The 63,377-nt window shown below is 48.9% G+C and overlaps 2 protein-coding genes across 2 annotated transcripts; one reads left to right on the plus strand and one right to left on the minus strand.

Moving 5' to 3' along the window:
• Positions 1-6,429: 6,429 nt before the first annotated feature.
• Positions 6,430-10,894, minus strand: LOC119376523 (leucine-rich repeat and calponin homology domain-containing protein 1; the record flags this gene model as incomplete). Its single annotated transcript, XM_037646322.2, has 2 exons — positions 10,516-10,894; positions 6,430-6,574 (listed from the first exon to the last, which is right to left on the minus strand). Coding segments are annotated over exons 1-2 (326 nt in total), but the record flags the coding sequence as incomplete, so codon positions are not given.
• A 19,025-nt stretch (positions 10,895-29,919) lies between these two features.
• Positions 29,920-60,747, plus strand: LOC119376522 (glycosyltransferase-like domain-containing protein 1; the record flags this gene model as incomplete). The annotated part of the gene is given in 5 exon segments (XM_037646321.2): positions 29,920-30,398; positions 46,369-46,599; positions 47,641-47,750; positions 58,517-58,661; positions 60,677-60,747. Coding segments are annotated over 5 exon segments (907 nt in total), but the record flags the coding sequence as incomplete, so codon positions are not given.
• Positions 60,748-63,377: the final 2,630 nt, after the last annotated feature.

Below are 63,377 nucleotides of genomic sequence, written 5' to 3' on the forward strand. Positions count from 1 at the left end.
CGCCCCTACCCTAGCAAGCGCCCCCTCCCTCTCGCCACTTCGTTTTGCAGCCTGTTCTCCACTACAGAATCCTGCAGCATTGGTTCCAGGGAACCCAAGTTCTGAATGTCTTTAGATAGGTACATGGGTCTTGTACTTGTAAAATGTGGTGCCTCGGGTTACATTCTGAGTTGCCACAAATGTCGAATATTTGAAGAACGCCTTTCGCCCCTTGTCATAACACTTGAAATTTCACACGACGATTCCCTCCGTTTCAGTAAAAACAGTAAATGCATGCGTATTCAAAGTAATTCATTAGAAGCACTTCGCAGCGGCTCTTTTGCCGCCATCTTGAGTTTGGTCCCAACCGAGCAAGCCCCCCCCCCCCCCTCCAAATCTTGTCTGATTTCTTTCACTGTAGGTGGGCGCGCTTGCTCGGGATTTTACGGTATACTGAAGTAAATAGAAATGTCCCTTACACCCCTATTTTACACAGTAGTGAAGTTCCAAATGTGCATTTTGCTGGTTAACTTCAGCAGGCCACTACAACCGATCAACCCAAGCTTTAATCTGGGCTCTTCGGTTGGCTGTCGCTATGGGTCATCATCATCATCAGCCTAACTCCGCCCACTGCAGGGCAAATCGTCTGCCATGTCCCGCCAATCAACCCGGTCCTGTGCTTGCTGCTGCCACGTTATACCCGCAAACTTTTTTAATCTCATCTGCCCACCTAACTTTCGTCTCCCCCTCGAGCGCTTGCTTTCTTTTGGAATTGTCAGTAACTCTTAACGACCATGGTTATCTTGCCTACGCGCTACACGCCCGCCCATGTCCATTTCTTCTTCTTGATTTCGACTATACCTCGCGACAACTTTCTGTGGCAGCACAGCCAAGGCTACAGAACTGAAGTGCGCACTTTTTTATTATGCTACTGCAAGTAGTCCAGGAATGCTAACTTTTCTAAACTGCGTAGCATAAAAGAAAACATAAAAAGAGAAGAATGGGCACTATTTTCAACACTTTTTGCATTGTAAGTAAGAAAGCTTATCCCACGAAGTTTTTTTCTTTTTTGCTATTTCTAGTTTTCTGGCTTTCTGGTGTTGATTTCACGGTTTCCTGCGCCTGTAAACAATCACCTGCAAATTGACTACCGTATTTACTCGCATAATGATCGCACTCGCGTAATGATCGCACCCCTAAATTTGTCGTCAAATTCGTTTTTTCCCCCGCGTAATGATCGCACCCCGAACTTGCCGCAGCAATATGTCGTGTGCCAAGTCTAGCTGATGATCATCATGTTTACCATCTGTCGAACGTTACGTAAATAACTCTTCAAGACTCACCAAGTGAACTGCACGCACCAAACAGATTCCTAATTTTTGCCCACCGTTGGCGGAAGCGTGCCATCTTAGGATAGCAGTAAAGACAAATGCCGTAGTTTTCACCACATGCCCGCCATGTGTTTCTACGTCTGTGGCAGCTGAACGCGCCCATCTCTGTTTCTGTCCTTTAAACGGCTATGCTGTTGCCGCAAATTTACCGATTTAAACGAAATAATTCAGTATTTCGCCGGAAGAAACTGTTCTGACGCGCATGACACACTCACGACCTCCATGAGTTACGAGAAAAAACGCGTTCGCTTAGCTCCGCCAGCCGCCATGTTTGTTTTGATCACGTGGTTTTGATATCTCGCAGTGTTAAGGCCCAACCGGCCCCACCGCATGCACGCGATTTTCGAGCGACGGAGACGAGCGACAGGATTTGCTGTCGCGGAGGGTCATCCATCGCCGCCGCTTGTCGCGTCGCAGGTTTTTGGGAAACCAGAAAAAATCGCTTGTCGCCCGGAAGTGAGTGTGACGATTTCCGGCAACATGGCAGCATCCCTGATCCTCGCTTTTGCTTCGGTGCAATTTGCTCTTGATGCTTCCAATCGGCGCGTACTTCAAGAAAGCAAGTTATGGACTACCTTCTTTACAGCCCCATCTCACGTGGAGAGCGAGGCAGCGGCCGTATTTTGTCGTTAATTTTGATCGACGGTTCGTTTTGATATTTCGGTGGTAGCTTGCTGCATTTGTGGTAGCTTGCTGCAATGTCAACATCGTCGTCGTGTGAGGTAGCCCTTCTCCTTGCGAAGCAGCGATGTGAGGCGCTGCGGCTTTTCTTAAACGTTTCATGACAGCAAGAGGAAACGTTGTCGAGATGCGCCTCGTGGGCTTGTTTGAGTACCGGTTCACGATGGGCGATACGCGAGTTTTACTGCCGCGTTTAAGCTGAAGGCGGTTACGCGCTCGAGCACGGCAACCGCGCTGCCGGCAGGCATTTCGGCGTCGACAAAATCAGAATTAGGTATTGGAAAAATCAGCGTGAGAAGCTCATAGCTACCAACAGCACGCGCCGGGGCTTTCCGCGAAACCAAACTGGCAAGAGCAAAACTGTCGCCAACAGCTTCAAGAAGACAGGCATATCTAACGCGCTAGACGGAACGGAAGGTAACCTTCTGTGGGACTGTGATGACACTGCCGGTTCCGACAGGGAATCGAGCAGCGACGACACTGACGCCAGTGACGCTTCAAACTCTGAATGAAAGTTAGGGGTCAGTGAATGAAAAAAATAGGGCATTATGCAATGCATGTAGTTCCTGCGTAATGTGTGCGTTTATTACAAAGGTAAGCCTTACTCTACTTTTATTTTTGGTTATGTTGAAGATAGCTATCGTAAGAATTCCGATACGCGACTTGTTTGCGTTTTCGGTGCTCAAAATATTTCGCGAAAATTTACCCCGCGTAATGATCGCACCCCGAAATTTGCGTCAATTTTTTTTTTTTAAAAAGTGCGATCATTATGCGAGTAAATACGGTACCAGAAGCTCCGCCCACATAGCTTTGATTGTGCTGCCACAGAAAGTTGTCGCCAGGTGTAAGATGTCCTTAAAGGGGTCATGAAGCACCCCTTGGGCTTGTTGAAGAAACACATCCTGCGGAAAGCCGACACGGCTATGAACTGCTCTGCAAAATATTACAGTCATGCGCGTCACGTAGAGGCCACAAGCGGAGCGCGAAGTTGCCGTTTCCTCAGGCACCCCCTTTTCAAACAGAGGCCAGTTCTCAGTCTCGTCGGTGGGCAGGGCGTCTGCACGTTGACGTCGCGGATCTGCCAGTTTACGTCGCAAGAGCTATAGCATGCTTATTGGCCGATAGCCGGAGGAGATGCGCTTCTTGCCACGGGGTGCCGCCACTTGCCCGCGCCGCACTCCTCAGTCTGCTAAATTTACACGGTAGCCGCACTTGCGCACGCGAATCACAGCGGGAGAGCGATCGTGTTTCATGACGCGCGCTGACGTAACTTCGTTCCCCCATGCCATCCCTCCCTATGTACCTTCCAGTGCGCTCGTCGGCACGAGAAAAGAGAGAAAGCGCTGAGAGCGTGCACCAAACCCCCGTAACTCCGCTCATTCTTGACGGATTCGAGAAATTTTTGTGGCAATCGATTCAGGAGGCAGTAAACTCCGATACTGAGGTCATTAGAGCATTACTTGGAAAAGTGGTTCATGACCCCTTTAACAACCGTTTGTTCCCTGACCCACTCTGCTCTCTTGTCCCTTAAGGTTACACCTATCATTTTGCTTTCCATTGCTCGCTGCATCGTCCTCAGTCTAAGTTGAACCCTCTCTGTAAGCCTCCAGGTTTCTGCTCCGTAGGTCAGTACCGGTAAGATGCAGCTGTTATATACCTTCCTCTTGAGGGATAGTGGTAGACTACCATTCATGATTTGATAATGCTTGCCGAATGAGCCCCATCCCATCCTTATTCTTCTAGTTACTTCAGTCTCATGGTTCGGCTCCGCGGTTGCTACCTCTACTATGTAGACGTATTCCTTTACAAAATTCCAGTGCCTCGCTATGTATCGCAAAGTGCTGTTCTCTTCCGAGACTGTTTCACATTACTTTAGTTTTCTGCATATTAATTTTCAGACCCACCGTTCTGCTTTCCTAGTCCAGTTCAGTAATCAGGAGTTGCAATTCGTCCCCTGAGTTACTCATCAATGCAATGTCATCAGCGAATCGCAGGTTACTAAGGTACTCTCCATTAACTCGTATCCCTAACTCTCCCCAACCTATGGGTGAATCCCCAATCGCTATGGGTGCATGTGACTTTCTGAAAATGTCCACCATGCTAATACTGCTGGATTTGACCGGATCATGATCAGCACATATTTGTACTTGGTATAAAATGGCAGAGCAGTATGATCAATCTTAAAATATTCAAATCACTGCTACAAAAAATCTTTGAACACACTCCAGCCAATGTTTTGACACGCCTTCAAGGCAAGACGAGACCACTTGTCAAAACGTTTGGCTAGAGTGGCACCCCGTCCGTGTTCAAGGATTTCTCGGCGCTTCAAGCTTTCATCTTCCCCTGAACCTTATTGAAATCACTGCTAATCATTGCTAACTGCAGTTACCCAAAAGAAAAATCAAAATTTTCGTTAGCTTTACACTCTGGAGCATCTCCACAGCACACTGGGGCAAATATGCCAGCAATATCATAGATATCAAAAAACAGATGACAGGTTCATCCGATTCACGTGCACCACCAGAACCAGTTATGATGAGGTGCTGAACCCTGCCATTCGCATTCAGCATTGCACCCTCTGAACCACGCCATTCGATCCAAAAGGTGCAGGAAACGTGCGGGGCTAGCTTACAATTTCTCAGCACTCTCTCAGCTGGCAAAGCTAACTTCATGCTGACGTGCTGAGGCCAAGCAGTACATGGCAAACTGCAGTATGAACCACACTCATACGCATCTGCTGCCTCTACTCAACGTAGGCAGTGTTTACAGGCATTAGAAAGCAACCATATGTGTGTGTTTATGGAGCGCATTAAATTAAGCAGACAAAGCATGAGGCCCGCGCTGTGTTGGCATCTCGCCATTTCTTTCTAGTGTCACATTGTGCCTGCATCAGCACAATTTCTGAATTTCTCGTGCCTCTCAGTTAACTGGTTCAGACTGGTGCACGCGTATCTGATGGAACCTATATATACATGCTCAAAGACTGAAAAGCAACAAGTTAAAGCAAAGTAACGGACATACTTTCATTTCAACTATCCTCAGTTCTCGTCAACATCCGCATAATTTCAACTCACTCACATCAGAGGCAACATTACTTCAAGTGGCCAGATTCATCGTGACATGACATGGTTATCTTCAGCAACTGCAAACACCAGCCGTTACACTAAATGTATTGGTGCTGCGTTTCAATCCGTGAGCACTGTGCACGCAACAGGCTGCGGCTATAATATTCTAGCAAAGTGAACTTATAGTGAGCACTCTCAATACGACCAGAACTAAAGCGTGCAGTCCTTTTCATCTCAGTTTGCAACAAAGTCATGAAAGTGATTTAAAGACCAACTGCATAAAATTTGGGCTTTAAGCAATAGTACAACTATGAAGCAGCCTCCGTGCAAGACGGATTTTTTTTCTGAAATATACGAGTGAATGCTTTAAGAAAATGTGCACAAAATTTGTATAAAGAAACTGAAAAAAAAAATAGCTGCCATCACAGCTCAGAGGAAGTGATGATAGGAAGTGTGTTGTTCTTTGGTACAACCTTGGGATTGCGTGCAACCTGTGACTGGGCATGGCACACTGAGAAATTTGAGACGCAACGTGGTTGCAACTGCTTTTTGTCATTTCTGCCAGACAGAAGCAATGTCTGTGTAGATGCTAGTTAAAGGCTCTAATTAAGAAAGTTAAGCAATTACAAGCCCTGTAATGTTACCAAAAATGCTTCCTTAGTGTAATCTGCTAGAAGATGATGAACAGGATGCTGGTGCACACGCAAGAACGCACGAGCACAGCAAGCCGCGAGTTAGAAGAAAAAGGGCAGATGGGGTTCGGCGTTCGACGCAGTTGGGTGACCGGGCCTAAGTGTCAACGCTCCGAGACGCAGTCCACAAGTTGAAGCTAAGGGCTTCGCGCAACCGTTAATGTCATCTGCCTTTCACATCACCAAGGCTCCAGTTTCCTTGCATCGAAGATCTCGAGGCACCTCGCCTTGATCAAGTCACCCGACACTTCAATGGCCCGAACTTTCGGACTTATCAGAAGCAGTCATAAGGACAAAAGAAGACAAGACTAAGTCATAAGTGAACGTCTTCGCTAGCTCTCGCTTTATCTTTGCATTTGAGTGCTTTGCTATAGTGTGTGTGTTTTTTTCAAGTGTTTGTATTATGATTGGAAAACCTGCAAGCAGCCTCATGTTTTGGTGGAACCGCCTTCATGCCCAACCCATACATTCTATCAACAACTTGTTCGTATCACACTTAGTGTACAGCGCATGTTTGTTACAACTTTAGCCAATGCTGTTCAGCTAACCATTAATGCATTCCAGTCAGTGTCCTACCATCTGAAATCTAACTGTGACTACAGCACAAGAGGCACTACTGACCTGAGGTCGAGGTATGTCAGGGCCTGCAACGCAGCCACGCAGGCTGGCACAACACGCAGCACATTGCTGTGGCAGTCCAGACGCTCAAGCAGCACCAGGCCACACAGCTCGGTGGGAAGCTCACTCAGGCGGTTTTTGGACAAGTCTGCATAAAGAACATGATCTGAAAGGGCATCGAGGACTGCAAATGGTACAAGCAGAACATGGCTAAGACAATCAATGTCATAGTTACTGTGATGTAACTTTTGTCTGTAACTGCAACAGATTAAAGCTGTCTTTCACAGTAATCAGTTTCATTGGTACTCTGTGCACCAGTGTCATTGCAAAGCTACTTTCATTTTGCAGACGAAGAAGCCAAAATGGACAAGTCTGTGAAACCGGGCTAGAGATAAGCTCTGCCAGGAAGGTGCATAACTGAACACGTGATTAGAAGTTTGTTGTCTAGCAATGTCCAGGGCCTTGCTATCAGAACAGAGCAAAGTGTGACAACTCTTTTAATAATGTGTTGCTCAAGGATTAGCAGCCATTTCCTGGAAGATTGTTTCTAGTCAACTCAATTTTATTGACTTATGCATGCTGCACCTTTAAGACAGTGACAGAGTGGGGCACACGGTTATACAAATGGGAGCTATCTGTAACTGCGTTTCACTGAAGAACAAAACCCACCTAAGTGTGTCATTCGAACTCACCCAAGAAACAGCACTTAATTTTATTACCTTCATAAAAACTAAAGGAACATTCAAATGCTAAGGAACATTCAAATGCTGAAGGAACATTCAAAAAAGGAACAGTAATCATGACATCCGGGACAAAGGTAGCTTTTCTGAACAGTCTCTATGGTCTGTTGTGACAGAGACTTGCGCAGGACGATACCGATGAGAGGACACACGTGCAGGGGCCCCAATTGCTTTCCGATCGTGCCCTCGCAGGTAATCTCATTGCCAATCACAGTAGCGCCAGGCACATTGGACAGGAAGCCCTCCAAACCGATTAATGCGAGGAAACAGTGCATGCTTTTTTTACATGGACAAAACTTATAACATCGGCAGCCCGTACATTTTGCAGCCTTGAGTATACCTTTGAATTGCCAAAGAAGAATCTATAAACCTTGTGTGGGAGCACTGTTTCGTCTGTAGATTAATCCTTGGTCCGTTGCTGTGACTTTGGTGGCCTGAAGGTCAAGCTCCACGTGTCAAGAAGCACCGGTGATCCTATTGCCACTGATAGACACCACCATACTTGAGACTCTGGTGCAGTTTGGTGCAATTTACGTCGGTTTTGTCAGGATGGCGCAGTAAATCTAATTTGGTGCACTTTGGCACAGCAGTGGAATCACTGAATTCTGAATGTCTGTAGATTCTTAAAATATCAAAAAGTGAAGTTTGTTTTTTTTTTTTTTCTAAAGAAAAACACTGTTTTCAAGGGTGGCAACATACCTTAAGAAAAACAGATGCAGCCTTGAGTATACCTTTGAATTGCCAAAGAAATGCAAAATGTAGTTTCTGGACCTAGTAATTAAGTTCTTTCCTTTCACACACGTTAGATGCATCACCCCATGTCAGCAAAACCTTTGCTAAGCTATCAATCGGCCCATTCAAAGACAGTAAAGAACGAGATTGCAACTTTTTGCATAAAAGCTGCCCTCACAAAATCATGCGCACATTTGATGAATGACAATGTTTTCGCCCAGATAGAATGCTTAGGAGGAGCCGGTTATCGAGGCGAGTGTGTCCTCTTGGCTTGTGAAAAGAATCACCGAGAAATAAAAAAGGCGACAGAAGAGGCAGGGATGAACAGGCTGAGGGCGGGACCGAACGGATAGCAGTTGTCCCTTACGTGCATAACGTGTCACATTGATTGAAAAAAGTTGCGCCAAGGTATGGGGTAAGGGTTGTGTTTTCAGCATGAAACAAATCGGCAAAAATTTGCCCGACAGTGCAAAAGGCTGCCGGTAAAGTGAAGTACAGAAGAAAAAGAGGGCTGTGAAATAAAACATGGCAGAAGGTTCATTCAGTGCATAAAGGATGTCATGTACAGTACTCCTTTCACATGCAGAAAGGAATGCATCGGCAAGACGGGCCATTGCCTAAACATGCGCCTTTGCTAAAAGGGGCCCTGCAATTGGCTACACACTGCAAGGAGTGTACGCACCAGCCAAAGCTTTGTAACACAGCAATCATTGACAAGCACAAGAGGTGCACAACAAACAAGGAAAATAACTCAAGCGTTTCGCATTAGGGAGGGAGGAGATAGGTGTGTCAGCCAGGCGTCTGTACTGCTCTCAGATTCTGAATTTGCTTCCTTGGATTGCTGTTGTACGGGATCGTTCATTCTTGCTGTATTTTGCTGATTCATACTGTTTTTAGATAACAGCAATGGTTTGTGGTGACGTGCATTAATCTGACGCCTATTAGGAACGTTCTTTACCAAATAAAAACAAGTTTCGGTGTAACAAAAAGTTGGGCGAGTTGGTTTTGATTCATGATGTAGGGAGGTGCGACTAAGACAGCACACAAGAAAAGAAGGAAGATGCGCTGCGTTCCTCTTTTCTTGTGTGCCTTGTTAGTCCATACATTATAAAAAAATTTCAGTTGCTAGTAAGCACTCCATCCTGTGTTCTTTCCGAGTCTCCGTGCAAGCTGCGTTTTTTTCATTATGAACCCATACCAACATGCCCAGTTATGCTAAAGAGAGAAAGGTATAGAAACAGACAAAAAAGAGAGAGGAAGACCGAAATGGAAATAAACAGAAGGAGAAAAATAGAAAGAAAGAGAGCAAGAAAGATAAAAATAAAGTGAAACGAGGCAGGTCGGCCAGGTCCGCTCTTCCTTGAGGATTGGCCCCACTAATGCAAAGCTCCATTAAAGGGGTCATGAACCACTTTTCCAAGTAATGATCTAATGGCCTCAGTATCGGAGTGTACTGCCTCCCGAATCGATTGCCGCAAAAATTTCTCGAATCCGTCAAGAATCAGCGGAGTTACGGGGGTTTGGCGCACGCTCCCAGCGCTTTCTCTCTTTTCCTCGTGCCGACGAGCGCACTGGAAGCTAGACAGGGAGGGATGGCATGGGGGAAAGAAGTTACGCCAGCGCGCGTCATGAAACGCGATCGCTCTCCCGCTGTGATTCGCTTGCGCGAGTGCGGCTACCGTGTACTGAGGAGTGCGGCGCCGGCATGTGGCGGCACCCCGCGGCAAGAAGCGCATCTGATCCGAACGCCGCTCTCGATTTACGTCGGCTATCGGCCAATAAGCATGCTATGTCCCTTGCGACGTACAGCGGACAGACGCCCCGCCCACCGACGAGAGTGAGAACCGGCCTCTGTTTGAAAAGAGGGTGCCTGGGGAAACGGCAACTTCGCGCTCCGCTTGTGGCCATTACGCGGCGCGCACGACTGTAATATTTGGCAGAGCAGTTCATAGCCGTGTCAGCTTTCCGCAGGATGCGTTTTTTCAATCAGCCCAAGGGGTGCTTCATGACCCCTTTAAGGTTTTTTGTTTTGTTTTGTTTTATTTAGAAAAAAACTTAATTCATATAGGCAAAGCATTAGGCCAAATTACATATTCATCTTTTGCGGCTCACATTCAGTTCATTTAACTCCACAGTACTAAGAGAACGTACATTTGCGGCTGGGTAAGATGGGATGAATGCTGTTAAAGGCAGCTTGGTGAGCCCCATCTCTACTAAAAGCAAAACAAGCAGAGGACGCTCATAGCATCCATCCAACCAACGCCAGCGCAGGAAGCCCACGCCGCTGAAAACTCTGCACTGTTCTTGTTCACTCCTTGGCCTGCCTCTGACGCAAGGGTTCAGTGAATCGAGCGTCACCACGCGCTAGTACCGACACGGCGTGCATCTCGGTCGAGATGACGGTCCCTCCCTCAGGATCAAAGTGGGGTAACGGGCGCGGCCGGCAGCAAAGCTTCTCCGACTAGAGCGCTGCTCGCAAGCGGTGACGCTGAAGTTGGCTGAAGTGCGGCGACTCAAATGCCCTGCCACGACCAAGTGCCACCTACTGCTCAGGCGAAGCCGGACATCCCACATCCGGCGGCTGCGCCCAACATGCAAAGCGAAGCATCGGCCTCACCTGCATGCACTATGTCCCGAAGGTCGTACTTGGCCGCGTAGGACGGTAGTTCCTTCAACTTGCGGCCGTTCAACTTCAGATCGCCGGTGTGCTGGGCCTCTTCGAGAAGCCGCTCCAAGGTGCGCGTTAGCTGCGCGTTACTGGACGCTGCCTGCAATGCCAAAGCAGTCGGCGCCGCCATCCCACCGTCCGCATGTTCAGCAGGACCGATCTCAACGGTCTCAACTGCAAACCGCACACGCGAAACACTGCTGCGCTTTGTTGCCGCCGTCACAAGTGGCCGCAAGCCATGCCCATGCTGCTGTTGCACCCGATTGTAGCGGCTGTAGGCCCCGCACCCGCACCACCCGCAAGCATTCACAAAGAGTACGAAGGGGCCCTGAAGTCTCCACTATTTCAACGTCTGGCGTGACAACGGACGGCAAAAGTACAGTGGCTAGAAGACCGTAAACACGATAAAAGGGAACTGAACTGACATGCCCAGCGAGCAGAACGCCAGCACGGGCCTCTTAACGCTTCTTTCTGCCGCTAGGGGCTTTTTAACCGAGGGTTTGGCGCTGCTAGTTACCCCAACGACGCAGCAACTCCGCGGTCGTCTGCTCGCGCTGAGTCGAGATGCTTGCGTGGGCGCTCTGTAAAAATAAGGGGGAAAAAATGAGAAAAAGGGCACTTATTTACTAAAATCAGCAATAACTACTCTGTAGTTCGTCGTGACGCGAGTGCGTGAGAAAAGGATCAAGGCAGCTTTTTCTGAAAGGTTCATGGACATGCAAAAACGTCCTTACATCAATAACGTGACGAACTCGTACATTTAATTTTGCTCAGTAACGTTTCTGGCATTTGTTCACCGACAGGTAGGGTCATTGTTCATTTCCGTAACCGACAAAACAATAAGAAAGAAAGAAAAATTACACCATCTTCCGCTAAAGGGGACCATGAGGCGATGCGAAGCCGGAGCACTTGCACGATCGCGTTCCGTTGGCGTTCGTTGGGCATGCTACCGACCTCGGATCGTTGTTAACGGTGTTATTAACGTTGTAGACGAAGGTGAAACGGTTAGCTGCGAAGCTGCTTCGCGCTGACCAACTTCAGGGTCCGCCGCTCGCTCCAAGCGTTTGCGTTCAGCGTCGCGTGCCCTTCGCTTCGCAGCTTTGTCTTGAGTGCATAGGTCGGCAAACTCACTAATGAGTCGACTCACTCAGACTCGCTCAGACTCAGATCGGGCCGTGAGTCTGAGTCTGAGTGAGTCCGGGTGAGTAATATTTTGGTGAGTTTGAGTCCGAGTGAGTCCAGCTGAGGAAAAGTTTAGCGAGTCTGAGTCAGAGTGTGTCCGCTTGAGGAAAATATAGGTGAGTGCGAGTCCGAGCGAGCCCGAAGCGCTATATATTCCTCGAGAGAGTCTGAGTGGGCTCCCCCTTTTATTGCCGACCTATGGTCCTATCTACGCATCTTCAACATTACTATCAGCCTTATATCGGCTTACGTTTATACTCAAGTCTGTTCACACATATCTCAGCGCAATAGCGTTCATGCGCCACCTCACTATCTATTGATCAGAGGCGTGAGTTAAGGGGCTGCCATGACGCTCCTTCGCAAACTCTGACAAGTTCTTGATAAAGATATCTCGAGTGAGTCGCGTATTTCATCAAAGTGTCCTTACTGGATTGAACCCACTGATAACTCGTATTTAAAGGTGGAAGATCAAAATGCGTATCGTAGAGCATCGATTATTATCTATATTGGCGTTAAACAGCACTGACACCAGGATCGAAAAAGCTAATTTTACGCTGACGGACTCATGAGTCGACTCACTCAAGCTGACTCAGACTCAGGTCAAGCCGTGAGTCTGAGTCTGAGTGAGTCCGGTTAAGTAATATGTGGGTGAGTTTGAGTCCGAGTGAGTCCGGTTGAGAAAAAGTTTGGTGAGTCTGAGTCCGAGTGAGTGCGGTTCAGGAAAATTTTGGTGAGTCTGAGTCTGAGTGAGCCCTCAGAGCAAAATATATTTCTTGAGTGAGTCTGAGTGAGAAGAAGAAGAAGAACAAAACTTTATTTGCGAAGACTTCGTTGCCTCGAAAACAAGGCAACGCTGTGTGGCCGGGCCCCTATTCCAAGGCACCGCTGGCCCTCGCCATCCTTTCGGCCCTCCGGACCAGCCTGAGCTGGTCCCCGAGGGCAGGGCTGGACAGCAATGCCTCCCACCTCAATCTGGTGTTATCCACCTCTTGCTCTTCGGTATGAGCCGTGCACTCCCATGTGATGTGGTAGAGCGTCGGTGTGCTCCCACAGGCATATGTCTTTGTATGCTGTGGGATAGTACACATGTAATCTATGAATGTTTGTGTATGTGTCCGTTTGGAGCCTACGTAACGCCGCAGAATCCATGTCTGAAAGGTTCTTGTGCGGTGCTGGGTAGAGCCTCCTCAAATCCCTGTAATACTGCAGGACCGCTTTGTAACTAGGTTCGATGGGTGTCGAGTCCTCCACGATGTTGCTATCGGCAGCTCGGTAATTAGTGAAACCTCGAGCCGCCTCATCTGCATAGAGGTTCCCAGTAACACCCTCGTGTCCCGGGGCCCAAGTTATTGTTTGGGTATAGCTACTGTCCAGTTCTCTGCTGCTTTCGGTAAGTATCCGGTGTGCCTTGGCGCCGACTTTTCCTTTCTGATAATTTCTGCATGCTGCCTGAGAGTCTGTGATAATTGTTAGTGGAGCGTTGCGCTCCATACCTTCTCTTATAGCTAAGGCAATGACTATCTCTTCTGCTTCTATAATGGTTGCTCGAGAAACCGAAGCACAGGCCGTGATTTTACCTCTTCTGTTTACAACAACCGCCACTATATTCTTTGCGTTGGCACAGTATGGTGAAGCATCCGTGAATCTTGCAGTGTCCAAGAACTTCATAGTTTTGTCTATGTATTCTGCTCTAGCTTCTCTCCTCCCTGCGTGTAATGTCGGATCCATGTTTTGGGGTATTGGTGATTAGAGCTGTGCACGGGCCGTATTTCCGAGCCCGAGCCCGGCCCGGGCCCGCTGACTTTGTCGAAGGCCCGCCCGAGCCCGACGGCAAAGGGCTGCGAGCCCGCCCGGCCCGGCCCGACGTACGAAAACACAATCCCGGGCCCGGCCCGGCCCGGCTTTTTGAAGGTTCGCTGCGAAAACAAAACATCGTTTTCCGGTACTTTGGAATTTTATTGAGCGTATCAAATATGATCAAACGACACACGACGAACAGTCTCTACTACACAGATTAAAAATTACAAGTATGCGGCCTCATGCCAGCAACAATGGAGTTCGCTCGCCAAAGCCGTCACGTGTATGGGGTATGCCCATGCAAGCGTCAGCTTGCAAGAAGGCGATCTACGTCGGGTCGCTGTCGCGTGCATTTTCACTCATATGGGATTTGGCCTTAAATCTAACGCGAGCAGTCGCGTGGCGCCGTCACTAGCTCAAGTGGTGTTACTTCTCTGTTAGTCGGAGTGCAACAGAGGCGGTGATTTACCTGCTCCCCTTTTGTTTAAAGTAGCGAATGGAAAGGAAAAGCGGTAAAGGGTGGTCGCGGAAAAGGCGCTGCATGCGTGCTGGAAAACAATTCCCGCTCATTCTCTATATTTCGGGCTTGAGTCGGGCTTTGCGCCGGGCCCGAGCCTGGCCCGATAAAACTCCAAGTAGCCCGAGCCCGGCCCGGGCCCGAGGTGAAAATACGTCGGCCCGCCCGAGCCCGGCCCGCGGGCCGGGTCGGGCTCGGGCTTTCGGGCTACCCGGAGCCCGTGCACACCGCTATTGGTGATACCCCATACAAATCTCTGATCTGGCCGGGTAGCTCTTTGGTGCTTTGATGGGTTCGTATGCATTCTCCCAGGCCGATACGAAGAAGAGCTCTGCCGGCTTGCGTTTGCGTCAAACGGCTCCTCTGCGCTATGAGTTGGGCCTCAGCTAGCTCATCAAATGTATTGTGGAGGCCAAGAGAGAAAAGTGAGCTCCAGTTTTTTTGCCTACTTATGCTTGATTAGACGTAATTGGGCTGATGCTGACGCCGCGCTCGCGGTCGCGTGCAGCATCGGCAGCAGCCTCTCGTTGTTGACGTTTACACGCAGCTTCCCGTTCTCGGTCGGGTTCCGCCGCTCGCTTCGTACGTTTATGTTGAATATCACGGTCCCGAACCTCAGGTTCTGTTGCTCGACGTTCAAGTTCCAACGCTGCTCTACGTGCTCGAAGCTCAGGATCCGCTGCTCGACGTTGACGCTGCGAAGCTTCGCGCTGACGAAGTTCATAGTCCGCCGCTCGCTTCAGGCGTTTGCGTTCAGCATCGCGTGCCCTTCGCTTCGCAGCTTTGTCTTGAGTGGACGCAATTGGGCTGATGCTGGCGCGTGCTTGCGTCAGCCCACTCACTGACGGTACTGTTGCTTCCATATCGGAAGCACCAATAGAGTCAAGCGGAGTCAACCAAGCAATGCGCTGCACTGAACGCGCGCTGCGCTCTAACCGCTTAGAGGAGGAGAGTAGCGCAGAGAGTAGCGCATGCGCCGCGAAAGCAAAAGTGAGAACGCAGGAGAAGCGCAAGGAGGTGCTGGTAGAGAAGTGGAGAGAGTAACGCGCAGCTGTCGGAGAGAGGGAAGGAGGAGAGGCGCGCATGCGTAGTGTGAGTGCGGACTACCACGGCGCGTGCGGATTACTACGCCGCGTTACATACCCCCGAGCAAGAGACGCGTCGCATCTAAAATTTGATTACCGATGGTCGAAATGTTTACCAGTGTTGGGGCCAGGGGCGTAGCCAGAAATTTTTTTCGGGGGGGGGGGGGGGGTTCAACCATACTTTATGTATGTTCGTGCGTGCGTTTGTATGTGTGAGTGCATATATACGCAAGCAAAACATAAAAATTTCGGGGGGGGGGGGGGTTTGAACCCCCCGACCCCCCCCCCCTCCCCTTGGCTACGCCCCTGGTTGGGGCAGTTCATTCTTTTGTAAACAGAATTTGAATTGTTGGCTGAAGTGTCGTGTAATCATTCGTACTATTAGAGGAGTTGCAGTGATTCAAAAATACGACCAAACTTATAAGTTCTGCGAAGAAGCAACAGCGCGCACTGTTGTGCACCCACGCATCCGCCAACACTCAAGGTGGATGCATCCACCCTGAGTGTTGGCGGATGCGTGGGTGCACAACAGGGGACGCTCAAAGGAGACGCTCATAACGCTCATAGCATCCTTCCATGGATGGATGCTATGAGCGTCCCCTTTATAACGGGGCGGTGACAAGTGTGCCACCAGGCTCGACAAAAAAATCTTCCTTTTTCTTTTTTTTAATGTTCGCCTAATGCCTCTACTTCGATAAATTCTATCTTACTACAGGAAAAAAAGTTTCTCTTAGACTGTCCTTATTTTTTTCCCAAAATTTATTTTTGCCCCTTCTCTCTAATTTTCTGCCACCAATACTCTAACCGTCTCTTACTTATTTCAATCGCGCGTGTGTTCAGCTTTCCATTGTTGTCCCTAAAACCCAAGGCTTCATGTAGGCTCGTGCCCAAACGTACACTTGGGTGAATATCTCCACATTCAATCAGAACACGCTCCGCCGTTTCCTTATCTTCCTCGCAGCATGTGCATTGTTCTTCTTTACTGAATCTCGCTTTATAACTACGCGTTCTAAGGCAACCCGATCTCGCTTCAAACAGTAAAGCGCTTCCCCTTGAATTATCGTAAAATGCATCCTCCTTATTTCATTTTTGCCCTTTCGGTAGTTACTCAAAGCCGGTTTTTTCTCCATAGCTGCAAAGGCGGTTTTTCTCCATAGTTTTCTTCTCTTTCCCAACTCCTTCGTCATTAGATGTAACAGCTCACTATATTCCCAGTCCTTGCGTAGTATTTTGCCTACTTCTTCCTCGACTCTTGCGGCTATATTTATTATTTGTTTGTCATGTAAATACGAGCTGCCAGACCTTGATTCCATGCTCTCATTTCCAGTTTTACATCTCATTTGTAATGTTATTCGTTTATGGTCGCTACCCAAGCTTTTAATCCCTTCCTCGTCTATTCTCATTTCTCTTAGTTTGTGGTAAATTCCTTCAGTCATGAGATAATAATCAATGCTTGATTGCTTGTTTCCGACTTCCCACGTGATCTGGCCGTCACATTTAGTTTACTATCTCCAGACTATGTTGCTCGCAGATATCCAGTAGTAACTTCCCATTGGTGTCTGAATATCCGTCAAGGTCATGTATGTGGGCATTCATGTCCCCTATAAGGATGATTTCGGCTCCGGGCCCTTTACCAAATTTCTTAATATCCGCATTCATGCAATCCACTATCTCCTGATTCTTTTCTCTGCAGTTATTCCCCGTCCACAAGTAGGCCACCCCTAGCCACGTTTCCTTTCCACCTACTGTGCCCAAAACCCAGAGGTGTTCTGAACACCTCTGTTTCATTCTAACCCATTTGGCGCCGCGGTTAATTAGCATTCCTACACGCCCGCATTTCCTTTCTGACATGATCCCGTTGCACACTTCCCAAACATCATTTTCAATATGCGGTGGCTCTTCAAGGGCGTCCGCAGAAATTTTTCCAGGGGGGGTGCATCCATGGGGGGGGGGGAGGTGTTCACTACTGTGACTTGACCGGCAAGGTTAGTCAATAATATGTAATAACGTGCAAAGTTGGCTGGCAATCCTGAAGGCCGTTTCAACGGATATGCGGACCTTTTGTGTGCTAAGGAACGTGTGCCGCTTATTGCTACTGCATAGAAAGATATCCGAAATTCCAGGGGGGGGGGGGGCAGCCGCCCCCCCTTGCACCCCCCTCCGGACGCCCATGTGGCTCTTCCAAGTCTCTGAGGTGTGTTTCTGTAACCGAATAAACGCCTATCTGTTCTTTGTTTAACTGCTTATCAATCTCTAACCATTTTACCCTTTTTTCTGCCACCCTGCATGCTTATGTAACTAATTGCAACACGCGCCTTGTCCCTTTTTCTTATACCTTTTTTCTGGTTTTTCGCAATACTACCTGTCAAAGCGTCCTCCTGGTTGTCTTCCCTGTTACTAGCTACCCCGCACTCCGAAGGGCCCGCGTGCCCCCCAAAAAAGCTACTGCGCGCCCTGCCACTCGCCAGCCCACCTCATGACCAAGCCTCTTATCGAAGCGAATTCTGTCTGTTTGGAAACCACCCCACCTGTGCACCTCCCTGTTTATATGCACTACCTCAAAACCCTTCTCTCGACTAATTTGCCATGTCTCTTTGCGTCGACAACCGCTCTTTGCAAGTTGCCGTTGCGCACTGGTACTTCCGGTACTGTGCATACTACAATTTGCACCTGGGGGACACGGTGCGCATGTCCTCGACCCCTTTCACCAAGGTCGTCGCTAGTCCTGACGTTTCTTTGTTCAAGACGTCATTTAGCCCTCCCGCAATTACCACGAGGTCTGTTAGGTCTGTTAGCTTTAGCTGCAGTTTACCACTCGCTTGCCTCATTACTGACCCCAGCGTATGTCCTGGGAACGTCCCTATCGAAACTCTCTTATCGCCTTTCACCCTCTCCTTGATTGCCTCTGCGCATCGGACTAAATTTGAGTCACCGGCGATAATGACCTGCTCAGACATTCCTTCTGAAACCTCCACCTGGCTGCTGACTAGGTGACTAGCGTGAGTCACGGCTGCCGCTTTGTCCCCTCCCTCCCTCAAAACCACTTCCCGGAAGCTGGGCCCTGTGACCACTGCACCTGCCTTTGCAGGGGCGTAGCCAGAAATTTTTCTTTTTTTTGAGGGGGGGGGGGGTTCAACCATACTTTATGTACGTTCGTGCGTGCGTTTGTATGTGTGCGTGTATAAATACGCAAGCAAACCTGAAAAATTTCGGGGGGGGGGGGGTTGCACCCCCCAACCCCCACCCCCTGGCTACGCCCCTGTGCCTTTGTCATGCCTGATGTTCCTTTCGCCTCTCCCCCACGGGGGGTCGTTGCCCTAATGCTTCCGCCGTCACCTGCGTTTTCTTTGTTCACTTTGGCGACCTTCGATAGGCCCTCCTCGGCTGACCTGAGCCTTTCTCCCATGGCCGTCGTTTTCTCTCGCTCTGTCGCCAATGCAATCTCCAGCTCTGCGATTTTCGCCACGAGCCCACTCTGGACAGCCATCATGTTTTCCATTTTCTCCTCGAACTCGCATTGTCTACATTTGGCGTCAGCTTTTCCTGCTTTCTCATCTGCACAAACTTCCACCTTCCAACCTAGCCCGTACCCTGCACATTTTACGGTCTTTTCGACCATGGCTAGATCAGTTCACCGATGCCCACGTGTTAGAAAACTCACGGATGGATGGATGGATGGATGCTATGAGCGTCCCCTTTAAAACGGGGCGGTGACATGTCTGCCACCAGGCTCGAAGAAAAAAAAAGAAAAAGAAAAAAACTTTCTTGTTTCATGTTGGCCTAATACCTTATCTACTTTGATTAAATCTATGTTATTATACAAAAAAAATATAAATTCACGGTCCATCTCTCTGCCTCTTAAGGCAGAATGAACTTATTTTTCCCCCATTATTTATTTTTGTTCTTTATCTCTACTTTTCTGCCACCAATACTCTAACCGTCTCTTACTTATTTCTATCGCGGACGTGTGCAGCTTTCCATTGTTGTCCCTAAAACCCAAGGCTTCATGTAGACTCGTGCCCACACGTATACCTGGGTGAATATCGCCACATTCAATCAGTACATGTTCCATCGTTTCCTTAGTTCCCCCGCAGCATGTACATTGTTCTTCTTCGTTACTGAATCTCGCTTTATAAATACGCGTTCTAAGGCAGCCCGACCTTGCTTCAAACAGTAAAGCGCTTCCCCTTGAATTATCATAAAACCTTTCCCTCCTTATTTCGTTTTTTTCCCTTTCGGTAGTTACTCAGAGCCGGTTTCTTTTCCATCGCTGCCATCCAATAAGTCCTCTCCGCCTCTCTGACCTTCCGCTTAATGCTCCTTATTGCCATATCGCCCGCACTGCTAGCCGTATATTTACTGGTGAGCCTCCTAGTTCTTTTCTCCACTGCGTGTCAACGCTTTTTTCTATACAAATACCTGAAAACCTTCTCTGCCCATCTACTCTTCTTCATTTTCCTCAGCCTCTCTTCGAATCTCATTTTGCTCTGAGCTTCCCTCACTTCAAAGCCTGTCCATCCCATATCACCCTTTACAGCCTCATTTGTCGTCTTCCCGTGAGCGCCCAACGCGAGGCGGCCCACCGTCCTTTGATTTACATCCATTCCTGATTGTACCTCTGACTTCATGCACACTACTGAGTTCCCAAATGTAAGCCCCGGGACCATCACACCCTTCCACAGCCCTCGAAGCACCTCGTACCTATTGTACCCCCATTAAGCTCTGTGCTTCATAACTGCAGCATTCCTCTTTCCCTTTGCTACCGATGCTTTCTCTTGTACCTCCATGTATCTATCCCCCTCATTTACCCATACTCCGAGGTACTTGTACTCGCTTACCCTCGGTATTTTTTGGCCCTGTATAAAGACCTCATGGTCTTCGTGATCATTGAATACCATCAAGCCACATTTTGTTGCACTAAATCCTAGTCCTAGAGCCTCACATTCCCTTCCGCATATATCTGCCAGTCGCTGTATATCATCTTGACTGTCCGCAAATAAGACAATATCATCAGCATAAAATAGACCTGGAAGCTTCTGCTCAACCATCGCTCCGACCTGTTTGTGTGACAAATTAAATCCAATGTTGCTACCTTCTAGCGCTTTTTCCATCCTCACCATGTACAGCATGAATAACAGCGGGGACAAAGGACATCCCTGTCTCAGCCCCTTGCTAATTTCAACGCTGTCCTTGCTACTTATTCCTTCCCACTCTATACAAACTGTATTTTCTCGGTATATTTCCCTCAAAAGCTGTATACAGTCGTCACCTATGCCCACTTCTTTCAGTATATCCCATAAAATTTCCTGATTAACGTTGTCATACGCCCCGGTAATATCTAGATAAGCTACGTATAAGGGCCTGTTTTCTATTTTCGATATTTCTATACACTGGGTAAGAACAAACAGATTATCGTCTAACCGCCTGTCAATTCGAAATCCATTCTGAAGTTCTCCCAAAATATCATTTTGTTCTACCCACGCTTCTATTTTTAATTTTACTGCCTGCATCGCCAACCTGTATAGCACCGATGTAATGGTTAGCGGTCTATACGAGCGAATGTTATCCTTTTCTCCCTTGCCTTTATAGATTAAGTTCATTCTACTTTTTCGCCAACTGTCTGGTATTTCCCTCTCCTGTAAGCACTTTTCTACGGCTTTCAGCAGTGCTTCTTTAGTTTTATGTCCGAGTTCGTTAATGAGGCTGACGGGAACCCCATCTAAGCCCGGAGTAGTGCGCTTAGGAATTTTTCCTTCGGCCTTCTTCCAATTGAAATTCTCTAGTACTACATCTTCGTCGGTTGCACTCCTTTGCGTACTTTTACTCACTGGGGGAATCCACTAGGCGACCTTTTTAAACGAATCAGCTGTTATCTTTCGGATGTAACCTAGCGCTTCATACCTTTCCAATTGATTTCCTCCTTCATCTACCATATGTTGTTGCATTGTGACAGACTTCCTACCCAGCGCTTTTAGGTGGCTCCAAAATATCCTAGGCGCGGCCTTCTTCTTTTCGCGAATCTCTGTCATCCAGCGTTCACTTTCACCTTTAATTTTTGCCTCGACTAATTTCTGCACAATGGATTTTTGCTCTAAATATATTTCCCATATTTGGTTGACTTCGTCCTGTGGCCGCTTCTCCTTTATTGCTTGTCTGTGCTCCCGTGATGCCTCACGTCGCTTCTCGATCGCCTCCCGGATTTCTTTGTTCCACCAACTTTTTGGCTTTCTCTTTCCTTTCCAACAAATAGTTTTCTTCTCTTTTTCCATTTCCTTCGTGATTACATGTAGCAGCTCACTATACTTCCAGTCTTTGCCTGGTAGTTCGTCTACTTTTTCCTCGACTCTTGCGGCTATATTTGTTATTAGTTTGTCATTTAGATACGAGCTGCCAAACTTTGATTCTATGTTCTTATTTTCAGTTTTATATCCCATTTGTAATATTATGCGTTTATGATCACTACCCAAGCTGTTAATGCCTTCCTCGTCTATTCTCATCTCTCTAAGTTTGTCATATATTCCTTCTGTCATGAGACAATAGTCAATGCTCGATTGCCGGTTTCCGACTTCCCACGTGATCTGCCCCTCACACTTAGGCCCCACGTTAACTATCTCAAGACTACGTTGCTCGCAGAGATCTAGCAATAACTTGCCATTGGTGTCTGAATATCCGTCAAGGTCATGAATGTGAGCGTTCATGTCCCCTAGAAGGATTATTTCGGCATCATGACCAAATTCTTTAATATCGGTGCTTATGCATTTCACTATCTCCAGATTCTTTTCTCTGCAGTTATTCCCTGTCCACAAGTAAGCTACACCTAGCCACGTTTTCTTTCCACCTACTGTGCCCGAAACCCACATGTGCTCTGAACACGTTTGTTTCACTCTCTCCCATTTTGTTCTGCTATGAATTAGCATTCCAACACCCCCACCTCTCCTTTCTGAGGTGATCCTGTTACATCCTTCCCAAATATAATTGTCAATATGTGGTGGCTCTTCCAAGTCTCTAAGGTGTGTTTCTGTAACCGCATAAACACCTATATGTTCCTTGTTTAACTGTTCCTCAATCTCTAACCATTTTGCCTTTTTTCTGCCACCCTGCATGTTTATGTAACTAATTGCAACACGCGCCTTCTCCCTTCTTTTACCTTTTCTCTGGTTTCCCCCTGGTTGTTTTCCTCATTACAAGCTACCGTGGGCACCGAAGGGCCCGCGTGCCCCCCAAAAAAGCTACTGCGCGTCCTGCCAGTCGCCAGCCCACCTCATGACCAAGCCTCTTATCGAAGTGAATTCTGTCTCTTTGGAAACCGCCCCACCTGTGCACCTCCCTGTTTATATCCACTACCTCGAAGCCCTTCTCTCGACTAATTCGCCATATCTCTTTGGCACGAAAACCTCACGAAAAGCGCCCTCTCGCAGTAGTCGGGCGCGCGAGGCTCCGAACATTTTTCTGCTGGGGAGCGCGGCGATTGGCACGGCCGGAGAGAAACCCGCCTGCGCGCAATCTCGTGTTGAATTCCAATGGCAGAGTCGGAGAAGCGGATGGACTCTGCGAGCGAGCAATCGACTCTGGCGTAGAGCAACGCCTCGAAATCCGCGATTGGAACACAATCCGCGCCGCCGGAGCAAACATGGGAGCACGGAGGAAGTGGAAGTGCGTGCAGTTATTCCACTCTGCGCTGTCGAATTCCCGCTCGTACACGGCAGTTTCAGCGTCGCTGTCACTAGCCGATGAATCGCTCGTGCAGGAACTCGAGTTTTCTGACTTGGAGCTGTCGCTATCGATCAGTGGAAGCAATGCCGCACGATTTGTCAAGACGCCCATGTCAATACACGCGACAACGGCAGCGCCCCCAAGCTGACAAATGTGTTAAACGCCACGCCGAGTCCCAGTCCACTCCGCCGATTTTGGCGGTGCAACTCTGCTCCACGGAGTGACTCGATCCCGCTATGAATCCGCTCCGACTCTCCCATTGGAACACACTTGCTCCAAAAGGAGAAAAAGAAGAAAAGCTTGCTCCAAGATTGAAACTCAACATCGGACGCCATCAGTTCGGGGACGCGCTCGCGGCGCTTGTTTGGCCACTGTCATGTTTTGCCGTTTATAAGTCGATCGTGCAGGATGAACAGCGCGGCACTCACTGTACATTATACAATTACTTTCTCGGCTCTCTCTCAGCATGGTCTTTGACTGTGCGTTTATCTTTGGAATGCAAACGGCTTCCTTCGAACAGCTCGTCTCGTCCGCTCCCAGGCGCAAGCTCCTCGTGGCTTCGGTTACACGACCTTGCTCTGCTTCCTAGAGGTCAGCTTGGATTCAAGGTCGAGGCGCGGCGACGCGCGGTCCGGACGCGGGGGATGCGATCACAGAGCTTCCACGACTAAATTGTCCTGGAAGCTTCTGGCGATCCTCGGGCTCCCCGCGGGTCGCCAGAACCGTCCATCCCGAGAAAAACGAACTCCAACCGGAAGTGCGCCGCGGGGGGGTCGGAGCAACCCGAGAAAAACGAGCGTGCTCTGGCTGGCTCTGGCAGCCCGCGGGTAGCCAGTAGTGGAAAATCGAAGAGCCCCACAGGCAAACACCTCTTGCTTCCCGGAACCTTGCGAGGGGACAGTGGCGGTCGGTTCACCATTACTTTAACGACCGACACCGCGGTTCCGGCTCGCTGAGTGTGGGGAGATGGCGCGAAGAGCTACAACACCGATATACGGGGGGTGTTCAATAAAGATTTCCCCTGACCTACTTCCTGTGGACGGAGAGCAACGAAACTTTGCAGATTTATTAGTCCATCTAGAGTGTAGTCCTTCTCTACATAGGTGTCACCCAGGGACAAACACTTCTCCCATCTTTATATGCAACTGTAAACACCTCGCATTCATGTGGGAGGTGTTTTGTACACCTCTGTTGTGTACATAGGTCTGAAAATTAATATGCATAAAACTAAAGTAATGTGGAACAATCTTGGCAGAGAACAGCGCTTTGCGATAGGTGGTGAGACACTGGAAGTTGGAAAGAAGTACGTCTACTTAGGACAGGTAGTAACCGCGGAGCCGAACCATGACAGTGAAATAACTAGAAGAATAAGGATTGGATGGGGCTCATTCGTCAAGCATTATCAAATCTTGAATAGTAATCTACCACTATCCCTCAAGAGGAAGGTATAAAGCAGCTGCATCTTACCGGTACTTACCTACGGAGCAGAAACCTGGAGACTTACAAAGAGGGTTCAACTTAAATTGAGGACGACACAGCGAGCGATGGAAAGGAACATGATAGGTGTAACCTTAAGAGACAGGAAGAGAGCAGAGTGGGTCAGGGAACAAGCGGCCGCGTTAAGGATATCATAGTTGAAATCAAGAAGAAGAAATGGATATGGGCCGGGCACGTAGCACGTCGGCAGGATAACCGGTGGTCATTAGATTCCAAGAGATGGCAAACGCGTGAGGGGGAGACAGAAAATTAGGTGGGTAGATGAGATTAAGAAGTTTGTAGGTCAGGCACGTAGCCAGGATTTTTTTTCGGGGGGGGGGGGGGGGGGGGGCCCAAGGCCTAATTGTTCGAAAGAAAGTCTTTCCATGGCAAAAATAAAACAAAGGTTGCCCGGGAATATAGAAGGCCGGACGAATTTCGGGGGGGGGCCCGGCCCCCCCCCCCCTTGCCTACGTGCCTGTTGTAGGTATAACGTGGCAGCAGAAAGCATAGGACCGGGTTGATTGGCGGAACATGGGAGAGGCCTTTGCCCTGCAGTGGGCGTAGACAGGCTGATGGTGATGATGATGATGAAACACCTCGCTTGTAGAAGTCGACAGGGTGCTCCTAAAGCTATGTTGCGACTTCAGGAATCAGAGTCTCATCATCTGAAAAATGCTTGCCCTTCAAATATGACTTCATTTTTGGAAAGATGTGGAAGTCCGATGGTGCAAGGTCGGGATAATAAGGGGGATGCGGTAGAATTTCAAAGCCGCCGCAGCGTGCTTCCATCTGGGCAACATGTGAGTTGTGAACTGGGGCATTGTCTTGCAGAAGGCTGTGGGGTCTGAGCGATAAACGCCGCCGCCCTCGGAACACACAGAGACAGTTCACGCAGTCATGCAACAAACACGTGGACGTTTATTAAACACTTCTTTACATATATGGCGAGCTCGCCGGCCGAATTTGTAACACGTAACACGTTAACAATGAATACTGGGAAACATATCACACAGGCAATATAATACATACAATACAATATAACATAAGACATACATAAGACAACATAATACAATACAAATGCGGAGGCGGCGCTGCCGAAGCACGACTCACCACGAGGGCCCGAGGGAAGCGAGCTGCGGTACCGTCCCCCCCCCCCCCCCGACCTACCGTGGCCGTCGCCCATCCGCGCGCGCCGCCACACCCCAAAAGAGTCACTCCGTTTCTATGCGCCGGCTTAATTCTCCGCGGCGGCGATGCCGGCGCCACCGCGCTAAACTCGGGTTACAGCCAGCGCATCCCTGACCTTGGTCGAACGCCTCCGCTTACGCGCAAAGCACGTGCGTTCCAAACACAGCGGCCGCGCCCAAGTTACGGCAGTCGCCTTTGATATAGCACCCCCACAAGGCGGACAGCTTTGGTGAGCATGCGACGCCTCTTGCTTTTGATGGCCTCCCGCAATTTCCGCAGCAGTCAAGCATAGTATGCCCCAGTAATCATGGCACCCTTTGCTAGGAAATCCATGAAGACTACTCTGTGCTGGCCCCAAAAGACTGTGAGCATGACCTCGCCCGCCGAGGGCTAGGTGCGTGCCTTGTTTGGAGGCGCTGAGTCCAAGTGCTTCCATTGCGTCGACTGGACTTTAGTCTCCGGATTATAGTGATGGACCCAACATTCATCCTGTGTAATCAGTCTGTTGAAAAAGTCCTGCTGGTTTCCATGGCACATGGTCAAAAGAGCCTGGGAGTATTCGACTCGTTCCTGCTTTTGGAAAGGTGTGAGCAGCCGGGCAACCCAGCGAGCGGATACCTCATACGAAGATGGTCCTGAGTGATTTTTTCCGCGGACCCCACACTAATCTTCACATTTTGGGCTAGGTCTCGAACGGTTACGCGCCGATTTTCCAAAATGGCGGCCTCCACTTGCTGAATGGTCTGTTCATCGATAGCGGAGTGGGGTCACCCTGGAATCGGAACCGTTTCCACTGAAATCCGACCGCATTTGTATTGCCGATGCCAGTTCTTCGCTACATCATATGATGGGGAATCCTGCCCATAAACCTATTTTATCTCATCGAACGTCTCCTTTCGAGTGTGGCGTTTCAAGTACGGGAACTTGATGACTGCTCTGTATGTCACTGCATCGATTATCACACCTCACACCTCTTCAGCAGCTGTAAAAGGAAGACCGTTATTCGTTCAGAGTTACACACTGGTACGTGACCTGAAGTGACTTATGTCATTACACATGCGCAGTTTCCGCATCCTGCAATAAATAGAAGTGTGTCAGGGGAAATCTTTATTGAACGCCACTCGTGTTTCGGGCGCGGTATGCGATGTCACTTCGGGTGTTCAGTGAGGGTGGGCCTGCGGACACATGGCGCAAAAGTGTGTAAATAACCTTGAGATGCTTCCATGCAGCGAGGAATCGCTGAGAGCGTGGGATGAGGAAAGAGAGAGTCATGATGGGAAAGAGTGCCAAAACGCCTGTCTAAACTGTAAAAAAACTGATGCGCAGTTTCCGCATCCTGCAATACATAGAAGTGTGTCAGGGGAAATCTTTATTGAACGCCACTCGTATCTCGGGCGCGGTATGCGATGTCACTTCGGGTGTTCAGTGAGGGTGGGCCTGCGGACACATGGCGCAAAAGTGTGTAAATAACCTTGAGATGCTTCCATGCAGCGAGGAATCGCTGAGAGCGTGGGATGAGGAAAGAGAGAGTCATGATGGGAAAGAGTGCGAAAACGCCTAAGGAGTGGCTTAATTTGTGTGGTAAACGGATTGGCTAAGCGAATGTTGAGGCGGACCAGCAGTGGCCACCTCCCCTTTTCTTTGTTTACCGCAAGTTACTAAAGACTGTATGGAATTCGCTTTCCTTCAGTCTAGGCTGTAATCACTCAACTGATCGACCAGCGAGACTCCGTACGATGCAACTTTTGTCTGGGCCGTAACCACTTGGTGGTCGAACAGTGATATGCAGTTCGTCGTTTTGCCAAATTCAAGTGATACGAGAACGCTCAAACTTGAAATTCAAAGGCTCAGTCTTCAGATTGAGTACGAAACGCTATTGCAGACTAGAATAATCGCGGACCGTCTCAATGGCACGTTGTCTAAAACTCTGGGTCGGAGACGGGTGATTACAGGCGACTGTGTTTTGATTATATCCAGCAATGTGCAGAAGTGCTGAAAGGGCACCGCCTGCCGAGTGACGCGGATGTACCATTATGGTTTGAGGAGGCAGAAAAACTTATGGTTACTTACCGAGTACCGTATGAGAGTCGCGTGCATTTGGTTATGCCATTGCCAGCACTAACTAAACGAGTTCGTTACCTACTGCGTAACCCTGAAGAGAGTGCAGACGAGTCACTTAAAGCGGCAGTGCTGACGGAACTGAAGCTTTCCCCGGCAGAGTATCTGCAGAGGTTTGAAAGAGCAGTAAAGCGGAAGGAACAGACGTGGGCGCAGTTCGCGTCCCGCGTGAAAACTTATTTCTCCTACTACCTCCAAGTGAGAGAGGCCGACAGGTAGAAGTGATGGCAGAACTCATGGTTGCTGATCGTATAAAAGCGGGACTTAGTATGGAGGGTCTTGAGTATGTGAGACTACGAGAAGGCGAAGGATGGCTTAGGCCAACTGAGATGGCTAAAGTGCTCCAAACTTTCAAACAATCGAAAGGGAAAGGGCGTGCTTCAAAGCAACCAGCTGTGGAAATGGGCAGAAGCCGGCGACACGAGTAGAGAAGGGGCTCTGAAGTGCCAGTTAATTATGTCACGGCTCAGGCCATTTCGCTAGAGAGTGCCCGAAGTCTAGTGATTAGGAGAACAACACCAAGAAGGCTACCGAGCCAAAGCGGAAGGTCCAAAGGTAATGTTAGCCCACGAGACGGAAACTGAAATACCTGACATGAAGTCCTTAGCGCAAAGGTAAAGTCCCTGAAACACGAGGGTGAAGGCACAAATAAACTGCAGCTAATTCCTGTATCATGTGCAGATATATCCGCAGATGTGATTTTGGATACAGGGAGTGAGATAACTGTCATTCTGGAGAGTCTGCTTCCGCGAAGTCTAGTAGAGACGTCTGGAACGGTAACATTGGTGTCTGCTTTTGCTAAGACTGTCGAGGCAAGGCTAGCTACGTTGCCGGCAGGGGCGTAGCCAGAAATTTTTTTCGGGGGGGGGGGGGGGTTTCAACCATACTTTATGTATGTTCGTGCGTGCGTTTGTATGTGTGCGTGTATATATAAGCAAGCAAAACTGAAAAATTTCGGGGGGGGTTTGAACCCCCCCCCCCAACCCCCCTCTTGGCTACGCCCCTGGTTTCCGGTCAAATTTTGTACAGAGGCACAATAAAAAGCAAGAATGGGTGGTTTGCAATGACCTAACTGTAATTGCCATGTTGGAGAACCAACATGGTGGGGCGCAAAGTTTGTGATGTCAGTACACCGCGCGAGGTTCTTTCGCTGTTCATGCGCAGAGCCCAGAAATGTTCCAGCGGCATCGTGATCACATTGAAGCCGGTTAACTGTGACCCAATTATGCTACCTATATAGATGTCATCAAAGCCACCATGTTGCAATAGAGAACGTTAAGGACCTGCATCCATGAAACCACATGCAAGCTATCAAGCTATCAATAGGAATGTGAAAATGCCTCCACAAATAAAAACAAAAATAACATGGGGTAGCTACCTTCGGTCTACAGAACATGCCTTGGTGTTGCACAGTCCACAGAAGATTCCCAAAGTTGCACAAGGTTCAGTCGCACAAACACACACAACCAAGCAGGAACTTTTCTCTGAGGCGCCTACAGTCCCTTGATCGTGGCTCCAATCAGGGGCGGATCCAGGTGCCTTGTTTGGGGGGGGGGGGGGGGTTCATTCATCCGAACGTGGGAGGAGGGGGGGGGGGGAGATGAGGAGAGAGGTAGAGGGCGGGGACATGATTCTCCTTTCCCCTGTTGGGCAGTGATAGCCAAAGCAACCTGACAAAGGAGGTGGATGACAGGCACTGAAGAGAAGGAGGGGCGATGGGGTGGGGGGGCTGACACAGGCTTGTGGGAGGGGGGGGGGGGCGATTGCCCCTACCGCCCCCCGTCTGGATCCGTCACTGGCTCCAATCATTTGTTAGAGTTCTAGTACACTCTAGTTCTGTGACCGTTCTGTGGCTATTCTAACATCTTGACCGTCGAACGAGTTTCCACAAATCGCGTGCGGCTCGATAGAACGAACCGCCTCCGTTCTGTGACAGACCGCTTACAAAATTCCCGCATTTTCCTGGGGGAAGCGACAGCAGCGCCACACGCGGCTGACAGCTTTTTTTGGTCACAGCGCCGCCCACGAGCGCCCGCTTCGCTCTTGCCACTACAAAAACCTTCTATAACACTGTATCTGAACAAACTCTACGATACACGGCTCTGTGAAGATCTGAAGATCCATGAAGATCTAGTGTCACTGGAAACTCTATGAAGATCTTACTTGCAGCGGCATCTCCCTTCGTTCAATTGCAGTTCGTCACGTCGCCGCTGCGACTATTTTGGTTTTAGTGTGGAATGTGCAGTTTCCACACCAGACGGTTTTGTGGCCATTGGTGTGGCTGGTGTGGCTACGTCTGTGTTGTGCACATGATGTTGTGTATCACGGTGGCGATGTTACGGTGTTGTGCTCTATGTGTTCGTGTGCTGCTCTGTTTGGCGAAGTCGTGAGACACTGTCTTCAATGATGTCGGTATTGTTGCTAGAGCCGTTCTACGGTGGCTCGCACAAACAGCTGATTGATTTGCTTAGCGAGGACTTGGGAGTATGTCGCTTGGTCACGCTGCCGGCGAACAAGTGGCACTGGCGCGCGCGCACGGCAGCTCTGTGGCTTGCGGAGTGTATAGAACCGTCAGATGACTATCGTGTGCTTATGGCCAGCGGCACGCTCAACCTCGCCGAACTTCTGGGGCTACGGCCAGACCTGGTGCCGCTGCGAAAGGTGCTTTACATGCACGAGAACCAGCTTGCCTACCCAGTGCAGAAAGAGCAGCAGCGCGATTACCAGTACGGCTACAACCAGGTGACGTCGTGGTAAGATGCAGTGCGCCTGCATGCTCTCGTTGCTGAGCGATATTTGGTAGCTCAGAGTTAAATCAAGCAGAAAATGTGGGACGTAAATGGGTGTTTGCTACAAGGGTTGTACGAAATTCTACGAGGACGTAAAAGTGCAGATCTTGTGTACGCCGTCGAAAAGATTCTCACTATCGCGAAGAAACTGGCGCTGCGATCGATCGGTGTGCCCAGCGCGCGAAGTTTAAACATTCAGGGCAGAGTGGCCACATAACGCATTTTAAACTCAGGGTGTCTACCGACGGGGAAAACCGGGAAAACCGGGAATTCTCAGGGATTTTGGATATTCTGGAAAAACTCAGGAAAACTGAGCTCCCATCATGGAAATCGTGCTCCCATCAGGGAAAATCCAGATTAACTTTATTGAAAGGGAGCGAAAGTCGCGGTAACGCTGGCTCGAGATTTTGTGAACGCATTTTTCAAATCGAACGGCGGCGCGCGGAAGGGGCGCACCTCGATGCTCTCCTCGCCTTCGGTGTGGTGGAGCGGGAGAGAATCGGCTAATGCGTGGCATGCGGGGACCACGAACGAAGGCACATCGTATCGCGCAATGTTGTCAGGGTGTTCTGTGACTGCGCGGTGTAGTTCTGTATTATTTGTCACGCGTGCCGTGCGTTAGCGCCCGATATGGTGTTTTTGTTATCGCCGCGTGTCAAGTAACAAGCATGATTAGTTGTAGTAGATGTAACGAGCTTGAGTTATCTTGCAAGCGGTCGCGATCGTTCGATCAGGAAGCGGATGTCGCCGACAAGGCTGGTATCTTGCAAGCCATCCCGATCGGCGAGAAAAAAGACGGCGACGCTTGTTGACTGTTATCGGAGAGCTCGCTCGCTATGATCCTGAGCTTTAAAGATGCTATTTAGGACTCCGTGAAGAACAGAATAAATTTCCAGGCGAGAGCTAGCGTAACTAACAGGCCCATTTACAGCAAGTGAAAGCTTTTTTTTTTTCCTTTTTTTTTCCGGTGAGGGAACTGCTGAATCAGGTTTTAGGCAGTCGACCGATATTTTGGGGGGCTGCAGCTCGCAATTACCAGCCACACCACTGCTTATGTGGATGTTCTGCTACAAAGCCGAATCACAAAACTTTTCAGAGCGAATGCATAGCGGCGACCGAAATTCGCGACACCGGCACGGGTCCCACTTGCTCGATTCGGCGCGCGATGTCGGAAAACAGAAACGTGGCCAGCATAATCGGATGTGCCGTAATTCAGGCTTTTGCCGTGCTTTCATGCGATCTTAACCCGCAGCTGTATTGCTTTTTTTTTTTTGCGATAGCAATTATATAGACACTGCAGGCGACTTTTTTGCCTTGGCCATGATCTTCCTTATAAAGTCCAAATCGCGATTGCGTCATCCCGCGCATCGTATACTCTGTGCGAGTGAATGTGCGCGAACGCTGCCGACGAACGGGGCTTAAGCGCGAGACAGACGGTACGATTTTCCATGCGATGTGCCGGTCGACGCGGCGGTGGGGGAGAGGGAATGGTGGCTGTCCGATGCTATGAAAGGTCACCATTCCGGTTTCCCCACCGCCGTGCAGGACGTCGCATCGCATGGAAAATCGTACCGTCTGTCTCGCCCTGAAACGAGCCGACCGTCTCATTCGCGCGATGGGCACATGGAGATAGGAGCCGGAGGGTTGGGGAGGGGGGGGGGGGGGGCTGTGCGAGTCCGACAGGAAGTGCGTACTTTGTACCAGCGGGTGTGGTCGCTTGTGCCGCGGTATTTTTAGAAGGGATCAGCAGACGGCTCTTACCTTTGTAGGTGTTGTGCATTAATTACAAAACTTCCGTTGAAGCCATAGTAGTGGCGGATCCAGAGGGGGGGGGGGGGCGGTAGCGGTGATCGCCACTGCTCCCTTCAGTACCTGTCATCCACCTCCTATGACAGGCTGCCTGTTGAGTTTGCCCCCTTTGTCAGGCTGCTTTGCCTACCACTGCCCAGAAAAAGTTAAAAAAAATCTTGTCCCTGCTCTCTACCTCTCCCCTCATCGCTATACCCCCTTTCCTGCTTTCCTATGCACATTTCCAACGAAGGCTTCTTAGGCGCCGCCATAATCCCATCTGGGCTGTTGTAAATATGCGTGACCCACGAAAATGCACTGCTGAGGCGGTGGCATCAGCCTTTGTACTCCCCCCCGCCTCAAAGTAGGCACCTGGATACGCCCCTGAGCCATAGATAGGTCACTTCTCTTAATGCAGCGGCTGCGTTTCCTGAAGGAGTGAGCTGCTGGCCTATATTTGTATAAAATTCCTATTTGTTGCTATCGGATTCACCGTTTTGCTCTCGCGGTGAAACTGACTTTTTATTTAACGTGCGACGGTTTTCGATGTTGCGCGTTCGTGGAGAGCAAACGGTTCGGCTGGGCAACATGATAGCAAAGGCGTCGCACTGCTCTGGGCAACACGCGAGGATGTGACAAGCTGCAGCAGCAGAATAAGCGCAATTCCACAGTGCATTAAACTTGCATTTGTTTCGTCTTTACATATGACACTCAGGCAAGACATATAATTGTATTGCTGCACCTCAGGCTCAACAAAACGGATTTTTTTTTTCATGCAAAAAAAAAAAAATCTTTTTCATGTTGCCGAGCATTCTTGTGGCATTTTCAGTTTAATATTAATCCTTCGGTAACCATGCCTTGCATGAGAGGTTGAATTTCAGTTTAATGAAGTTTCGATATAATGAAGTAAATTGCCGCTTTTACCAGCTTTGCCATATTGAGGTTTAACGTTTCTCTGTGCTATTCAAATGGGATTAAGTCGTTTTTATTTTTAAACCTGCGTACTAGAGAGTGCCATCATCGAGCGACATGGTGTCTAACCATTTTGACAAAAAGAAAAGTTCTGTTTACTCAGGGAATTTTAGCAAGAACACTCAGGGAAAACCTGGAAAACTCAGGGAATTTAGAAACGTCAACTCGGTAGACACCCTGAAACTAACATAATATGCAAGACGCAAACACTGAGAACCATTTGGGTACATTAGTACAATAAAACAAGCTCCTTCTGTCTCATTTGAGCTTGCACGTTTCCTATCGCGGATCAGTATCGTCGCGAATCGCCTGTATGCATAGGCGTACGCATGGTTCATGGCGTAACCAGAATTATACATATATATATAATATATATATATATATATATATATATGTAATATATATATATATATATATAGTATATATATATATATATATATATATATATATATATATATATATATATTAGTTGCTTGTCTAAAATTATAAGTGCAGGTCGCGGGATCGAATGCCGGCCCGCGGCGGCCGCATTTTCGATGGAGGCGAAAATGCTAGTCTCGTGTACTTAGATTTAGGTGCACGTTAAAGAACCCCAGGTGGTCAAAATTTCCGGAGCCGTCCACTACGGCGTCTTCCATAATCATATCGTTGTTTCGGGACGTTAAACCACAACAATTATGTTATTAAAATTATACCCAGACAACGCAAAGGCATCCTAGGAACATCTATATGACATCCTTTTTGGGAGTTCGGGACTTCCTTACGACGTTCAGCATAAGGTGGAAAAACAGCCCAAGTGACACAAAAAGAGACCTTTCTCGGATGTACCACACTGCAGGCGTTTGGGATGTTATTGAGACATGTGGCCACTTTTTTGGGGCCATTCAAAAAGAATGAAACATCTGCTCCCCTTACATATGTTAACTTGCTTCATTGCGCGCGACCACCCCCCATCCGAGAGATCCAGTTGCCTCTCCAGGAAAGCATATTCGTCATCCAATCGCCCACTTTTTTTTTTTCACATAGATAACTAGATCACTTAAAACCAAGCCACTTGTTCGGAAACCAAGCAACATGCATGGAACATCAAGTGACCTTCGAAAATGAGTTATTGCCTCGCTATTATATGGCACTACAATCATGCCAAGAAGGACAAAGAACTCGGTATTGATGAGCGTGTAGCCTAAGGGGCTCACTTTCGAGTGGAGGGCCTTCCATCCGGCGTCCAGCAACAGGGCTTGCAGAGGCAGCTGAGGACAACAAAAACAAAGCCTGCACGTGTGTGTACGTACTGCACACACCAACAGGCATGGAAATGGTGAACAACAGGAACTGTGATGATGTGGATTGTGTGGCCCGTGACGGGGCGAAGAGGGAACGACAGTTCTGCTCTGCGGTACGCCTTGGAGGAGAAGACGAGGAAAAGGAAGCGCGAGCGGGGCGTGCGGCTCGAGCAGTTGGAGCGCGACACGGTTGGAACGGCAGCCGCTGGTCGGCGGTTCGGGTCGCGACATCGCTTAACCAGGCGTCCGGCAGCCTTGCGGACCTGGTGAGCCTGGCTTCCTGCTTCGGGCTGCGTCACTCAACCAGGCGTCCGGCAGCCATGTGGACCTGGTGAGCCTGTTTCCCGCTCTGTGCCCGGTGCTGACACGGAGACCGGCAGCCTAGTCTGTTCCTGGCCTGAGGTCCTGGGGCCCGAGTGGTGTCACGAGGTGGCCGCCGCTCATGTTGGCGACGGGCAGCTAACCTGCACTGCAGTGGCCTGGTGATCTACCGGCCTGCAGTGCCACCATCACCACCACCACCACCTCGCCACGGTCAAGGCAGCGTGACTGTTGACTGCACAAGGAACACCGGTGACTACCGACCTCGCCGCAGCGGCCACAGGCCCCTATTGAAAATCCCAGCATTGCCCATCATAAAATTTATGATGGAAATGGTGGAAATTCTGGTGGGTATGATGGACAACGTGGTGTACATGGTGGGAGTAATGGTGGACATCGTGGGACCCTTGGTGGGCGTGCTGGGAAAGTTGGTGGTTTGGTGGACACTCGGTGGGCGTAATGGGTGGGTGGTGGAGACACAAAGTTGGTGGGTGGTGGAACAATTGGTGGGTGTGCTGGGTGGATGCAGGGATGCTTCGTGTTTGGTGGGAGACCCGGTGGGCAAAGTGGGTGGGTGGTGGCATACGTGGAGATGTGCCGGGTGGATGCTGGGTGCAATAGATGTGATAATAGAAACATGAGGAGCCTGTGTCGATGGACACGTACGTTGCTGATTATGGATGCTTCGTGATCAGCTGCATTTATGATGCATAGAAGTACTCATCCGAGAAAACAGCCGAATTGTTGTGATACAACTTTGTACTCTAGGGCATTGTGCAGCAACTGTCAACGCGCATCTACAGGTGTTTCCTTGCAGGGGCGTAGCCAAGGGGGGGGGGGGTTCAACCCCCTCCCCCCGCGCGAAATTTTCAATTTTGCATGTGTACATATACACGCACACATACAAACGCACGCACGAACATATATAAAGTATGGTTGAAGCCCCCCCCCCCCCCCCCCCCCCGCCCCGAAAAAAATTTCTGGCTACGCTCCTGTTTCCTTGCATTGAAAATGGAAGTGAGAAGAGTTCACTTCTGAACCAACGAGCGAGAGGCAAGCGCTGCACATGACAATTAACTGACGAAAGCCCTAACTAATTGGAGACAGCATAAGCGACAAAGTGCAACACTTCTAAAATTACATTTTGCGTCGCCTACATGCTTGCCCAAATTTCACATAGACACGACGTCCGTTGTCACAGATCGTTGTACGCAGCGGTTACAAGCAACTCGATCGACCGCTAGCGTATTGGCTCGTATTGTTAGCTCGGCGGTTCACTCGCACGAATACATCTTTATTACTTGCTCGGCTCCTTACCGTGTTTCAAGAACACACTTTATCCTCCCCCTTTAGACAACTTTACGAAAAGGAAGCCTCCGTAAGGTATCTTTCGATGTACCTAGGGCTTATGCTATCCAGCATGGCGATGTGTGCGTGGCGATGTGTGCGTACATAGCGATGTGTGCGTGCAAAGCACGACATCCGCAATAAAAAGAAAAAAAAAAGCTTCGAAGCAATGTGCGAGCAATCACACGTGTCGTATTTCATCGAGGATACATATCACGCGTGGAAAGACGATGAAGCTGGCACGATTGAGCCACAATTTGAACAAACATCAGGAGCCTCAGTATCGGCAAAATGCCGCTGTCTTCACTCCTCGAAAGTAGCAAGATGCGAAAACGGAGCTCACCTAGCTGTCGTAAACGCTTCTTCAGTGTGGTCAGCCTTCCGATTTCTTTGAAATAATCCCAACTAGTCCGCTGGTAGTCCTCGGTGCGTAAATCTAACGGCAAAAGTGCTATTATGGCTGAACACTTCGCAGTGGGTGGGAAGGAGTGTTGCGGAATGGGCGCCTCCATTCCATTCCAATTCCATTCCGGGGAATCAGAACTTGCCGCATTTCCATTCCTTTTAATTCCTCGGAATGAAAAAACTTAGCCCATCCACACTCTGGGAATGACCTGGCAGTTCGATTCCATTCCTGTAATTCCTCAACGTAGGAAAGGCATCTTGATAGTTTTATCGAGTTACGAATGAACGCCCTATAAAGCTGATGTCATCAGATGCATTAAGAACTGCAAAAGTACGCGAAACGCATTGCCAAGGTCGAGGGATAGTAGCTTGGTGACATATCTGGTGCAGTACAACCACCCTATTAATTCCCATAGGGGAGTTCTCCCGCTACCTATAGTATTTGCATGGTCAACATGTTTGAACGAATGGTGGTGTTTCAATATTGTTTATGCTTAAATATGTTAATGCTAAAATGACGACATAGCGTATTTTTATGCTGACAAAAGTGCCTTTGCATCGAATACGGAACACTGGGCCGCACTGCTCGTCAGCACTCACGCTTGTCAAGCGCGCCTCGCAAACATGGATGGGGTGAGGAGAACTTTCTGTGTTCGCCTGTGCGCAGGCATGCAGTGTCTTCCTTGTCGCAAAGGGTATTTATGTGTGTCGGGTACTAACCTGCTCGTGAGATAAAGATCAGGGTGTGCATAGAGTATTCAGCACTTTCGTGTGGGGGTATCAATGGAAACCAACGCGCAGGGGTAATTTGTTTTTCCCTTCGGTATCTGCTTGGATAATGCATTTGTTTATACACTTATACCTCGGTTTGTAAGGCGCGTTGCTTATAAATGTACCGCGCTTGTCATCAGCCAAGCCATTTTAAAAATACTGCTTTATTGTTAATTTGCGAGGCTCTGACTTACTAACGTTTGAAGTTTGAAAAACAGCACATACACGAAAACGTGCTCTATTTTCGGAAAAAGCCGTAATTCCATTCCTATTCCATTCGGTGCAAAAGACGCTTAATTCCATTCCCATTTCATTCCTCCAAGAGTGTCCCCATTCCATTCCGGGGTGGCGAAAATGTGGAATGATTCCGGAGTCATTCCAGTTCAGGAGATGGCAACTCCGCCACACTGGCGGGAAGCATTAAACCACACACTCCTTGCGCTATTAGCATTGTCTGATGAATGGTTGTTATTTTACTCTTCTGCCACGCTATATTACATATGTTAACGCGATTCCTTGCCCGACATGACGCCTGTATGGAGTATTTTCGCGATGGAGTTACAAGCGGCAGCGTGGCGCTGTGGTGGAATATCCGACTGCCACGAAGAGGGCGCGGATTAAAATCCCATCTGATCCTAGAATTTTGTGTCTCATTTAATTTTTTCTTATATCACGCTATAGCGATCACGTACACCGGCGGTGGCGGACAACTATGGCGCCAAAATCGGCTGTTGTGATCTCATAATATCTTTCGCTGTAACAAACTTCAGCGCTGACAATGCCCTCTCCACTTCGGCCTGCTTGACAGGCGCGCAAAAGTCCACTTGCGTTAATATAAACATCTCTGGTTGTCACTGTTTTTGTTTTTCGCACAATTTCAACATATCTTTGCCCTGCAATTCCTGTCTGAGGTACGCGCTAATACTACACCCTGAGATATGCTGACATTGCATGAGCTCAGTTCCGAATTACGAAATTTTCTCGTGAACCGAAAAACGATTGAAAAAAATTTCGGTTCCGCTCCGGAACGAAATAATAGATAAAGTTTCGGTTACGTTTTCGTTCCGGTCAAAAATATCGTTTTTTTCGTTTTCGGTTTTCGTTCCGTTCCGACACTCTGGCCACGACGTTCGGGAACAATAGAAATGAAGGGATAAGCTGCACAGCTACGTTCATTCTGTAGAGGTCCACAAAGACATCCTAAATTTGCTCCAGTGGTGGATGTTAAGAACAACGACTGCCGACACCTTCACAATTCGTAAGGCAGATGTGCACCCCTGCGGCTAGCGTATGCAGTGCGAGAAACTTTAGCGCGGCAGGATATGTGATGCAACGGTGGATGGCGTGCTTAAAGCCGGAATCTAGATACTTGAAAAGAATGCTACAACAAATACTTTTTTCGTCCTTTCGGCTGCCTATACGTATTTCTAAAAGTACACGTGGTGCGCACGGTTCGTTATAATTTTTATCTAGGTTAGTGTATTTACAACAAGGTAATAAACTTGGCTTTCTTCCTCTATCTTGCTGCGGCAAGGTGTTAAAATGTTGAAGACATGTGTTACATATCCAGAAGCCGGGTGCACGATTGCCTTTGTCGTTAGAGCATGTTTTAAGTTTCGGTAAAGAGCGCAATAAAAACAAATTGAAGAGAACGTTTTGTTCTCTGTCTCCTCTGTTTTTATTGTACTTCCTATCGAAACTGAACCCATGCTGCAAATCACTTTCCTTGCTGCAATATCTGCTACAAAACGCTCCTGATGATCCCCATTGCATTAGCAAAAAAAAAAAAGTTATAGTATACCATAACTATAGTACTAGACCAGTGATAGTAGACCAAACGTTCATTGTAACCAGTATGTCCACTCAACTGTTTCCACCGTGAACCCCTTTTTACACGAAATCACCGTTGGTTAAAGTAGAATTGTTAGCGAAATATTCGCCAACAAAGCGTAGAAGCGTAGATATTTGCTACCTAAAACAGTTTGCTGTAGATTCTGTGTTCTGGACCTATATTATTGGCTCGGGCCTCTGTCGGGCCTGATATGCCGTCGGGCCGGGCCGGGCCGGGTAGGCGAAACTTTTTGTCGGGTTCGGGCCGGGCCCGGGTCGCGTATTGAATCACCGGGCCGGGCTCGGGCGGGTAAACTCGAACGAGTTCCGGGCCCGGGCCGGGCCCGGGCCGAAAATCACGGCCCGTGCAGTGCTCTACTAAGGGCTGCAACCGATGGAGGTGCGGTTGCTGTACGACGAAATAACGAAAATACTCCCGCTCCGATAACCCCGCGAAGAAATCATAAGAACACGCCGTAAGCAGAACGGAGCCACAATGACGAAACCTCGCGGACCGAAGAAAACCTGAAGACGGAAAATGGAAGCAGCGGAACAAACCGCCGCAGCCGTGATCCAACACCACGACCTCACCGCAACGCAAGACGATGAACTGCGACGTCGACGTTCTTATCGACGGCCACAGCGTCCTTATCGACGGCCACAGGGGGGGGGGGCACCTCCTTTATCCGACATTGGGTCCGGGCAGATAAGTGGGGTCGAGTGTCATTTTGTCCTCTGTATCCCATGGGGAAAAAATTTCAGAGGGGTGCACGGGCCCCGTGTGCCCCCCCCCCCTCCCCCTGGATACGCCCCTGCACAGCTCTCATCGATACTGGTGCCGACTATTCCGTCGTCAGTGGGCCCTTCGCCGCGAAGTTGAAGGAAGTTAAGACTGCTTGGGAAGGCCCCGAAATCCGGACCGCTGGAAGCCATCTAATAACGCAGTCTGGAGTCTGCACAGCAAGAGTCACAATCAATAATCGCACTTACCCTGCGAGCTTCGTAACCTTGCAAAACTGCTCCATAGATGTCATAGCTGGCATGGACTTCCTAAGCCATCACGGCGCCGTCATCGACTTAAGAACCAAGTCAATGACTCTATCGTCGGACAATGACACCGCCGGATACGAATCCATGTCAACGTGCCCCGAACGCGCTCGAGGATCAAGTTACCGTTACTCGTCGCTCCAGCGTCCTAATTCCCGTTGGCACCGAAAAAGCTGAAGACATCGAAGGTGTCATCGAGGGCGATCAGCGTTTGCTGCTAGACCGCGACATTTGCATCGCAACAGGCATTGTTCGGTTGCATGAAGGAAAAGGAAGCGTGATGCTAACGAACTTCAGCCATGAATACAGACACCTGAGAAGGCGCACGACGATCGCATACATCGAAGAAATCTTGGCCGTCAGCGATGCGTTTGTTTTTTCAGATTCTGACGAAGCTACAACGCCCACCCCAATACCCGAGCCAACCTTCGACGTAAACCCAAGTATTTCCGCTTGCCAATAGCAACAGCTTCGATGCCTTCTGCAGGAATACAAGGACTGTTCCTCGTCGTCATCGCGGGTCCGACAAACGCCTCATACTAAGCACCGCATCATAACAGGACAAAAAAATCACAGCATATCCACGGAGTGAATGATGATGAGTGGGCGAAGCTGCGGAGGTTCATCGGTAAACCGTGAATCTTCCGTGAATTCTGCCCAGTACATCATCACCGACGTGAGATCGGGCGCGTTTATACTAAAGGTTCGATGAGTTATGACGACTTGCAGCTCACTTGAATTTTACATGTACGCTGTGAATTTTCATTGTTTAGAAAACCATTGCTTTAGAAAACATCTGGCGTCTTTCGTTAAGCAGCTGGCGTCTTTTCGTTTTGCTTTAGAAACATCTGGCGTTCTTTCGTTTTGCTTTTACAAAACATCTGGCGTCTTTCGTTGGTTTATTTCATCAATCAACGGCGTTTTGAACAAAATTTTTATTGTTTAATCACGCACAGGAGAAATCTCACCAGGCACTACCTTGGAGGTAAAGAATGGCTGCTAATGGGAATGAGAGACAGAAGTCGGCTTTTAGCTAACGCTGCGAATTTTATTGCGATAGCAATTATATGGACAGTCTCGGCTGGATTTTGCCGTCGCCGTCGCCGTCGCCGCCGTCATGCACCGTATATGTATAAGTATGTGTATATATATAAAGGCCCCAAAGAAAAATAACTCAGAAAAACGCTTCCGAAGCGCGGAATCGAACCAGGGACTTCTTGCTCCGCAGCGAGCGGCGCTATCCACTACGCCACGAAACGCAGATCCTCCACGTAGCTAACGGCGAGCGTTATATACACACCATTTAGCGCTGGACGGACTCAGAGACAGAAGGCGATAATAAGCGTTTCTTCATTACCAGCGAGGTGGCGCTAGGAGCCCGACGGGCGCATTTAAAAGTCGTCGGCGAGCTCGCTCGCTTCTTATATTTGCGCATGGGAGAAGCTTGTCCTTCCGCTGTCTGCTCGCGCGGTTTTCTCGTGGCGCGGGGTAGAGGAATGTTTCACGCTTTCACCGTGATGTCCGCGCTCATGTTACGGCGCGTACGAATGTCACTCGAGCTCAGGGACGCCGCTAAACGAACAAACAGAAGATGAGCGCGAACTATCAAGTGTCACAGCTCGACACTTGAAGCACGCTAGTTTCCTTCGCTGCTTCGGCCGCCTTTGCAACAGAAGCGCTGTTCAAACTGAGAGTATCCATTGGCGAGCCTCACTTCGGTTAGCATTAGTTCCTTGCTATCGCATTCATTGCTTCGCCCTTGCGGCGAAACTGTGACTTTTTTTATTGTTCAACAACGCACAGGAAAAATCTCCCACCGGCACCACTTTGGAGGTCAAAGCGTAAGACTGGTTACGCACTACGACTACTACGACTACGACTACGAGGGACGAACGGGTGCCGCCTTAAGGAGCTTCGCCCCTAAAATGCTCGACCACTCGGTTAGAGTCCTTACGGGGTTTCGACGCTAGAACGCGAGGCCATAAAGAAACAAGTCGACGAAATGCTACGCGACGACATTATCCAGCCCTCCAAGAGTCAGTGGTGTTAGTGAAGAAGGACGGGACCCTACGCTTCTGCGTCGATTATCGCCGCCTGAACAAAATCACGATGATCCGGCGCCTTGAAGCTGTACTTCAAGCAATCAAGGCCCCCGGACTCACCCTAAAGCCAGAAAAGTGCCGCTTCGCGTACAACGAACACTTGCTCTTGGGCCATGTCATTAGTAAGGGTGGATAAGCCCGGACTCGCTGAAAACAGCTCGCTGCCTTCCCGCCGCCCACCGACAAAGAAGGCCGTACGCCGATTTCTGGGCTTGTGCGCCTATTACAGACGATTCGTCAAGGAATTTTCACAGATCGCCGAGCCACTGATGCAACTCTAGAAGACCGACGTCGAATTCAAATGGGAAACGGCGCAAGTTCAAGCATTTCAAGAATTGAAACGACGCCTGCAGACGCCTCCGATACTTGCGCATTTCGACGAATACGCCGATACGGAAATCCACACCGACGCAAGCAGCGTAGGACTCGGCGCCGTCGTTGTGCAAAGGAATGACGGACTGGAGAGGGTTATCAGTTATGCTAGCCGGTCACTATCTAAGGCAGAGGCCAACTATTTCACAACAGAAAAGGAGTGCCTTGCCATCATCTGGGCTACATCCAAATCTCGCCGCTACCTGTACGGCAGGCCCTTCAAAGTTGTGAGCGACCACCACGCCTTGTGTTGGCTAGCTGACTTGAAGGACCCTTCAGGTCGCCTCGCGCGGTGGAGCCTAAGACTTCAAGAATTCGACGTTACCGTCATTTACAAATCCTGAAGAAAATACTCTGACGCCGACTGCCTGTCTCGTGCCCCCGTGGACCCGCCGCCGCAAGATGACCAGGATGATGACTGCTTCTTGGGAACCATATGTGCTGACGACTTCGCTGAACGACAGCGATGCGACTCGGAACTAAGATGCCTTATGGAATACCGCGAGGGCAAGACCGCCGTCGTTCCGAAAGTATTCAAGCGAGCACTGGCGTCGTTTTTCTTACGCAACGGCGTTCTCCAAAAGAAGAACTCCTCACCACTTCGAGCCAAGTACCTTCTCGTGGTGCCTTCAGAATTGCGACCAGAAGTCCTCCAGGCCCTACACGACGACCCGACGGCTGGACACCTCGTGTTTCCCGCACGCTCGCGAGAATACAAGAAAAGTACTACTGGCCTCGCCTCACTGCCGACGTCACCCACTACGTAAGGACTTGCCGAGACTGTCAGCACGCCGCCGACAAGGCCAGCCGGACTTCTTCAGCCGATCGAGCCACCTCGGCGACCGTTCCAGCAGATCGAGATGCACCTCCTAGGGCCGTTCCCAACGTCGACTTGCGGTAAGTGGATCGTCGCAGCTACCGACTACCTGACCCGCTACGCCGAAACACGGGCCCTGCCCAAAAGCAGTGCCGCCGGGGTAGCCAAGTTCTTCGTTGAGAACATCGTCGTACGTCATGGCGCCCCAGAGGTCCTCATCGCGGACAGAGGTACCGCTTTTACTGCGGACTTAACTCGGGCAATTCTAAGATACTGCCAGACAAGTCACCGCCGCACAACCGCCTACTGCCCACAGACAAATGGCCTCACTGAGCGTCTAAACAAGACAATCGCTGACATGCTGGCCATGTACGTCGACGTCGAACACAAGACCTGGGATGCCATCCTTCCGTACGTGACCTTCGCATACAACACGGCCGTGCAAGACGCATATGACGCCCTACAAGTTGGTCTACGGAAGGAACCGGCCAACGACGCTCGACGCCATGTTACCCAACATCCCCGACGAAGAAAATCTCGACGTCAGTTTACCTTCAGCGCGCCGAAGAAGCCTGACAGCTCGCCCGCCAACGCATCAAGAATCAGCAGATGAACGACAGCCGCCGTTACAATCTTCGACGACGCTTCGTGGAATACCAGCACGGCGACCGTGTTTGGGTTTGGACGCCGATACGCCGACGTGGGCTCAGTGAAAAACTTCTTCGGTGATACTTCGGGCCATACAAGGTACTTTGACGTCTCGGCGCTCTTGACTACGAGGTCATCCCGGACGGCATTACGAACTCTCAGCGACGCCGCGCACGACCTGAAGTCGTCCATGTCGTGCGTCTTAAGCCGTTTTTTTGCGCCTCAGCGAACCTGGGGACTCTACTTCTTCCTTTGTTATTGTAATTTATTTGTGTATGTATTTTTTTCTTCTATGTTCTGGTCACAAGCATCGGGACGACGTTCTTTCAGAGGGGGCAATGCCACGCCCGCTTCTTGTTTTATTTTGATTTATGCGGGTTTGACCAGCAAGGACGGTTAGCGACGCTCGACGCTGACCGCGCCGCAGTGTTCGAGAAGCTTCGCGATTGTAATAGATCACTTTGTTAAGATGGCGCGCAGGGTGCGAATAGTCTAGATTATTCCAGAGCTTGCGCGACCACCAGTGATAAGATTGGAAAGTTCGATGCGTGATGTATGAAAGACGGCGCGTCCCAGCCATGAGCAGTTTATCGACGGCCGACGCCCTGTTCGCCGCTGTCGGTGTGCAGCGTGTGTTGCTGTAGTTTGAGTTTCCATTTCCCGGCCGTAAGTTCGCGACCAGATAAAGAGTTTCATCTTGAGCACACTGACTGCTGTCTTCGTCGACGTCACGCCCCCGTGACAATATACTATATGCTGTTGGCACCTATCCATCATGTATTTGATCTGTACCAGTGTTGCGGAGTTGCCACTCCGGAATTGGAATGACTCCGGAATCATTCCACATTTTCGCGACCGCGGAATGGAATGGGGACAACGCTTGGAGGAATGAAATGGGAATGGAATTAAGGGCCTTTTGCACGGAATGGAATGGGATTGGAATTACGTCTTTTTCCGAAAATAGAGCACGTTTTCGTCTACGCGCTGTTTTTTTAACTTCAAACATTAGCACGTCAGAGACTCAAATTTAACAATTTAACAACAAGACGTTGCATACCTGCGCACAGGCGAACACAGAAAGTTCTCCTCACCCCATCCATGCTTGCGAGGTGCGCCAGACAAGCGTGAGTGCTGACGAGCAGTGCGACCCAGTGTTACGTATTCGATGCAAAGGCACAAGGTGTCCTAGCGGTGCACTGTTCCAACTAATACTAGCAGATCTAGAGGGTTTTGTTCCCCATTAACCATATTCACGACCGCTCCAGAAGCGCGGCAAAACTGCTTGGTATTCTTGAACGCTATTTTTGTCAGCATAAAAATACGCTATGTCGTCATTTTAGCATTAACACATTTAAGCTTAAAATAATAAAAAATCACCATTCGTTCAAACATGCTGGCCATGCAAATACTATAGGTAGCGGGAGAACTGACCCTATCGGAATTAGTCGGGTGGTTGTACTGCACGTGATATGTCACCAAAATACTATCCCTCGACCTTGGTAACATGTTTTGCGCACTTTTGCAGTTCTTAATGCACCTGTTGACATCAGCTTTATGGGACGTTCATTCCTAACTCGATAAAACTATCAAGATGCCTTTCCTACGTTGATGAATTACAGGAGTGGAATTGAACTGCCCGGCCATCCCCGGAGTGGGAATGGGCTAAGTTCTTTCATTCCCAGGAATTAAAAGGAATGGAATTGCGGCAAGTTCTAATTCCCCGGAATGGACTTGTAATGGAATGGAAGCGCCCATTCCGCAACACTGATCTGTACACAGTGACAACATTCAAATGCAGATGGATTCAAGGCAATTTTCGAGCTACTGTCACACACATCTACAATAACGTTATGACACTAAGGCGATGTGACAGTGCCAGAAAGAATGCTTCAGGCAGCTAGGGGTGCACTGCTGCACCAGCAGCATTCTGGTTTAGCATGCCCACTTGTGAAATTTAAGATGCTCGGGCACCTTCTAAGTTTCCGTTAGTGGGAGTGCCGCTCAAGCCTTGCCTGAAGTGTTCTGTGAATGTGCAGTATGCTGTCCTTAAAGTTCCGGTTCTTTTTCGGCGATCATTAATAATTTTCAATCTGAAACACAGAAAGGGCATTCTCAAGACAAGGGAAGGTGCATATTAAAGAAGTTACTCCGGACTAATACATAATTGTGTATTATCAGATTTGTTCGGACGTGTGGTTGCTCTGTGTTTGAAGCGAGCATCATTTTTGCAGCTTGGTGGCCGACGTGGTGCTGTTCAACTCGCACTTCAACCGGGACTCGTTCCTGACAGCCGTGGAACCGTTCCTGAACCGTGTGCCAGGTGCGGGCCGCCTGGGGCCCCTGCGGCCTCGATTGGAGGCGAAGGCGCGAGTGCTGTCCTTTCCGATCAAGGTGCCACCGTTGGCCCCAGCTCCGTGCAGGGACCCCGCCTCACCCCTTCACATTGTCTGGCCTCACCGATGGTCAGTGCTTCTGGCATTTACTGAGCATATAGCTAGTGGCGAACTGAAGAAACGGTTGACCTTGTCACAACCCATATGGTGTTTCCGCTTTCACTTATAGATGCGAAGCATCTCTTGCTCGGGGGTATGTCCCGCGGCGATGGCGTCCGCACTCACACTACGCATGTGCAACTCTCCTCCTTCCCTCTCTCCAACATCTGCGCGTTACTCTCTCCACTTCTCTCCCAGCACCTGCTTGCGCTTCTCCTGCGTTCTCGCTTCTGTTCTCGCGGCGCATGCGCTACTCTCCTCCTCTAGTCTCCTCTCCTTCAAGTGTGAATATAAAGCGGGTAGAGCGCTGCGCGCGTTCAGTCCAGCGCTTGCTTTGGTTGACTCCTCTGAAATGCGGGCTCGACATGCCGAAATTCTCTCCTGCGCAAAGCCGCGATGAGCGCCAGCGCATGCGCGTCCCCTCCCGCTCTCTCCTCTCCTACGCTGCACCCCTCTCACGCGCCTGTCGACCGCGTTCCCCGCTCGCCCTGTGAGAATTAACGGCCAGGCTAGAGGGAAGACACAACGCGCGTAGTGTTCCTCATCGCGTTCCACGACGCGAGGTCGGTAGCATGCCCAACGAACGCCGACGGAACCGGCACGCTCTCTCTTCTTCATTGCCGTCGTCTTCTTCTGTTTCGCTCACAGAACACACGCAGATTTCTCCGGCGTAGTAGGATGTTAACAATTTCTGTGACACATACGTTTTTGCCCATGTTCGGCTTCATTTTCAGTTGACAAGTGGCGGCTAGTGGAGCTTGCTCAATTTTTGTGGCACACACGCGATAAGAAAACTTCTTGCGCGTGTTGTAGGATTTCATAAATTTCTTAACTGCCAGTATGAAAATCCATGTGAACGTTCTACTCGATCCTGTATGTAGCGGCAGCGAGCGATATGTGTGAAAATCGAGCGGCCGCAGACGTTCAATGTGAAAAAACACAAAGCGGACCTTCTCGTTTCAACGCAATACAACTACGAAGCATGAAGTGAATAGTCAATCCGTGGTGCAGGGAGCATGACAAGGGACCCGAAGAGTTTGTGCAAGTGCTGCTTGAGCTGCACCGACTTGGCATGGACTTCCACGTGTCCTTCCTAGGACAGGAGTTTGACAAGCTGCCTAGTGAGTTTTGTGCTCTTCACTTGTGTCCTGACTAGGCATCTTTGTAACACAGCTTTTGCTGATGTAGGTTAATGGTGGTTACCTGCGGCTAATGTTGTCTAATTGTTGACCAGTAGTGACCAGTGCTTGTTAATTTTGGCTAGTGATGGCTAAGTGTTGCCTAATATAACTTACAGTCGGATAGTGTTGTCTAGTGCATGTCAATTCGGGCTGGTCGTTATTCACTCTTGGCCAATGCTTGCTAGCGTTGATTTACTGTCAGTCAGCACTGGGCAGCCTTGGCTAACTGCGACTAAGTGTTGGCTAGTACTCGATAATTTTTCTTATCTGTCGGCCAGTGATGGCGTATGCTGGTTAATACTTGGTAATGTTGGTTAATGATGTCTATGTGTTGCGTAATATTTACTTACTCTCGGATAGTGTTCTGTAGTGCATGCCATTTTGGGCTGGTCGTTGTTAAGCAGGGGCGTAGCCAAGGGGGGGGGGGGGGTTGGGGGGTTCAAACCCCCCCCCCCCGAAATTTTTCAATTTTGCATGTGTATATATACACGCACACATACAAACGCACACACGAACACACATAATGTATGGTTGAACCCCCCCCCCCCCCCGAAAAAAATTTCTGGCTACGCCCCTGTTGTTAAGTGTTGGCCAATGCTTGCTAGTGTTGATTTACTGTCAGCCAGCACTGGCCAAAAGTTGGTTAACTGCGACTAAGTGTTGGCTAGTACTCGACAACCTTTTTTACCTGTCTGCCAGTGTTGGCTTACGCTGGCTGATACTTAGTAATATTGGCATATGATGACTATGTGTTGCCTAATATTTCATTTCTATCGGATAGTGTTGCGTAGTGCATGCCATTTACGGCTAGCCGAAGTTAAGCGTAGGCCAGTGCTTGCTAGACTATGGACGAATTTCAACTCTGTCTAACGCATTTGGAAGCTTTTTTCTTTGTGCACTGAAACGGGGGCACTCGCAGAGAAGATAGTCAATGGTTTCCTCGCAGCTACAATAATGGTATGTGGCGTTGTTGGCCATTCCGATACGGAAGGAATAGGCATTCGTGAAGACCACGCTAAATCACACGCGGCAGTAAAGCGTCTCATCAAGTCGAGATATTCCTGATGGAAGACGGAGCTGTACATTCAGATCCAAACTGTGGATATGACGGTTAGTGAATTCCGTCGAGTTCCCCTGTGCACATGTCGACGTGCCAGTAAACAAAGCCTTGCAGACGCATAGGACACTATCATGAGGAGATCGGGCGTTCTCATTTGCTCGGTCGTTAGCGCAATTTGATGGTTTCCCAATGTAAAAAAAAAAAAAACTTGCGGAATAAACGACACACGCAGCGCTGAACTAAGAAGAGTTTTCGCTGTAAAAACCCAGTTGTGAGTTCAGCGCTTCGTGTGTCATTTACACAGCCCGTCTTCTTTGCATTGGGAAAACATCAAATTGCGGTAACGGCTATGCAGTAACGGCGCAGGCAGCGCTGAACTCTCAACTCAGCTGTTACAGCGAAAGCTGTTACGAGATCTCAACAACAGCCGGTTGTAGTGACGTAGTTGTCCGCCGCCGCCGGTGTCCGTAACCGCTTCGCGCACAATAGACACTTTTAGTTGGGCGTACGCAGAAGTTGCGTACGCTGCGCACAATACGTTGCGTACGCTGCAAGCGAAGCGTGCTACAACAGTTTTAGTTTAACGTACCCTGATGCGTTTCACTCATATAGATTAGTCGTACGCGAGATGTGAGTGTTTTCGCATGCTTATCAGCGCCACCGACGTCAGAAGAATGCTAGGTCCCAGGAGTAACGTGGCCTCTGTGATCTGCACGCAGGACCTCCCGATGGCCTGGGTAATGGCCACTGGCATACATGTGAGGCGGCGGCGTTCGCTGTGTGCATTTTTGGCGTCGTCCCTGGCTGCATTGGTTGCGCGCGTTGACCTTTGCCGTAAACGTTGAACATTACTATGTGCACACAGCTTTGAAGCTGGGTACACTATGGAAGAATGGCGTTTGATGGACTACGGCCGCACTGGATCGAACACAGCGTTCTATCTAGCGCGGCTGTGTATGAGGCTTAGCGTATACCTTACAGCAACTGGTCGTATTGCAGGCATTCTTGACTTTCCGATCTACTAGCAGTACTTTCAAGGAATCAAAGCTCGCACAACGCTCAATGTGCGTTATGTTGCGGCATGAATAAAAGTAAGAGCCAAGCTCACGTTCTTTTTTTTTTACGGCGTCATTCGCCTAGATGCCTGATAGAAATAGATAGCGCGTTCGCGCACACAACCTGTCGAAGACGGTTGCTTGAGGATTTCTGGGAGACGCCAGGCTATGTCTTCCCACTGGTCAGGACGCCGGAACGTGCCGCTTGATTGTACCTTGTCTGGCATGGAAACATGGCCTTTCAATGTGGAGTACACACGACTTGCATCGGGTTCACTATTGCTGTCTGCGTCGAACGCCACTGCAGCCGCCATGGGCTCTCGTTTCTGGTTTGTTCGAGATCTCGCGAGAACGCAACGTAGTAAGCGTTGCGTTACGTACGCAGCGTCTTGCTACGGGCGTACGCGCGCATCCCTGGAATAGATACGTTACGTACTGCGCATGCGCACTTCTCTCCCGTGGCCGTGCTGCGTACGTAGGCTCGTTACGTACGCCCAACTAAAAGTGTCTAATGAAAAAATATCCAGGACCGAGCAGGATTTGAACCAGGCCCTCTGCGTGGTACTCGAGAATTCAACCGCGGATCCACGCCGGTGCATAGAACTCCATCGCATGAGAGATCCTACACAGGCTTCATGTCGGGCAAGCAGTCTCATTAACAGATGTAATGTACACAGTAAACCACTTTGCGCCGTTAAAGCGATTTAATTGAAGCAAGGTAAATACCCTTTTGGTTAAAAAGAACTTGCAGAAACGGGGGTGTAAGGCTTTTTGCTTCGCCAAATAGCCTTTTGGTTTGCGTGAGGATTAATGTTCTACCTAAAACACCCTTTAGGAGGTAAGGGTGTTATGCGATATCAAAACACTTGTGGCCTTACAGGACAGAACGCCAGCTGATAATTGGTACTCGCTGATTAAAAGGCGTTGTATATTAGGCAACTTTTGATTATTAGAGCTGTCGCTTTTAGTACTACCTACAAGCACACGATAAATTTACGTGTATTTTGTGAATGGAAGGAAGGAAATAACTTTATTCTGAGTCCTGCGAGTTGGCGGGGCGGGCCAATGGCCCTGCCTAAGTGACGGCCAGGAGTCCTTGAACCCTGGCTGCTTCCTCGGTTCGCTGGACAGCCCAGAGTTGATCGTCGAGGGCGTGGCTGAGCAGCGCGCGCTCGAAGGCTGTCACGAGAGGCCGCGTTCTCGTTATTGGCATCCCTCGGCATTCCGTCATATAGCTCCGGAGTGGCTCTGCATTCACATCGTTAGCATTTGTCCGTTTCGTATATATCCGGATATGTTGTGCGAGAGTGCAGGATTCGGATACGCAGGATTCGGATACGTCCTAGTTTGTAACCGCCACCATTAGACAGACTGTTTTTTTTTTTTTTCAATTTTGGGCGAGATGACGGGAATATGCCCTTCTGTAACTTATATTTCTCTGTGTTGTTGCATCTGGTCATTCTGTCCCCCCACTCTCACTCGTCTACTTCGCCGTCACGTCCGCAGGGTGCTGGGATGGCACTATAGGTCGCAGCTCGGTTCGTAAGCCCACGTGTAGCGCTTCGTTGTTGCTGTCCTCCGCGAAGGCGTCAGCGGGCGGGTGTCCGTGTAATGTATATCTTTCTTTTGCGCGCTGGACCTCGTGCAAGTAGAATGCGTAGTGCCTCCGGGGAGAGGAGGCCGTTGGCAAAGTTTTTTGCTGCCGTCTGAGAGTCGCTGACTATCACGGTTGCGCTTGTCTGAGCTACTGCGAGCGCTACGGCTACCTCTTCCGCCGCCTCGTTACTTGTGGTGCGCATTGTCGCGCACGTCTTACAGCGTTTCTCGCTACCGATTACGGTTGCCGTAAACCCCCGCCTGCGCTGTTATCGAGCATCGTCTACCAACACGGCGTCCTTGTCACTGCCGAACTTCTTCTGTATTTTTGCTTTGCCCTGTTCTCTCGTCTCTCCTTATTGTGTTCCGAGTGCGTGTTCTATGGTATGGAGCGTGTTATCATTGTTTCCTTCGCCTCCCTTGGGATGTCCACCTTGATGCCGTGTTGAAACTCTTGAAACTCTACTATCAGACTAGACGAACGCGTTTGTCCTCATTAGTCCGGACGAGTACTGGAACTGGTCCTTGCAATCTCTCCTGAAGGTGTTTAAAAGAAATGAGACTGTCAGTAAAAAGCTGGCTTGCGTGAAAAGAAGCAGTGAATGCGTGCGAAAGACTTGGCCTTACATAGTTGGGAAAACCAATTAAAGAAAGCAAGGAAATGACCCGGAAGCCGTTTTTCTCATATAAAGGACCCCTGCCAGCGAAAGTCTTGTCTACAACTTTTTTTGCTGTAATTTGTAGCTTTGTGTCTGGTAATCCCGGAATCGAATCGTAAATGCTCAACGCATTGTATAATTAATGATAGCGTCGTTAATTGAGAACAATGTTGCGTCAGTTCAAAACGCCCGCCTAAATACCATAAGAAACTAGCGCCCCACAGCGGGGAAGCACCTAAGATCACGTGCACTCAACGTTTGGTGTCGTTGAAAGCGCAGTTTTCAAATCGGGGCCCCGCGCGCGGTAAAGAACGAAACGATACGGGTGCTTCGGTATTGTTAAGTACGTGCCCCCCGCCTCTCCCCCCTACCCAGAAAAAAAGCATTCCTGGCCGAAGCAGCCAGAACTACGTTGAGAGCTTCCCGACAACGGAGCGAGAGGGGTGACGAACAACAGTCCTGGCCGGGTGCCAGTCGGAGTAGTGTGCGCGCCCCGCTAATATTTTCTGACGTTGACAATACTCGTTTTAATCGTCAAACGTCACACGGGGCCTCTGTCTCCGTCGTGGCGATGTCGCGAGGTGCTGAAAACAGATCAGCACTCACGCTTGCTTTAACACCAAATTAAAATACCTTAAAGGCAACGTTCGTCACTCATAATCGGTCAGAAGTGCCCAGGCACGCACAGACCGGGCAACCCGTTCAGGGCGATAGTTAAAGGTACCGACAACTGATTTTTCTCGAGACAGTTTTTTACGCCGCGACAGGAAGCTCACCCTTTGTAGCGTTTGTAGCTGCAGTGGTTTATCCGAAAAGCACGTAGTTATTTTATAAGCAGCATTTTTTTTTTATCTGAAAGGCTCCAAACACGCATGGAGGCTTGCTCCAGCAACGCTGAGAATTGATAGCGATGCCGCTAGCCCTTGTGAAAGCTGTCGTTGTTCTGCTTTGGCAGGAGTTACTGTAAATATGCTTAACCACCTTCATTTTGAGCTTTCCAACCATTTTTTAAAAGAGCAAGCTGTTACAATGAGATGTGTGGCTTTATACACCTTCCCGGTATTTGTGCAGCGTTGTGTGCGCCTGCGCCCAAGGTTGCCTGCGCCTGTGTCATGGATGGCTTGTCCCGGCGTCGTTACTCTCTCGAGCTCTACGAGCCAAGCCGTCGTTACTCTACGAGCCAAGCCAAGTAATCGAAATTGTAACTGTGCATATGCACGGCCGCACCGAGTAGCAGCGCGCGTCATTTCTGAGACGAAGTGTAGGTAGCAAAACTACGTCGCTCCAAAATCTTAGCGACCTGGAAACTGTGTGCACGGTTGCATGAGCACGCTGAAAAGTTGCTCAAGGCGCGCTGACGAGCATGGGGTCATTACGTCACGCGAAGGCAGTGCCACTTTAATGCATACTACTAACGCAGGCTTATATGTACATTATTATGGAGTAATACCTTTAATATAAAGAAACGAACAATATTTCAATACTAACAAAAAAATCGTCAACCGCGTACAGCAATCAACGGTCACGTGGCCGTCTTCATCGGATCATTCATGTTTTTGCCGCCAGAGGTGCCACAGATAATTTTTCGCGACTTTCAATTAAGAAATAAAAATATAAACCCATCTCTCACGAAAAAAAAAACAGGGTTGGTTTGAGTCAGTGCGACGGACAATCTTTACATCAATGGAGTCAACTCATTTCATATTCTGGGCGGTTGTCGGCCCCTTTAAAGACAAAGGAACATGGCAATGCTGCCTTGCGGGCTTGGCCCAAATTTGCCTTTCTGCACCTCCAATTTCCAGTCATTGATTCCTTTAGGGCTTCCAGCGCCCTAAAAGTGATTGAGTAGATACGAGACAGCCCACCGGTGAACTGCTTTTCGATAGACCTTTTCGAATACAATTTCTACAACACTCCGAAAAAAAAAAAGACTGTCAGGGCAGTTGAGGAAGCCACTGACCTGTCAATATGGCTTTTTGGGCTAGTTGGTTAAATGCATCAAAAGGTATCAGCGCTAGCAGACAGGGACGAGGAAGACAAACGGTATATGTAGATCCGTACACAGCCCAAAAAGCCACATTGACAAACTTTATTTCTAGTACCTCGGGCTCTTATGCGTGTAGCTTTTCTGATCCGTGTCGCCATCGCAACATGCTGCGCCAGAAGGCTTTCCGTCCACATCAAGTCCTTCCAGAAGAAGTAAAGCTACTATTTGGCAACTTTGCGCCCTCATTTAGTCATGAGATGATGAAGCCGTCGTTACTCTACGAGCCAAGCCAAGTAATCGAAATTGTAACTGTGCATATGCACGGCCGCACCGAGTAGCAGCGCGCGTCATTTCTGAGACGAAGTGTAGGTAGCAAAACTACGTCGCTCCAAAATCTTAGCGACCTGGAAACTGTGTGCACGGTTGCATGAGCACGCTGAAAAGTTGCTCAAGGCGCGCTGACGAGCATGGGGTCATTACGTCACGCGAAGGCAGTGCCACTTTAATGCATACTACTAACGCAGGCTTATATGTACATTATTATGGAGTAATACCTTTTAATATAAAGAAACGAACAATATTTCAATACTAACAAAAAAATCGTCAACCGCGTACAGCAATCAACGGTCACGTGGCCGTCTTCATCGGATCATTCATGTTTTTGCCGCCAGAGGTGCCACAGATAATTTTTCGCGACTTTCAATTAAGAAATAAAAATATAAACCCATCTCTCACGAAAAAAAAAACAGGGTTGGTTTGAGTCAGTGCGACGGACAATCTTTACATCAATGGAGTCAACTCATTTCATATTCTGGGCGGTTGTCGGCCCCTTTAAAGACAAAGGAACATGGCAATGCTGCCTTGCGGGCTTGGCCCAAATTTGCCTTTCTGCACCTCCAATTTCCAGTCATTGATTCCTTTAGGGCTTCCAGCGCCCTAAAAGTGATTGAGTAGATACGAGACAGCCCACCGGTGAACTGCTTTTCGATAGACCTTTTCGAATACAATTTCTACAACACTCCGAAAAAAAAAAGACTGTCAGGGCAGTTGAGGAAGCCACTGACCTGTCAATATGGCTTTTTGGGCTAGTTGGTTAAATGCATCAAAAGGTATCAGCGCTAGCAGACAGGGACGAGGAAGACAAACGGTATATGTAGATCCGTACACAGCCCAAAAAGCCACATTGACAAACTTTATTTCTAGTACCTCGGGCTCTTATGCGTGTAGCTTTTCTGATCCGTGTCGCCATCGCAACATGCTGCGCCAGAAGGCTTTCCGTCCACATCAAGTCCTTCCAGAAGAAGTAAAGCTACTATTTGGCAACTTTGCGCCCTCATTTAGTCATGAGATGATGATTTGTAAAATCTTGAGATCAGAATGGCAACGTCAGGCTAGGAGTATCCTGCAACAGGGAACCTTTTTGACATCGAGGCACAATTCGGAAGCCTGCTGTAGATTTCAAGAATTTCGTCGCATCACGGATCGCGCTACAGAGTGGATGTGGTCGGTGGCTCTGTCAGGTTTGTGAGCTGGCTCGCCAAAGGTTCGTCGTGCTCCGACTCAGACCGTCAAGACTTCGAGGGATGTCCGCCTTCCTCACTTCGTCAAAAGGACGCTTGGCCTTGGTCCCAAGTTTGCCACCGAACCTAAGGAGTCGGCCCCCGAGCCGATTTCCATCGCAAGACGTGTGGCAAAATCAGCACCGAACAGTGATGATGAGTCTCGTGAATGAATGGGTTAGTGTGGTGTCTCGAAGGAAGCCTGCATCGACCCGGCAGCTAGTTCGTCGAGTGCAGCAACTTCCGCGCGACAACTCCCTGTGCGTTCTGCCAGCGGATAAAGATGGTGGTTTTGTTGTCCTCACAGGAAGGTGAGTTTGCATCAAAAGCCCATGAAGCAATGATTTCTGTAATGAAAAGATGAGGTAATGTATCATTGAAAAAAGTGAAACCGGTGACCTGCGGTGCATTCGGGCATTACTGCTCTCGAATCTGCGGGAGCTGCACTGGTGGGCCTGAAAGCGCACTGAGTGCCACGCCCGGTTCCTCGACTTGGAGCGTGTAAGGCACTTGAAGATCTGGAACGTGCTCATGCTCACGCGCTGGCGTGGTTGGAGGCCGCATCGCCAACTGATATGTCTTGTGGGCGGTATTCTTGTCTGGTGAGGAGGGTTCCGGTGGGGGCGTCGCGGTGTGCGAAATATGTGGCGTGGAGTCCCGCTCACGGCCGATCGGGCGCGTGGCCTTCCGCGTCCACGATGATCACGAGAACTGGGCTAGTTGGTTTGTATTCCACGATGATGTCTGCGCAGGAACTCCGGGAAACAGATGGACAATCGAGATGCTGCCTTTCACAAGCTCGGTCTCTGAAATAGGGCTGGTTGGCGCCAGGGCACAGCTGCACCATAGCGGCGCTGCGCCTCGCGAGCTTGATGTCGAAGAGAGGGCAGATTTATGAACGCCCGAGGTGCGCCGTTGAGGTTGTGTGCCTCACAGCTCTCATCCTCGGTAGAGACTAGGTCGGCAGGGAGGGGGTCGCAGGCATGAGAGAGAGAGGGCAGAAAACACTGATCAACTTGGCGCACACCGTTCAGGCCAGGATCATTGTTTGATCCCTTCGTAGACATGCCATACCTTGGCGGCATAGCGAAGGCGGTCGATGGCAACCGACCATTTTCGATTGTCCGGACAGGCATGGTGGGTGCCGAGCGAGTTCATGGTCTCAATCCACCCCACGACGTCGTCCTCACTCACAGAATAGATCGAGTAAAAAGGGCGTCTTTTTGTCCCACAACAATAGTCGTCATCGGGCTTGCTTGCGTTTCTTTTCTTGAAAACTCGGCGCTGGCCACTTTCCTACCAAGAATGCTATGTCATGCTGATAGCGCACATGCCGTTCGTGACCAGAAAGTGTCGGGCGAGCGGCGATAGTGCAAGGAAACGAAGGCAAAATAAATGACGTATTGTTGTGGGACAAAAAGACGCCCTTTTTACTCGATCTATTCTGTGAGTGCTCGAAACCTCGGAACTCCGGTACTGCCGCCCAAAAAGCCGGCGATGGTGAAGCGGCAGGCTTCAGCATCGTCGGGAAACAGATGGAACCAGGAGTTCAACGACAACGAACGGCCGAGATGTTCTGACAGTTGCTTGAGAGCACGCAAGAGCTCCGCGCCGCTGTAGGGTGAAGCGCCCAATGAGCCAGGGATCGCGTCCGCGGAGTAAGCGGCTGTCGCACCACTCACGTCGACGTGATCCGCGGAAAACTATTTGCATTTGTGGTATAGTGGTCAGCGCATCCGCCTTCTGTGCTCGAATCGAGCCGGAAGTTCGACACCTCGACTGGGTAACTCACTGATAGTTTTTAACAGCGAATTAAGATGTTATAGCCGGCCGTAAAATGTCCATGGTCACCAGAAGACCATCATCATCAACGGGTACGTGCCACAAAAATGGGGCAAATCCCAATTTTCATCACTGCTCCACTAAAAATAAAAAGGCAACAGTTAGCCCAAGAAATGGCTGCGAAGCGGCGGCGGCGAGCCATAAAAAGATAAAAAGACAGAAAACATAGGCAGAGAGGAAAACAAGGCGATAAAAAAACGAGAAAGATAGAAAGAAATAAAAGGAATAAAGACATAAGAAGATAGAAAGACATAAAAATAGACAGAACAAGACAGAAAGAGGAAGAAAGAGATAAACAAAGAGAAACAAGGAAAGAGAGAGAAAGAAAGGGAAAAAAGAGAATATAGAAAGAGCGAGGAAGAGAAATGGATAGAGAGAGCGAAACAAAGAAAGCCAGAGAGGGAGGAGGGGAGAAAGAAAATAGATACAAAGAGCGAGAAAGAAAAATAGATAGAGATACGAAAAATGGATAATTGAAATAGAAAGAAAGAAAAAGAAGAAAGGCAGAAATAAAGAGAAACAAGGAGGGACACCGAGCTGCGCTCTTCCTTCAGGCTTGGCACCACTAGTGCGCGAAGCTGCCATAATTTTTTTTGTTACTGAGCTACCTATACGTCTCATATCATTGACGTCAGTTCCGTGACGGAAATGACTTGCGTCAATTTTGGCTTGACTCCGGCACAAAATACGTTCGTGCTAAAAAGAACATCGTTCTGAGAAACCTGTTATGCAGAATCCTTTCGGCGAGAATATTTTATGTGTGGGACAAGTAAGCCTGACATCTTCCGACCTGCTTTTTCCTACACCAATTTCCTTCAAAAGGGTCTATGAACTTCGTTTCTTTGTCTGCGCCTTCCCTATTTTGCTCTTTCTTCACTGGCATCCTAACGTCATGCACCGTTTTCCACAGTAAGCCACTGTTATGGACTCCAGTAATATATTGTGCAGCATCCCTGGTTGAAGTCAGGGAGAAACTGGGAGACCACATCCGTCGTTGGGGCCCTTTGCCGGACCGAGATCAGTACCTGGCGCTGCTGCGCAGTGCGGATGTCGTCGTTTCCACAGCCCGCCATGAATTCTACGGTGTTGCCATGTAAGTTTTTTGACCTTGTGCTTTTGTTAGATGGACGCCCGAGCATGTTTTGGGTTAATTCTCCTAAACAGTAGCGATAGAGTTGAAAAATTTTTTTACGGTTCTACTTGTCTTTCTACGTTACAGTTCTACGTTCGGGAGAATTGCGTCAAGCGGCTTTGCCGGATCCATTCCGTATGCCTGTTCGAATGGCTGATATTCGTTGTTTCTGCTATGCGGGGTCATAAGCGAAGGTTATATACCGAAGGACAGTACACGACCTCCTGTGTTCGACGTCCTACGTACATTGCTAGCGTGTCGGCGAGGGTCTAATTTAGAGAATCGGTAAGACGGCTCGTGTGCCGGTAGTAGGTGGTTGTCCTGTGGTGACCACTTACGGTTCGTTTGCAGAACGGCTTGGCTCAGCATCATAGTAAACGCGTTTCCCCTATCAATGATGAGGTTTCGTGGGGTACCATGTCGTAGCAAGATGTTCTCGCGGATAATCTTGCCACTTTGGCTGCAATACCTTTGGATAGGCTTTCGTTTCGGCGTACCAGGTCAGGCAGTTGATGGCCATAAGGGACGTAGCCAGAATTCTTTTTTTGAGCGAGTAGGTGGGGAGTCGACCACCCTTTAGCAAAACTGAAAAATTTCGGTGGAACCAATCACCCTCCTGGCTACACCAGGGATGGTCATGATGATCCTTTTATTCTATGACGTCCACGTTAGGCGGCAGTGCCTGCCGCTCAATCTGCTGAAATGGTGCGTAAATTCCTTATATTGCCTGCAGGACTTGTGCAGGCCTTTTGAGTGCTATTTACTCCGAGCACGCTAACATGTTTGCGCGTGTATATGTTTATGTAACACACGGTATGGCTAATGATTGTGGGAAGCCGAGCTGATAGTTCGATGAAATGAACGCTATTATTTCTAAAATCTCTGCCCATCTTTGAAGCCTGTTCTTAGTATTGTATGTCAACCGTATCCGACCACTCCATGTTGCTCGCAGAGATGAAGTCATTCGTGCGGAGGAAATCGCGCGCCAGTTCTCTCTGCTGGACTTGGCTCACCCTCAGTACGTTCAACAGCCGTCGACCACACTACTGCTCCCACCCGTCGAGCAATTGAGCAGGAAATCGCGGAGGTCATGCCCGAGTACCCAGCACCTCCACCACTTTGTTAAGGCGTTTATTTGACGGCACTCAGCGGCAACACGCAATGGCGACAGTCTTACTGAGTGTGATACTGCCGCGGCGCGATACAACAAAGGCAGAAGCACGGACTCGGCGCAAGCGGCTTTTTTTCAGGAGAAGCCAGAGAGGATGACCCACTAGAAGGCGCTCGAGAGCGCAACCCATTGCTCAGATTGTTTGCTACAGTATAAATAACGGAAGCTTGGTTGGGGAACGTATCCACTGAATTTCATTGAGATCCGCTCAAGTCGGAAAATCACCGGAGGTTAATTGCACAGCGTCTGGTCTGTCCTATACGTGCGACTTTCCGCATGTGAGTACGTCACAGCGCACATGCGTCTTTGCATGCTTTTTTGCCACAGCAGTGGCAAAGAGCATGCAAAGACGCATGTGCGCATATTTCATACGTTAGTCGCATGAAATATGGGAACACAACCGCGCAAGTTCTTGAGGCGCAGAGAATAAACACCATGGCTATGGCCGTAATGGTTCACACCTTCAGATTATGTGTCACCTTGTGCATGCAAGGAACCAATTGGGATTCTTCTCACGCTTGACGGCGGTAAAGGGCATTACACAAAGAGGGAGAATTATTTTGAAGGCAAAGAGGTCGGCCTGAGCTAGTGCGCTCTGCCTCGCTACTCTGCACTGCAGGCAACTTGTGCTGAGCTACAACTACAGGTGAAGCAAGGTGTGGCAATACAGCTTGTGTACGCGTCTTGTCGAAGGACACGTTCAATAAAAAAAAGTTTCTAACTGGATTACGTACAAATCAGAAAAGAAACAATGCAGGTTGTGACATTTTTTACTGCACCAGCCGCTCTCTCGAATGGCTTGCAGGTTGGAAGCAAGCCTGCTTGGCTGCTACCCGCTGTGTCCAAATCGACTTGTCTACCCAGAGATCTACCCTCGTGAGTATTCGTTTCCTCAGCACAGCCAAATTAAAGTCATGATTCAGAAAGTGTGCTGCACATGCCGGACAATTGTCTGGCCCATGTTTTGAACCTGTATTTAATGAACTGCAACTAAAAACACAGTTTTATTTATTTCATCTCATATGCAATAATTCTGGTGGTTTATGCTGCGTATAATAAGTGAACCACCAAATAAATCTTACAGAATAAAGTCAAAAGGCCACAAACGACAGTACTGGTCACGATTTACAAAAAAATTCTGAGGTTAAACACGTTTATAACCTCAAGAAAGCGAAGTGGCACATCTTACAACTGTTTTTCTCGGCTAAAATGCACAAAAAAGGCAGTCCTTTTGATTAATTGATTCGCGGAAAGGAAACCTCACTATCTGCTTGCCTAATTATTTGCAGAAACTGCTTGACTTCACTAAGATCTTTGACACCTTTTCACATGCGTTAGTCGAAAACGGTAGCTTGCTTCTTTCCGGATGACAATCCTTGGCGGATTGTTTGCTTTTGGTGTGAATACTGAAGGCCATTATTACTTCTTGCCACATGGCGCCTTGTTAAATTGTGTTGTCATGTGCAGAGTCTGTTTTCATGGACAGATGTGGTGTTTTAGTGGGGGTTTTCGGGAAAGCCTTTCCGTATGTTCGTGTTAATGCTGTAGAGTAGCAAGGTGTCTGTGCGGAAATCTCGAATTTGTATTGTATCTAAGCTTTCCCCTGTCATCAGCCATATGTACTTAAGCAATGTTGATAACACATAGAGAGGTGAATGTAGCATTAAGGTATTTGTTATGCGAACGATTACGTGATTTTTTTTTATAGCGATGAACTTGAAGTCGCCATTACCTGAGTAAATTAGCATTCCGAAGTAAACCCAGAAGTGTTGAGTTTACTCAAGAATTGCGCAAGAGCGACATTATAAAACTTCAAGACATTTTCTTGACGTTTCAGGAAAACCACATGTGCTAGCAGTACGTTTCTATCTAAAAATCCTGATATAACGATATGTAATTTCAATGTCGATCGTGCCTGAGGTCCTCTCTCACCAAATCGCGTTTGCACATAATCAGTAACCACTTTACCGCGCGGATTACGTTTGTTACGAGTAGCTGTAGGTTATCCTTGCGTTGCAGTAGCCACTGCAATTGGGGCATAATTCAGGATAAAAGCTTGTTAACAAGATCACCATCTTTTCTCGTGAATTGTCATTGCAAACGCAAAATTGAATGAAACAAGAAAGCGTCTTACGATTAAGGTTCAGTTGGCATGTGCAAGCCAGCGTTCGGTTACCTTGCATAAAGGAGAAATGACGTGCTTAAAGGCGCAATTACACAAAATTTTGAAGGCAAGGTAACCTTGCGATAACCTGTTGTGTGGGCACACACATATCACTATCTGCAAAATAGCAACGGCGAATATAGCCTAGAAAATGTTTAAAACCATTTTAAAGTGCGCCACGCAACTGCACGCAACCACAGAGCACCTCGCAACATCGACATCAACTTGATTCGAGTCAAGGAGGTTTATCAAAATGCTGTTTGGAAGCTCTGACAACACCTTAACAGCAAATAGCCAACATTTTCCAAGTTTACCTCAAGAACGTAGCCTTTCGTGTAATTGGTCGTCAGAAATAAAGTGATTTCATACTTCTTTAGCTCTGCTAACGTAATGCTAGGTTATTATTTAAAAATTCACCGACGATTACGATACTGCCTAATGCGAATTCTGAGCGCAGCTTCGTGTTGGGGCAAGGCCAACTGTGCTTGAAGTTTTGGCTTTCCGCAAGGTGTCGACTACGCTATAAATCATAATTTTTGTGAAGTAGGACTGCACCCACTACGCAATTATTCGTCTTTTTGCGGATAAGCGAGGTACCCGCTACACATCTGTAAGGTATATGTGCACTTTGTTGATGCTGCATGTGGCTGATGATGATGAGGAATTATGGCTGAGCACTTTGCAGTGGTGGAAGCATTAAACCACACTAGTTGCGCAATTAGTATTGTGTGATGACTGGTTGTTATTTACTATTCTGCCACGCTATATTACGTAGGTTAACGAGATTCCGTGGCCGACATGACACCTGTATAGGGCCTTTTTGCAAATGATTTCAAGCACCAGCGTGGCTCTGTGGTAGACTACTTGACTACCACGCAGAGGGCCCGGATTCAATCTATTCCGATCCTGGGCATTTTTTTTTCATTTTTTTTTTTCATGTCTTCGCTTACGCCACCGACGGCGACGCCGCTCAACGCACGAACGGACGCATAAGAGCTGCGCTCGAAAACTTCGCCGCCATCCCGCCCTGCTAACGTGAATGTCCAGCGAAGCTGCATCAAACCAAAACATGCTGATGGGGTGTGGGGGGAATATTTTATTATTACTTTAGCTAATATAGATATCTTTAGGTAGTGATAATCGCTTTGTGGTCGCTATGTAGACCGAGACTGGTTGCGCGACCATTTTCAGCAAGGCAAATTTGTTAGTTTCGTACAGCATTGGTGTTCACTCTGTTTATTCTGGTGTCGTTAATTTCTGTTGCCTACCCATGGAAGTATTAGAATGAACTGATGAGTTGCTAGACGGGTCTCCCTGCTATATATGAAAGCGGGAAACCCAC

This window comes from Rhipicephalus sanguineus, unplaced genomic scaffold, assembly GCF_013339695.2.
Source record: "Rhipicephalus sanguineus isolate Rsan-2018 unplaced genomic scaffold, BIME_Rsan_1.4 Seq1265, whole genome shotgun sequence".
Taxonomy (NCBI): Eukaryota; Metazoa; Arthropoda; class Arachnida; order Ixodida; family Ixodidae; genus Rhipicephalus; species Rhipicephalus sanguineus.